The sequence below is a fragment of the Juglans microcarpa x Juglans regia genome, chromosome 4S, assembly GCF_004785595.1.
Source record: "Juglans microcarpa x Juglans regia isolate MS1-56 chromosome 4S, Jm3101_v1.0, whole genome shotgun sequence".
In the NCBI taxonomy this organism is placed as follows: Eukaryota; Viridiplantae; Streptophyta; class Magnoliopsida; order Fagales; family Juglandaceae; genus Juglans; species Juglans microcarpa x Juglans regia.
Genome location: NC_054601.1, coordinates 16,094,336 through 16,166,424, shown reverse-complemented (window position 1 = coordinate 16,166,424; position 72,089 = coordinate 16,094,336). Strand labels below are relative to the sequence as shown.

At 38.5% G+C, this 72,089-nt stretch overlaps 1 protein-coding gene and 1 non-coding gene across 2 annotated transcripts; one reads left to right on the top strand and one right to left on the bottom strand.

Moving 5' to 3' along the window:
• Positions 1-26,404: 26,404 nt before the first annotated feature.
• Positions 26,405-28,677, top strand: LOC121262072. Its single transcript, XM_041164503.1, has 4 exons — positions 26,405-26,482; positions 27,244-27,351; positions 27,508-27,820; positions 28,460-28,677. Exons 1-4 carry the CDS (start codon positions 26,405-26,407, stop codon positions 28,675-28,677), a joined length of 717 nt encoding a protein of 238 aa, XP_041020437.1.
• Positions 28,678-35,465: 6,788 nt separating this feature from the next.
• LOC121263928 lies at positions 35,466-35,573 on the bottom strand. The gene has a single exon (XR_005940409.1). It is a non-coding gene; the product is annotated as a small nucleolar RNA R71 (small nucleolar RNA).
• Positions 35,574-72,089: the final 36,516 nt, after the last annotated feature.

Genomic DNA, 72,089 nt, shown 5'->3' with positions numbered 1-72,089 from the left:
GTTGCTCATGGAACAGGTTACGATTGAAAACGAGGTTGAGAAGGTAAATGAAAATGCAATTTCTGTTACGGAGAATGTAGTGATACTAACTACGGGGGATGAAAAACAATGTGCATCAGGACAAATGGGCTCCCAAAAAGAGTCAGTTTCTGCTGACAGGAGGAACACAGTGAAAATCAGGAGGATGATGCCGAGGTACAGGTGGAAGAATTTGCTGAAAATAGCTTGAGTTTGGAGGATGTTACCTCTGAGCCGGAGTTAGAATTTCAACCTCAAGTATTTCCACAGGACAAAGACTATATGACTGAATCTGAGGCCATCGAAGGTAAAAGAAAATACAAGAAAAAAAGTTTTGTTAAGATGAGAAGTTCCTCTCGGGTTCTTGCTCTAGTTCCTAACCTTTCTCAATGATTGAATCCATTTTTGTATGGAACATTCGGGAAGTTGGGACTTCTAAGGATAGATTAAAAAAGTTGATTGGAAAGTTGAAACCGAAAATAGTTGCCCTTTTGGAGCCTTTTCAAAATCTGGAAGTTGCTAGGAGATTCGCACAATCTTTACATTTTGATAATTTTGTTTCTAATGAGGTTGAGGGGGGGGGTATTTGGATTTTTTGGGATGGCTCTATGTCGAGAAATCTAAATTGCTTGGGAGAACAATATATTTCTCTAAGAGTGGGTGATGGTGTTGAGCAGTTTTTATTAAATGTGATTTATGCTAAGTGTACAAGAGCTGATCGGTGCATCTTGTGGGATGAACTTTGTGCTCAGTTTGTGGGTTTACACCCGTGCATTCATGTTGGGGACTTTAACATAATTCAAAATGATTTAGAGAGACGTGGGGGTAGGCCACGACCACTTGGAGCTATGGAGGATTTTAATAACTAGATCCAACAGGGGGGTTTAATTGAAATGGCTTCAAAGGGAAGTGCCTTCTCTTGGTGTAATGGTCAGCATGGTCTTGCTCGCTCTTGGGCACGACTGGATCGTGTATTGATTGATGTATCTTTCCTTTCGGTTTTTCCTAATGCTATTTGTTCTTATTTCTCAAGATCTACTTCGGAAATTGCTCCTATGTGTATTGAGTTCAGGCAAGATCTTTTCTCCTATGGTCCAGCCAGTTTTCGGTTCCAACAGATGTGGGTGGAACATCATAATTTTTTGGATTGTGTTCAGCAAGCTTGGGCATCTTGATCGGGTGGTTCAGCCATCCAAAATCTGATTATGAAGCTTAAACAAACTAAGGTTGCTTTGCGTGCTTGGAACAAAAGGGTTTTTGGGCATACGGTGCGTCATATTGCTACCCTTGAGGAAAGGGTTGAGGAGCTTGAATTAAAGCTTCAATTAAACTGGGAAGAAGATATTGATCGAGAGCTTTAAGGGGCTATATCGGATTTAGCAATTTGGAGGCGTCGGGAAGAAATTAGATTGGCTCAAATGGCCAAGCAAAAATGGAAAGTGGACGGGGATCGGAATTCCAAATTTTTTCATGCTTGTTTAGCTAATAAAAGGTGAAAGAGGGTTCTTGAGATGCGTTCAAATGAGGTGGTTTATACGTCTCCAGAGTCCATACATCAAGGGGCTATTGATTATTTCTCATCCTTTCTTCAGGGAGTGCTGCCGGTTGAGAATCCAAACTTTGAGGGGCTTATTGATCCGGTTATCTCTGGGGAGGAGAACACCTCTTTGGTTTGCGCGCCTTCCTTGGAAGAGGTATTTGATGCTTTGTCTTCAATTTCAGTTAATAGTGCTCCTGGTCTTAATGGGTTTGGCTCTGATTTTTATAAAAGTTGTTGGGAGGTGGTTAAAAATGATGTGGGGAATGCAGTGTGAGAGTTCTTGCTTCCAGACTCTACCAAAATTTTTCACAGCTTTTTATTTGGTTCTTATTCCAAAGGTGGATGCTCCAACATGTTTTGATAAGTTTCGGCCCATTAGTCTTCGCTCTGTTTTTTATAAACTTTGTTCTAAAATTATTGTGAATCGTTTGACTAGTCTATTGTCGAAATTGGTTTCCTTGGAATAAGGAGCTTTTATCCCAGGTCGAAGTATCTTTGAGAACATTAGTCTTACGCAGGAACTGGTTCCCTCCATCAACAAAAGTAACCACGGCGGTAATATCATGTTGAATGTAGACATGGCAAAAGCATATGATCATGTTGATTGGAACTTCTGGTCATGAAGAGTTTTGGGTTCTCGCCCCAATTTTGTGATCTGATTTTTTTTTGTATTTCTAGCCTTCGGTTATGATGAATGGGACAACAAAAGGCTTTTTCCCAGGAGGCCGTGACCTTCAACAAGGTGATCCTTTATCTCCCTATTTGTTTATTATTCAGCAGGAGATCCTTTCCAGGTTGATCCACCGTAGTGTGGCTGAGAATAGATTTGGGCATTTTCATCAGGCTCGAGGTACGCCTATCATTTCTCATTTAATGTATATTGATGATGTGGTTATTTTTTCTAATGGAAGTCAAAGATCAGTCCGGGTGCTCCAAAGTATCTTAAATCAATATGAAAGATGGCCGGGTCAGGCCATTAATAAACAAAAGTCCACCCTATATTGTTCGAATAAAATCTCCTCTTCTCGAAAGCGTTGTCTTCTTCGTAGTACAGGTTTTGTGGAGGGGCATTTCCCTTTTCGATACCTTGGAGTTCCCATTATTTTGGGACGTCTAAAAATTTTAGACCTTCAATGCATGATGGATAAAGTGAGACAAAAATTAAGTGGTTGGAAAATGCAGCTGCTATCTTCTGGAGGGAAACTGATTTTATTACGTCATGTCATTTCTAGTATGGCCCTTCACCTTTTTGCTGTTTTACAGGTCCCTCAAGCTGTCATTAATAAGATCCATCAGATGATGAGTTCTTTCTTTTGGGGTGAATCAGATGGGAGAAATTAAAAAAAAAAATAAAAATGGGTGGCTTGGAAAAATATTTTTAGTCCTGTGACTAAAGGAGGACTGGGATTGAGGCATTTCATGGACAATCAGACATCTCTGCATATGAGGTTAGCTTGGAATCTTTTACAAGGTAACTCTCTTTGGGCAAATTTTTTTAAGGCTAAATATGTGGGTTCGAAACCTTGGGTTCTTATTGATGTTGATAAATGCTCAAGATTTTGGAGAATGGTTGCTCGTTGTGTTCCTTTTGATTTTGAATAATTCTAAATGGAGAGTTAAAGATGGTGATATTTTTTTCTGGTATGATAAATGGAGGGACAATGGTCCTTTGTGCAATGATAGGCCGATTGTGGGTCACCCTTTGCTCAAAATTAAAGAGTGTCAGTTGTCAGATAGTTGGGATGTGAATCTCCTAGAGAATTTGGTCGGATTAGAGAATGTGGATGATATTGTTGCCTCCATCAGATATTCTAGTTTGGACTCCATTAGAGACAGGTATGTTTTCTACCAAATCTGCTTGGCATTGTATTCGAGTCACAGGATCAAGGTTGGATTGGCATTCTTGGATTTGGCATAAAAATCTTCCTCTGAAAATGTCTATTCATTTCTGGAAGGTTTGGCATAGGGCTTTGAGTGTTGATGACAGATTACGTCATGTTGGTATCCCTATTGTTTTCAAATGTGATTGTTGTATTGCAGGGCATTATGAAGACATTAATCATGTTCTCATTGAGGGAGATTTCCCAAAACATATATGGTCTTTTTTCGGCAACCTTTTTGGACTTCCGGTTGGTAGTAATTGGAAGTTGCAGGTCTCCTCTTGGTTCCGGCATGCTCAAGCAAATTCTCAGGTGGGTATTATTATTGGTTTATTACCTGTCATTATTACTTGGAGACTTTGGCGATGGCGATGTCTAGCTCGAATGGAGGGTAATTTGGAAGCTCAAGATGCGGTCATTAAATCTATTTGTATTTGGATTGGTACTCATTGCCAAGAAGTTGAAAATCCTTATAAGTTATCCCGTTATGATGCCATGATACTTGAGGCTTTACAGATTCAACCGGTTCCGTTAAAGGTAAGGCGATGCAAATTAATCCAGTGGCATAAACTGCCTTCTGGGTGGTTTAAATTGAATACGGATGGTAGTAGTCTTGGGAACCCGGGTGCTAGTGGTATTTAGTGGAGTTATTTGTAATGATCAAGGTCGGCTTATGTAGGCTTTCACCTCTCCTATTGGTCCTGGCACAAATAATAAAGCGGAATTATTAGCACTTCTTACTGGTTTGAGACTTTGCAAATCTCTTCATATCCTAAATGTGATTGTAGAGGTTGACTCCTTGGTGATTATCTCTTGGTGGAATAGGGGGAGGTGTGGGATTTGGTACCTAGAGGATTATTGGGAAGAAATTGTTAGTTTGGCTCAAGTCATTACTTGTCGATTTAAACATGTGTTACGAGAAGGAAATAAGATGGCGGATTGGTTGGCAAAGGAGGGTGTCAATGGCGTCGATTTGACCTATACTAATAATTCTATTTTGCCTCGGGCCCTTAGAGGTTTATTGCGTTTGGACTTGTCTGGTATTTCTTCATTAAGACATCATTGAGTTTTTTGATATTGGTAGTTTTTTGTGGTTCTTTTTATAGGCTTGTTTAGTTGTGCCTTCTTTATAGGCTTTTTTTTGGTTGTTCATTGTTTTATGTTTGTTGGTTGGTTTTGTTCATGATTGTAACCATAGTATTCCTCCGCCATAAATGAGGGCTTATTAATAAACTTGGGACGAGACTGCTATGTGGGTGGCTACCGGCTCTTTCCAAAAAAAAAAATCTTTTTAATTCCTCAAAAACCTAAATTTACGAAATCCCAAGATATTAACACTTCCCAAATTCCAACTAAATCTCTGACTAAAGTATTAAACTCTAACTTATTTAATAAACTAGTACATAATAAAATTACAGCAATATCACTTACTTTTGAAAGAAAACTTTACTTCAAGTAAAATTTCAGTTACCAAAATAATTTATGTAAACATGGAAAACTTAGTATTTACAAATACATATTAAAACTTTAAAACACAAGAATGCAACTTGCAACTCAAAGGTAATAATGTAATTTTATTTATTTAGTAGACAAACTATGCAATAGCTTTTGTAGTACTTATCATTTGAAAACATGATCAAAGGGCATAACGGTAATAACTCAATTGCTATTAGGTTACAGAATTACCCATATAAATATATAACTCTTTAAGTCAACAAACATGAAAAACAAATGAATTGAAGTACAGCGGCATGGACTTACAACTAAAACCGAGATATGCGTGGAGAGGCAAGGCTTGACAGGGTGGGCGAGTGAAGGTGGCTATCTCGACGGCAGTGCACTAAGAGAAAGGTGAGAGACTGGAAAGAGAGTAATCACGGCATGAGGAAGAAGTTAATACCGAGAGAGAGAGAGAGACAGAGGGGTGGCAGTAACTTATAGAGGCGTTAAGGGGAGTCTTTCGACAGCGACACGGAGGAGCAGTGATAGCAGCTGGGCAACATGGGTGGCACTCAGAGGGTAACGGTGGCTGGGAGGGCGTCGGTCTGTGGTATTCCAACAAGGACGGTACTCTGTTTTTGGGAGCTAAAACAGGGGATAAACAGCTAGGTTTTCTTAGAGATGGAGGAGGGGTGGTGGCGTTGGTGGCTTATGCCATGTGAGAGAAATCTCGTCCAGTTGCTCAGAGCTGTTGGACAGAGGGCTATGGTGGTTGGCTTACGGAGGTCATGCTAGCGAAGAAATGATGAACATGCATGAGGTTGGTGATGCTACGGTGCAGAGGATGGCGTTCAGTGCAATTTGTTTTGCTTGGCCTCGGGTGCTAGCTGGTTAACAACATGAAGAAATTGTTTCACTGATAAAATCTAGTGGTGGCAACACTATAGGAAAGAACACCAACGTCTAATGCATACATGTTGTATAAGAAATGTGACAGTTGCCGTAAATGTGAGGGATAGAGATGTGCATGGAGTGGTGAACGTGGACTGCTACAGTTTAAAGGGAAATAATAATAAAAAAAAGCCAAGCGGTTGGAACTTGCTTGTTTCCGAACACGTAGGGACGTGCATGGCAATTAGCATGCACTAAGTATTGTGGTGGCCTCATGATCAAACATAAACCTCTCATCCAACAATATCTTTCAATCATTGAGCCTAAAAAAAAAAATCATGCATAAGCTCAAAAAAAAAAAAAAAAATTTAATAGACTTGGCTGGACCCTGGTATTACAACAACTATCGTGGTAATCCTATGCCAAATGACTACCATCTAGGGCTTCGAAATCATGAGAATTTGTCTTATGGAAATACAAAGAATGTGTTGCAACCTCAACCTCCTCCAGGATTTGATAGTCAACTAAGTGAGAAGAAGATATCACTTGAGGATGCCATGGTTTCCTTTGTTCAGAAGACAAATGCAAGGTTTGAAAAAACTGATTCACAGTTGGACAACATTGAGACTCATTGTAGCAATATGGGAGCCACTATGAAGAATCTTGAAGTGCAAATTGGGCAACTAGCCACGACCATCAATGCCCAACAAAGAGGAATTTTTCCTAGCAATACAGAAGTGAATCCAAAGGAGCAATGCAAGGCCATCACACTTAGGAGTGGAAGAGAAATTGAGAGGTCATCATCAAATGAAACCAATTCCACCCCTACAGCTGCAAAGAATGGCCAAAGCAAGAAAAAAGTAGAAGAAGAGGACGATACACCAAGAGAGACTGACAAGCCTCCAGCAATTTCATTTCCTGACAATCCTCCTATTCTCTCTACTCCACTTCCTTATCCTCAACGTTTTCAAAAACAAAAATTAGATGAGCAATTTTGTAAGTTTTAGGATATTTTTAAGAAAATTCACATAAATATTCCTTTTGCAGATGCCTTGGAACAAATGCCAAACTATGTCAAATTCCTGAAGGAGATCATTTCCAAGAAGAGAAGGTTGGAGGAGTTCGAAACAGTGAAGCTTTCTGAAGAATGCAGTGCTATTCTTCAGAATAAATTACCTCGAAAATTAAAATATCTGGGAGTTTCACTTTGCCATGCACTATTGGGAATTCATTTTTTGATAAAGTTTTATGTGATCTTGGTACTACCATTAATCTTATGCCACTTTCTATTTGCAAGAAATTGAGACTTGAAGAGATGAAACAATCAACCATTTCTTTATAACTAGCAGATCGATCCATCAAGTATCCACATGGAATCATAGCAGACGTATTGGTAAAGGTGGATAAATTTATTTTTCCTGCTAATTTTGTGGTGTTACATATGGAGGAAGACCAAGAAGTCTCACTAATTCTTGGCCGACCATTCTTGGCAACTAGAAGGGCTTTAATTGATGTTCAAAAGAGTGAGTTAACATTGAGAGTAAACAAGGAAGAAGTTATGTTCAACATCTACTGTGATGACCCGAGCTTGCCTAAGCATGGCCTATAGATTTTAGTTGCCATGGTATTTTGGGAGCTCTAGTTATTTTGGAAAGTCTTAGAGTCTTTGATTTTAGCAACTTGAACCTAAGAGGGAGAGTAACCCCAGAATGCCTTGTGAATTTTTGGCCCTATTTAGAAACCTAGGCCCAACGACTTTAGGTCCATGACCCAAACCTTAGTCACTAGTGCCATGTGTTGCACTATGAATCTAAACTTGATAGTGGGATAAGGGGGAGAGGGAAGTGTAGGGAAGCACCAAGAGGTGGTTTGCACGCCTACCCTAGAGAAATTGCCACTTGCCAGCATGCTAGAAATCTTCTAGATGGATTAAGGGACAAAAGGAACCAAAGAAGCCTAGGGAAGTGAAATTGAGCTTTTCTAGAAGATTTACATGGGAAACCAAAGGGAGATATATAGGATTTCGAATTTTAGTAAGACTTTGCCAAGTGTCAAGCCTGCATTAACCTTCTAGAAGATTAGATGAAGAGACTCTTATATCAAAGGACAAATATGCCCTTAGGGTTTCGGATAACACACTCCCAAGCACTTCCACCACACACCACTTGTTCTTAGTAAAGAGTTCCAAAAAGATTTCGCATAGGGAAGACAAATGTGAGATTTTCTAAAAGATTTACAATGGAACACCAAGAGAATTTCGAATTCCTAAGGCACATGCCCACTCAAGGTTAATTTCTGACTTTTTTGTCATTTGTCATTATTCATGCATAAGTAGAGGGAAAGGTTCTAGAAGGGGGTGGAAGAGGCAATGCACGAAAATTACCCTTGTACCCCTAGGATTTTGGCCACCATATTGCCACATGTCATGTTTTGAGTTCTTGAGAAGTATAAGGAAGTGGGAAAGTCACCTAGGGAACATGCATAGGAAGAAGAAGCTTCTTGCTTAGGGAAGAGTAAGGGACATGCATGGGAAAAGGAAGAGACACATAGGAAAAGGAAGAGGCGCATGGGGAAAGGGAAAGAAGCATGGGGAACATGCACCCTCATCCTACATCCCTTTTGCCACTTGGAAAGCATGCACAAGTCTATAAGGTTCAAGCCTAGGGTTAGGATTGATCAAATGTCAGTTTTTCTCTAGAGATTCATTGAATCTGGACCATATGGGTGAGCATATGATATGACCCCACGGGAATAGAATCCTTTGAACCCACAATCAATTTGAAAACTACCCAAGAAAGCCAAATCAAGTCAATGGACGGAAAATCTAGACCCGATGAGAACTCGTTTCAAGAACCTTGATTATATTGAAATCTAGACCCATTGAAGAACCTGTCTCAAGAACCCAAATTACAAAGGAGGAACGCCACAAAGGTTGTGATTTACCTTTGATAAGTTCAAAAGTTCAATTAAGAACAAGAGGAGTAAACCTTAACTCACAATGAATAAATTCATCAAATTTCATAAACTTCTTAAAATGAGGCAACAAAGAGTATTTAAACCAAAACCTAATTAAAACCCTAGCCAAAATAAAGCCCAAACTTCCAAAAATACCCCTGAGTGAATAGTACTGCGGCCACAGTAACTCTCAGCTACAGTACTTTTGAAACCTTAGTGCTATAGTACTTCTTAAAACCCTAGTTCAACAAAATGATAAATTTCCCAACATGCCCTTGAGTAGGCCCCCTTAAGTCCTTCTTGTATTAAACTTAATTATTCTAAACTAATAAAATAAGTCATTTAAATGAATTAAACAAGTTGAAAGCCTTCAAGTGCCCAAAGCCTTTAAGTCATGTTGTTGCCCTCTTCCATAGCATATCAAATGAATCAAAACTTGATCTTCATCCTTCAAGCCCATCTTGAATGTTGGGCTCTTGCTAAACTCATCTCAAGTGGATTACATCAATCCTTGCATTGTCTCCTTGATCTTCTTGGCCCATCTAGAAGTTGCAAAGGATCTTTAAGACTAGGCTCATCTTGGTTCCCATCAGCATACCCATGGAGACTCTTAGGATTTCAAATTTGACAAGATGTCATGCCACATGTCACTCATGCAAAGGATCTTTTGGATTTCCCAAGGAGGGACAAAAGAGGGGTTTTGACACATAGCATTCATGCAAGGATATTCTTAGATTTCCTAGGAAAAGCAAGGGTGAGTGGTATTTCAAATTTGCAAGGAGCCACGCCACTTGGCAAGATTATTCTTTTCAAGAATACTTTTGTGTTTCCTATAGCCTAGCAAAAGGTGCCACTTGTCCCACATGCATCAGAGAAAGTGCCACTTGTCCCACATGCACCAGAGAAGGTGCCACTTGTCCCACACGCACCAGAGAAGGTGCCACTTGTCCCACAAGCATTAGAGAAGATGCCACTTGTCCTTCATGCAATGGGTCATTAGCAACAAATGGGATTTTGTTGGAGAACTATATAAAGGGAGAGAAGCACGCCCAAGGGCTTTTCTCTTTTGCCATTCTCGGATTTCACATGCTCTCATTCTCTCCACACTCTCTTACACGACCACTTACAGATTTCCTCCACTTTCTCACACTGTCCTTCATACCAAATAAGGGAGGCTTGCTTCAAGAGAAGGATTTCAGCGTTTACAAGGAGGAACCATAATAAGAGCTTAGTTTCCTTTTGTCTACACACACATATGGCATATTCAACTCAAGATGAGATTTGAACCTCAATGGAGTTCGAGTATGGTGAAACACACACAACTTCCACACTTGCTCATGGGGTACGAATTAGGGTTTTCTAGAAGTATAGAAAACTAAAAGTTTGAAGGAACATTTCCTCTACATATTCGGCCACACTCATGTATTTTCACACTAATTCAAGATTAGTCAAAGATACAAGGAAGTTGAAGGGTTTCTTGATTCAAAACCCTAGAAGCTGAATGGTTTGGGACTTCTTAAGCCTTAGTGATAACCCTAGAAACCCTCACACACTCAAGAATACGGAGTAGGGTTTTGGAACCCTTATTCTAATGAGTTATATTTTGATTTATAGCTTGCTATTTGTTTCATTTCGTGGATTTTTGTAAGTATACACTCAACTTGCTCTTGGTTAATATTGTAAGTATACAAACATGGTAATGGAAAGATTTACACAATCATATGCAAGTATTAACCAAGAGCAAGTTGAATGGATACTTACAAAAATCCACGAAATAAAACAAATAGCAAGCTGAGTGTTTGATTATGTTAATACGATCTTATATCAATCTATAGAAGGAATCATATGCTTTGAAATTGTGATGAATATGCCATGAAATATTTGTATATGTTTCAGTTTTCACATGTTTAAGAATGATTGAATATGTATCATGATATTTCGGCCATACCATGTCTTGAATGATTCGGATCTTAGTCAAATGTTATGATTTCATGCTTTGTTTTACTAAGCTTTGATTTCCATGTTACATGCTTGAAGATTGGAACATGTTTAGGTGATAAACTTCATGATTTTTACCCCTAAGTGTTTCGGCCTACGCATGTTCCCATGGTTTCATGAATGTGTTTGGAAGTTTATTGTATTTCATGTAATCATGCTATGAATTGAACATGTTATGCTTGGTCATTTCATGCATGGAATTCCATCTGTTACCTTATACATACGTCTTAAGTTCCATGTCTCATGCATTTGGGGAAAATGTTTTCAAAGAAATGTGTTTCTTTTTAAAGAAAATAGTCTAAATGTTTATCACAACCCCAAGTGCTAGGAATGGGGATTGTCCTCGTGGAACTCCTCTATCCACTCTAGAGTGCTTAAGAATGAAGTGGTAAACCCTGGGTTGACGAAGAATAGTCGACGAGCTTTTTAAAGAATGCCGGAGCGAGGAAGCACCTAACGCTAGTGGGTGCATAAGCCATGTAATTCGATGAAGTAAGGTCGAGTTAATATGATTCTCTATTTAACTTGAGTTTTAGGGATGGTGTTCAACAGGGATGGTGGTAGCCTGTGATTATCGCCTATAGATCGTTGATGGTAGGGATGGTGGTAGAGTCCCGCCTATAGACCGTTGATGGTATGGTAACTAGCAGGAACACGTAATGCAAGGAGGGGAGTCATGTTGTGTCCACTCTATGAACAAGAATAAGAGCTCATAAGACTGATCGCTTGATGAAAACCTTGTGATATGATAAGAATCACTCGATGCAAATCTTGTGATATGTTCTGATAATGCAAGTTCTGATTAAGATCAACATGAAAAAGAAAGTCAAGGAAGTTTCTGAAAATGTTAAAGTCTCTGTTATGAGTCTTTTGAAAATGGTCAAGTGCATAAGTCAAGTTCTGGTCAAGTCATATGTCAAGTACATGTTCATGCACGCATTCATAATATACATCTTGTATGCTTGTGTTAACTATTGTATATTTCGTGTTTACTTGCTGAGATCTCTCGAAATGTCATTGTAGTAGTTTCCACTACCATTCTCCCCCCGAAATGGTAGAAGTTGTGACAGGACCAGGACTAGTGAGTCATGATGTTGATCAAGGCTAAGGATATGCTCAACTCGGAGAAAGAACGGATTTAGGCGTGACTTACTTGGAGATAGCTGGGAATAGAAGGATGCTTTAATGATTTCTTTGTTAAGGTCTTTTTAGACAATTCTTGTTATGTTAAAGTGTAAACAAGGAGCCTGATACTCCATTGCTAAGAAGTGTGATTTAAAGCTATGAATCAAGAAGTTGGGATATTAGTTTATTCTAGTACAACTTTTAAATGACTTATTCCGCTGCGATTTATTACATACTGCTAGTATACATAAGTGCATTGCATCTTATCTGTCATATACGAGGGGTATGTAGCCTTGTGTTGCATGTCCCGGCATTTCAGTCACCGTTCAATCCCAAGTAGGGGCTGGGGGCACCGCCACATCTACCAAGCCATGAGATTTCCAAAAGATCCAAGTACTTGCTTTCGGGTATATGTCATTAAGCAGTGTGTAGAAGAAGCCTTTCAAGAAGATGTACTAGCCGACCACCTAGACAGATGTATCACCACTTCATCTCATGCTTATGATTTTAATAATTCTGCTGTTTGTGAATCTGATTTACCAGCTAGGGAAGAATTTCTCCACTATGTATTTGCCTTGGGAGTCTTGCAGCAGGTTACATCACTCAACAATGAAGTGGGGTGATATGAACCCACGGGAATGAAATCCCTTGAACCCAAAATTAATTTGAAAAACTCACCCAAGAAAGCCAAAATCAAGTCAAATGGATGGAGAATCTAGACCCGATGAGAACTCGTTTCAAGAACCTAGATTATATTAAAATCTAGACCCGTTGAAGAACCCATCTCAAGAACCCAGATTGCAAAGGAGGAATGTCACAAATGTTGTGATTTACCTTTGAGAAGTTCAAAAGTTCAATTAGAAACAAGACGAGTAAAACTCAATTCACAATGAATAAATTACAATGAATAAATTCATCAAATTTCATAAAATTTTTTAAAATGAGACTACAAAGAGTATTTAAATCTAAACCTAATAAAAACTCTAGCCAAAATAAAGCCCTTTCTTCCAAAACTACCCTTGGATGAATAGTGCCACAACTACAGTAACTCGCTACAGTACCTCATTAAACCCTAGTTCCCAAAAAATAAATTTCCAAATAAGCCATTGGCTAAAATACAAGGCATTTCCAAAAACTCTAATTCATAATAAATAAGACATGTGAGCCAAGAATCCTCAAGCCTACTTATTCTAAACTGATAAAATAAATCCTTTAAATGATTTTAATAAATTGAAAGTCTTCAATAACAATAGGCCCAAACAATAACCCTAAGTTATGTCTTCCACAAGATGTATCAAGTGGATGATCACTGGATCTCCTTCTCTCAAACCCATTTTGAATATTCGGCTCTTACTAGACTCGTCCCAAGTAGATTGCACCAATCCTTGCATTGCTTCCTTGATCTTCTTAGCTCTTGATCTTGTAATTGGCCTATCTGAAACTTGCAAAGGATCTTTAAGTCTAGGCCCACTTTGGTTCCATCATTCCCCCTCTCCTCAAAAGGATTCGACCTTGAATCTCCATCTGGATCAAAGGAAAAAATGTTAGTAATATTGAAAATAGCAGAAACATGATTCTTACCTGGAAGACCCACTTTATATGCATTTTCTTAATTTTCTCAAGAATTTGAAAAGGTTCATCCAAGTTATTCCTGTCATCAACAAGCAAAAGCATCAAATCTAAAGGAGTAAGTGGATTAAAACCATAAACAATGTCAAACAGAGAATAAGAACTAGTAGTATGTAAGGTTTTATTATATGTACACTCTAATAAGGGCAAATGATACTCCCGCAAACGTCCATATAGCAATTCAATGAATAGTAAATGATACTCCCACAAATGTTCATGAAACACATCTAAAGCTTTCATTACACCAAAATGATCACTCCAGTTATGTATCGCCCCGATCCCGAAGGTCCAGAGAGTTAGCTCTAAATACTTAATATCCACTTCAATAACATAACTATAAAATCCAGAAAACTCCATAAAATGTTAATCCATTTAATCAATCCAAATATCTAAGTTCCATCATAGGGACAATAAAGAAATTCTCAATAACATAAATTAGAAATTCTCCAAAAACTCGAAAATATCTTAACTCATCAAATCAAAATACCCGAAAAATAAATCAGTTTACTAACTATGACTCTCAAATAAACACTTGTACCCTCAGGCACTTATTCCACTAAGATCATCACACCTTGCTAAAACTTCTCCAGCTGAACCATCAAAATTATCTAAAAAAAAATATGGAGATAAGGGGTGAGTTATCAACAACTCAGTAAGCAGAGGACATATACTAGTGTGTAAACATGAGCATTTACAGAGTTCAGAATGCAGAACAAAATATTTTCTTTCGAAATGCAGAATCAGAGTATTTGTTTTCAAAACGCAGCATTAGAACATGTAATCAAAAATATCAGAGCAAAAGTTCAAAAATATTCATAATCAAAATCTCTTCGGCATAGCATAAACTGAAACATCACATCTTATCTTATCATATCAGAGTATTTGTTTAACCCCCGTGGTGGGGTTGTACAAACCCTGGTAGCTAACCGAGCATAAACAGAATGTGAATCTTCCCTTTATTCATTCTCGAAGCTCCGAGTGTGCACATAGGAAATACCACGCAGAAAATCACTTTGTTTCCAAAGTGGGAGCACCAGAAACAGAAAAGTTGGTACCAATCATAATAGAAGCCACAGTTTTACACTCGTGGTATGGTCAGAACGGAACAGAAACAAAAAAAAAATGTTATGCTAGGGGTTTTCATAAAATCACATTAGATCATATCAAAGTACAGAAAATCTTCAAAACATAACAAAATCATATCACAAAACAATAATTTATGCACAAAATTTCATATTTGCTTTCTTTTTCAAAGTTCAGAAACAGAATGTCAAAAATAAGCTCATGTCTACACCATTCATGCCAGAAAAATACTTTATTCTTAAACAGAATCTCATGAATAATGCAGAACAAATAATTGAGGTAGTTCAAATTTCCTTTCATAACAACACATGCATATTTTCTAAAATTGATGGCAGTCCATTTTATTTTTATGCAAAGTCTAGTATAGGAACCCCGCTTACCTGGACTTCTTAGCTTTTTCAAAATTTTCATCAAAAATATCGAACAATAATTAATCGTCACCTATAAAATAATCACGTAATTCTCGTAAACTTCCAATAAGTCACGGTATTTCAATATTTAATCCTAAGCTTCTAAACTAACCTATTTAATTCCTCAAAACCTAAAATTTCATAACCTCAAATTATAAATCATCAATATTGATTTAATAACTTTGACTGAAACATTTAAAAGTCTAACCTATTTATTACTGAAAACCAACTGTAAAGTTTAATACTAGATAATATAATTATCCCAAAATATTTTAAAAATAAACCATAACTATTTTTTTAATAGACTAAATCATATCTAAAGTGTAAAAATAACATTACACCAACATTGTTTACTCTTAAAATAAATCTTTACTTAATAACATGTTAAAATACTTAAGTGATTTTCTGTAATCATAATTAAAATGTTCAAAATAAGATTTCACACCTACTGTAAAAATAATATGCTAAGTACAATTTAATAATCCTATGTATTCTCTGTACAATATCTTATACTTCCCACAAAGACCACGTAAAACAGATTTAATATAAAAAAAATTCCCAACTAAAACCATCCAATAAAAAGGCAATATTGTAATTTTATACCAAAATATTATGCAAAACTTTATTTACGTAGCCTCTATAACACTTAGTATAAGTAAAATGTGCTACGTAGTGCAACCGTTGGTGAGGCAAGGGCGCGAGATACTCACCGAGAAAGGAGGGGTTGCGTGAAGTGAGGAGAAGAAGGTGGTTGTCCTGACGGCACCCACTAAGAGAGAGAGATGAGTGAGAGAGAGAGAACGGTGAGAGAGAGAGAGAGAGACACCAGAGAGATGAAACACGGTGAAAGGGATACAGTGCAAGATAGTCACTGAGGTAGCAAGAGATAGTGACAAGGTGATTGGGGCGGCAGCAGATCACAGAGTCGTTGGGCGTCAACGCCGCTGGACTTCCCTTGCCGTGGCTAGCGGCACCAGAACGGTTGAGTGGTGCTCTGTTTTGATATGCAAAAACAGGGGTGTTTCAGTGATACGTGCGACAGAGCTTCTATGTTGGGAGTGAAGAATTTCTCCACTATGTATTTGCCTTGGGAGTCTTGTAGCAAGTAACATCACTCAACAATGAAGTGGGGTGATATGAACCCGTGCGAATGAAATCCCTTGAACCCACAATCAATTTGAAAACTCACCCAAGAAAGCCAAAATCAAGTCAAATGGATGGAGAATCTAGACCCGATGAGAACTCGTTTCAAGAACCTAGTGATGGAAACCAAGGTGGGCCTAGTCTTAAATATCATTTGCAACTTTCAGATGGGCCAATTACAAGGTCAAGAGTCAAGAAGACCAAGGAGGCAATGCAAAGATTGATGCAATTCACTTGAAACAAGTTTAGCAGGAGTCCAACATTCAAGATGGGCTTAAAGGATGAAGATCAAGTTTTGATTCATTTGATAAGCTATAGAAGAGGGCAACAACATGACTTAAAGGCTTTGGGCAATTGAAGGCTTTCAACTTGTTTGATATTTAAATGACTTATTTTATTAGTTTAGAATAATTAAGTTCATTATGGGAAGAACTTAAGGGGGGTCTATTCAAGGGCATGTTGAAAAATTTATTATTTTGTTGAACTAGGGTTTTAAGAAGTACTGTAGCGAACTAGGGTTTCAAAAGTACTCTAGCGGAGTTACTGTAGCACCATACTGTAGCCATAGCACTATTCACTCAGTGGCATTTTTGGAAGTTGGGGCTTTATTTTGGCTAGGGTTTTAATTAGGTTTTGGTTTAAATACTCTTTGTTGCCTCATTTTAAGAAGTTTATGAAATTTTATGAATTTATTCATTGTGAGTTGAATTTTACTCCTCTTGTTCTTGATTGAACTTTTGAACTTATCAAAGGTAAATCACAACCTTTGTGGCATTCCTCCTTTGCAATCTGGGTTCTTGAGACGGGTTCTTCAACGGGTCTAGATTTTAATCTAATTTAGGTTCTTGAAACGAGTTCTCATCGGATCTAGATTCTCCATCCATCATTGACTTGATTTTGGCTTTCTTAGGGAGCTTTCAAATTGATTGTGGGTTCAAGGGATTTCATTCTCGCGGGTTCATATCATTTAGTATTCAGAGTAAGGTTTCCAATCAGGTCTGATTCTTTCTTTTAATTCTTGTGTCTTTAATTCTGATTCTAGGGCTTCATTGTTCTAGTCTTGCAAAAAAAAAAAAGCAAAAGCAACAAAAGGTAGGCTGCCAAAATTCTTAGGGTTTTGGGTTTTGCTGAAATTTGCATCACCTAGGGTTTCAAAATTCTAGGGTTTCTTGCATCTCCAAGTTTTTCAATAGCTTGGAGTGTCGTTCCATTGATTCTCTTCTATTTCGTTGTCAATTCTTGTGTGCTTGAATTCAATTGCTTGATTTTCACTATTGAGTATTGCTGTTTGTGATTGAATTAGAGCAGAAAGAGGAAAAGAAAAGAAAGCAAAGGAAAGGAAAAGAAAAGAAAAGAAAAGAAAAGAAAGGAAAGGAAAGGAAAATAAAAGGAAAAAAAAATAGAAGAAGAAGAAAAGAAAATGTAACATATTCAAAGGTTGCTATATAGTTACAACAAAGAGAAAGAAAAACATTTGTTGATTGAGTTTTATTATCAAATGGGCTGAATACATCTTTATAGTTGGTATCTTGTTTTATAATTACTCTTTCCCTCGTATAAATTCCTTGAGTCTCATGTCATTTTATTTCTTCCTTATCTCTTGTTTCTTGAATCTATATTACTGGTTAACATAATACAAGGTTGTGTATTGTCTTGATTTAGCTCACCTAGTTCTTAAAGAACTTGAGCGGGAAAACTATTTAGGTAAAATGCAAGAGAGTGTGAGACTATTATCGGGAAAAAACCAATTATGAGTGAAATACGAGTGGAGTGCCATTATTTGAGTGTAAACACGTAAGAGAGTGTGTGAGGTTTTCCACTAACATTCTTTTGTGCAGCACTTCACAATGTCTCACCTGAGTGGCTCTTCACCAAGGGGATGGCAGATAACTCATCCTTTGTGTTGCAATCCTTTGGGAAAGATAGGCGGCGACGTGAGAACAGAGTTGAAAATGTGTATGAGAATGAAGGAGATGGTGAGGATGAGGAGGACTTAGCATCTGAAGTTGGGTCTGGTAGACATGGAAGAGTTAGGCGTGAAAGATGACTTGGGGGGAATCTTAGGGGTCTAGATGGTGTAGACAGAGACCTTGGGAGCATCAAAATGAAAATATCATCTTTCCAAAGTAGAGCTGACCCTGAGGTTTATCTAGAGTGAGAGAAAAAAATAGAGTTGGTGTTTGATTGCCATAATTACTCTGAGGAGAAGAAAGTGAAGTTGGTGGTAATTGAGTTCACTGATTATGCTATTATTTGGTGGGATCAATTAGTGACCAATAGGAGGAGGAATTATGAGAGGCCTGTAGAGACAATATTGAATTTTATTTGTGAGTTGAGTTTACTCCTATTATTCTTGATTGTTGATTGAACTCTTGAACTTATCAAAGGTAAATCACAACCTTTGTAGTGTTCCTCCTTGTAATATGGTTCTTGATAATTGTTCTTCAATGGGTCTAGAATTTAATATAATCTGGGTTCTCGAAACTAGTTCTCATCGGGTCTAGGTTCTCCATCCTTTGACTTGATTTTGGCTTTTTTAGGAGTTTTCAAATTAATTGTGGGTTCAAGAGATTTCATTCCCGCCGGTTCATATCATTTAGTAGAAACTTGGAGAGAGTTGAAAGCTATCATGAGGCGGAGATTTGTACCTAGCCACTACTATAGAGACCTCTACCAAAAACTACAAAATCTTACACAGGGGTCTAGGAGTGTAGAGGATTACCATAAGGAGATGGAGGTGGCTATGATTCGGGCTAATGTAGTGGAGGATCAGGAGGCCACGATGGCTAGATTTTTGAGTGGGTTGAATAGGGAGATAGCCAATGTAGTTGATTTGCAACATTATGTGGAGGTAGAGGACATGGTACACATGGCTATGAAGGTGGAGAGGCAGTTGAAAAAAAAGGGTACATCAAGGTATACATTGGTTTCTAGTAATCCTTGGAGACCAAAGTGGGACAAAAATGATCAAGCTGTAGCAGAGGGGAAGACCGAACCACCTAAGGGAAAAGATGAGGGTGAGGTTGAAACCTCAAGAAAAATAGAGAATGAGTTGAAAAACAATTGTGAGGCCGAGAGTTCAAAAAAAGAGAAGAGTGAAAGAAAAAGAGAGAGTGAAAAGGAAAAAGACAGTGAGAGGAAAGAAGAGAATGAGGCCGAAACATCAAGAGAGAAAGAGTGAAAAAGACAATAGAGAGGTGGCTGAGAGTCAAGAAAAAAGAGTGGAGCCATGAGAGGAAAAAGAAAAAGAGATTGCAGAGAGAAATAGAAAGACAAAAGTGAGTTTTTATGTTAAGACAAGCTTTTATACTAAGGAATTTAGCGATTCTTTGCCTAGTGTTTTTGTTTCTTTGTTGCAGGGATATGAGGTCATGATTCCTAGTGGTGTGTTTAGTGGATTGACACCTATTAGAGAGATAGAGCACTACATTGATTTTGTGCCTGGTGAGACAATTCCTACTCGACCTTTCATTGAAGAACATGAGTCCTTAATGCACTTGAAGAGACAAGGTAAATTGAATAGAGTGCATGCCAAGTGGGTGCAATTTATTGAGACATTTCCTCATGTATTCAAATACGTACAAGGTAAGGAAAATTTTGTGGTTGATGCTTTAGCAAGAAGGTATGTCATTGTCTTCATTTTAGATGCAAAATTGTTGAGAATTGAATATATTATAAGGAATTGCACGCTAATGATGATGACTTTGCTAGTGTGTATAGAACATGTGAGAAAGCAGTAAGTTCTATAAACTAGATTGGTACTTGTTTAGAGAGAATAGATTTTGTATGCCTACTAGTTTTATGCGTAAGTTGCTTGTGTGTTGTAGACATGGTGGTTTGTTGGGTAACCTTGGTGTAAGGAAGACTTTTGTTGTGTTGCATGAACGTTTATGAAAGTATCATTTGCCATTCAATGACGTGTTGCATGAACATTTGTGAAAGTATAATTTGTTATTCATTGTTGTGTTGTATGAAGTTTTTGGGAGTATCATTTGCGATTCATTGAAGTGTTGCATGAACGTTTGTGGAAGTATCGTTTGTCATTGATTAACGTGTTGCATGAACGTTTGTGGGAGTATTGCTTGCCATTCATTGAGTTTGCATATAATTGGAGTGATTATTTTGGTGTAAGGAAAGCTTTATGTGTGTTACATGAACGTTTATGTGAGTATCATTTGCCATACATTGACTTGTTGCATGAACATTTGCGGGAGTATCATTTACGTTTCATTTAGTTTGCATATAATTGGAGTGGTCATTTTGGTGTGAGGAAAGCTTCAGATATGTTTCTTGAACATTTGTGGGAGTATTGTTTGCCATTCATTGAGTTTACATATGATTGGAGAGTTCATGCTACTACTCAATTTTCACTTTTTGAAATTGTTTATAGACTTAATCCATTTACTCCTTTACATTTAACACCTTTACCTGTTGATGACAGGAGTAGCTTGGATGAACTTTTTCAAATTCTTGAATAAATTAATGATAATGCATATCTAATGGATCCTCTAGGTAAGTATCTTGTCTTTACTATTTTCAATGTTACTAACCATTTTCCCTTTGATCCAGGTGGAGATTCGAGGTCGAATCTTTTTGAGAAGAGGGGGGAGTGATGGGAACCATGGTGGGCCTAGTCTTAAAGATCATTTGCAACTTTTAGATGGGCCAATTACAAAGTCAAGAGCCAAGAAGATTAGAGGCAATATAAAGATTGATGCAATTCACTTGAAACAAGTTTAGTAAGAGTCCAACATTCAAGATGGGCTTGAAGAATGAAGATCAAGTTTTGATTCATTTGATATGCTATAGAAGAGGGCAACAACATGACTTACAAGGTTTGGGCACTTGAAGGCTTTCAACTTGTTTGATTCATTTAAATGACTTATTTTATTAGTTTAGAATAATTGAGTTTATTATGGGGAGAACTTAAGGGGGGTCTATTCAAGGGCATGTTGGGAAATTATTATTTTGTTGAATTAGGATTTTAAGAAGTAATGTAGCGAACTAGGGTTTCAAAAGTATTGTAGCGGAGTTACTGTAGTACCATACTATAGCTGCAACACTATTCACTCAGGGGTACTTTTGGAAGTTGGGGCTTTATTTTGGCTAGGGTTTTGATTAGGTTTTGGTTTAAATACTCTTTGTTGCCTCATTTTAAAAAGTTTATGAAATTTGATGAATTTATTCATTGTGAGTTGAGTTTTACTCCTCTTGTTCTTTATTAAAATTTTAAACTTATCAAAGGTAAATCACAACTTTTGTGGCATTCCTCCTTTGCAATCTGGGTTCTTGAGAAGGGTTCTTCAACGGGTCTAGATTTTAATATAATCTAGGTTCTTAAAACGAGTTCTCATCGGGGTCTAGATTTTCCATCCATTGACTTGATTTTGGCTTTCTTGAGGTCTAGACCCACTGAAAAACCCGTCTCAAGAACCCAGATTACAAAGGAGGGACACCACAAAGGTTGTAATTTTCCTTTGATAAGTTCAAAAGTTCAATTAAGAACAAAAGGAGATAAACTCAACTCACAATGAATAAATTCATCAAGTTTCATAAACTTGTTAAAATGAGGTAACAAACAGAATTTAAACCAAAACCTAATTCAAACCCTAGCTAAAATAAAGACCCATCTTCCAAAAATACCCCTAAGTGAATAGTGTCACGACTACAGTACGACGCTACATTAACTCCGCTACAGTACTTTTCAAATCCTAGTTTGCTACAGTACTTCTTAAAACCCTAGTTCAATAAAATAATAAATTTTCCAACATGCCCTTGAATAGACCCCCCCTTAAGTCCACCTCATAATTATACCCAATAATTCTAAACTAATAAAATAAGTCATTTAAATGAATTAAATAAATTGAAACTCTTCAAGAGCCCAAAGCCTTTAAGTCTTGTCGTTGCTCTCTTCCATAGCTTATCAAATGAATCAAAACTAGATCTTCATCCTTCAAGCCCATCTTAAATGTTGGGCTCTTGCTAAACTCATCCCAAGTGGATTGCATCAATCCTTGTATTGCCTCCTTGATATTCTTGACTCTTGATCTTGTAATTGGCTTATTTGGAACTTTCGAAAGATTTTTAAATCTAGGCACACTTTGGTTCCCATCATTCCCCCTCTCCTCAAAAGGATTCGACCTCGAATCTCCACCTGGATCAAAGGGAAAATGGTTAGTAACATTGAAAATAGTAGAAACAGGATACTTACTTGGAAGATCCATTAGATATGCATTTTCATTAATTTGTTCAAGAATTTGGTTTTGTCCATCCGAACGACTCCTGTTGTCAACAGGTAAAGGTGTTAAATCTAAATGAGTAAATGGATTAAGTCTATAAATAATTTCGAAATGTGAAAAATTGAGTAGTAGCATGAACACTCCAATTATATGTAAACTCAATGAATGACAAACAATACTCCAACAAATGTTCATGAAACATATCAAAAATTTTCCTCACACCAAAATGACCACTCAAATTATATGCAAACTTAATGAAAAGCAAATGATACTCCCGCAAATGTTCATGCAACAAGTCAATGTATGGCAAATGATACTCACTCAAACATTCATTAAACACACCTAAAGCTTTCCTTACACCAAAATGACCACTCCAATTATATGCAAACTCAATGAATGGCAAGCAATACTCCCATAAACGTTCATACAACACGTTAATCAATGACAAATGATACTTTCACAAATGTTCATGCAACACGTCAATGAATGACAAATGATACTCCCACAAACGTTTATGCAACACACAATGAATGACAAATAATACTTCCACAAACGTTCATGCAACACGTCATTGAATGGCAAATGATATTTCCACAAACGTTCAAGCAACACAACAAAAGTCTTCCTTACACCTAGATTACCCAACAAACCACCATGTCTATCACACACAAGCAACTTACGCATAAAACTAGTAGGCAAAGTCATCATCATCATTAGCATGCAATTCCTTATCATATTCAAGTCTCAACAATTTTGCATCTGAAATGAAGACAAGGACATACCTTCATGCTAAAGCATCAACCACAAAATTTTCCATGCCTTGTGTGTATTTGAATACATGAGGAAAAGTATCAATACAGTCCTCCCACTTAGCATGCATTCTAGTCAGCAACTTACCTTGTCCCTTCATGTGTGTCAAGGACTCATGTTCTTGAAAGAAAGGTCGGTTAGGAATTGTCACACCTGGCATAAAATCAATGCAGTGCTCTATCTCCCTAAGAGGAGGCAATCCACTAAACACACCGCTAGGAAACACGATCTCATATCCCTACAACAAAGAGACAACAATACTAGGCAAAGATGCAACAAGTTTGTTAGTACTAAGACTCGCCTTAGTATAAAAACTCACTTTTCTCTTTGTTTTTCTCTCACTTTCTTCACTCTCTCTTTTTTTTCCACTCACTTTTTCTGTTTCACTCTCTTTTTTTCTATTATACTCTTTTTCTTCCTCATTTTTTGTACTCTCGACCTCACAATTGTTTTTTAACTCATTCTCTATTTTTCTTGAGGTTGAGACCTCACTGTCATCTTATCTCTCCCTCATTTTTCTCTCTCTCATTTTCGGCCTCACTATTTCTTTTTTTCTCAATTCACATTTACTCTTACTTTTTAGCACAATCTCACTTTCACTCTTGCTTTTTAGCACAATCTCTTTTTCACTTTTTCTTTTTTTGATCACTCTCATTTTCACTTTCTTTTTTGAACAACCTCATTTTTTAGTTTTAATTGATCCCCATGGACTTGTGTTGGAGTTGAAGGAGCATGTTTGATTGTTTTTCCATCCTTTCAAACTGTACATATTCCTTAACCCATCATGGATCACTTTCTTATTATATTGCCATGACTTCCCCAACAAAATATGACCAACATGCATAAACACTATATCACAAAGGACCATATTCTGGTATTTCCCAATTGAAAAAGAAACCAGCACTTGCTTATTGACCCTAACCTCCCCACAATCACTCAACCATTGCAACATGTATGGTCACTGGGTGTTTCAAGGTAGGTAAATTCAATTTCTCAACTAAAGTAGTGCTAGCCAAATTAATACAACTCCTCAAATCAATGATCATACTACATACCTTATTGCTGATGTGGTCTAGTATGAAAAATGTTCTCGCTCTGCTGCTCTATATCATCCATTTTAATTTGTGTATTTAGTGTACGCCTAGTAACCAGAGAATCACCATACTCTTCTTTCTCATACCCATTTTCAACACTAGACTCACTTCGCCTCCTATCTCTCCTGCCCTGTAGATTTTTAATTATCGCGTCTTGATTATCTATCATATCCCTCACTTCACCCAACACCAAGTTCAACCGCTCAAACCGTTGTTGCATGGTTTGCAATACAAAGGATGAGTTATCTGCCATCCCCTTAGTGAAGAGTCACTCCGATGAGACATCGTAACGTGCTGCACAAAAAGAATGTTAGTGGAAAACCTCAGAGACTCCCTTACGTGTTTACACTTGAATAATGACACTCCACTCGTGCTTCACTCTTAATTGGCTTTTTCCTGATAATAGTTCACATTCTCTTGCATTTTACCTCAATAGTTTTTCCGCTCAAGTTCTTTAAGAACTAGCTCAACTAATACAACCTTGTATTATTCCAACTAATAATATAGATCCAAAAAACAAGAAATAAGGAAGGAATAAAATGACACGAGACTCAAGGAATTTATACGAGGGAAAGAGTAATTATAAAACAAGATACCAACTAGAAATATATACTCAGCCCCTTTGATGATAAAGCTCAATCAACAAATGTTTTTCTTTCTTCTTCTTCCTCTCCTTCTTCTTCTTCTTCTTTTTCTTTTTTTTCAAATTTTCTTTTCTTTTCTTTTCCTTTCTTTTCTTTTCTTTTGTTTTCCTTTCCTTTCCTTTCTTTTCTTTTCTTTTTCTTTTTCTTCTCTAATTCAATCACAAACAGCAATACTCAATTATGAAAATCAAACAATTGAATTCAAGTACACAAGAATTGACAACGAAATAGAAAAGAATCAATGGAACGACACTCCAAGTAATTGACAAACTTAGAGATGCATTAAACCCTAGAATTTTGAAACCCTAGGTGATGCAAATTTCAGCCAAACCTAAAACCCGAAGAATTTCGACAGCCTACATTTTGTTTCTACAATTTTTTTTTTTTTTTTTTGTTTTTTGGCAACCCTAGAACAATGTAGCCCTAGAATTAAATTTAAGGATGCAAGAAATTAAAAGATAGAATCAAACCTGATTAAAAACCTGGCTCTGATACCAAATGATATGAACACGTAAGAAATAGAATCCATTGAACCCACAATCAATTTGAAAACTCCCCAAGAAAGCCAAAATCAAGTCAATGGATGGAAAATCTAGACCTGATGAGAACTCGTTTAAAGAACCTAGATTATATTAAAATCAAGACCCGTTGAAGAACCCGTCTCAAGAACCCAGATTACAAAGGACGAACGCCACAAAGGTTATGATTTACCTTTGATAAGTTCAAAAGTTCAATTAAGAACAAGAGGAGATAAACTCAACTCACAATGAATAAATTCATCAAATTTCATAAATTTCTTCAAATGAGGCAACAAAGAGTATTTAAACCAAAACCTAATTAAAACCCTAGCCAAAATAAAGCCCCATCTTCCAAAAATACCCTTGAGTGAATAGTGTCGTGGCTACAATACGGTACTACAGTAACTCAGCTACAGTACTTTTCAAACCCTAGTTCGCTATAGTACTTCTTAAAACCCTTGTTCAACAAAATAATAAATTTTCCAACATGCCCTTGAATAGACCCCCCTTAAGTCATTCTCATAATTAAACCCAATAATTCTAAACTAATAAACGAAGTCATATAAATGAATTAAACTAGTTGAAATCCTTCAAGAGCCCAAAGCCTTTAAGTCTTGTCATTGCCTTCTTCCATAGCTTATCAAATGAATCAAAACTGGATCTTCATCCTTCAAGCCCATCTTGAATGTTGGGCTCTTGCTAAACTCATCCCAAGTGGATTGCATCAATCCTTACAATGCCTCCTTGATATTCTTGGCTCTTGACCTTGTAATTGGCTTATCTGGAACTTCCAAAAGATTTTTAAGTCTGGGCCCACTTTGGTTCCCATCAGAAAAGCTGCTACGTGTGTTAAGGGAGCATAGAACAACCTTGGGATGGACTATTTCTGATATAAAAGCTATAAGTCCTTCCATTTGTTTGCACAAGATTTTAATAGAGGAACTTTACAAACCTTCAAACGAGCAGCAAAGAAGATTAAATCCAGCAATGAAGGAAGTAGTGAGAGTTGAAATTTTGAAGCTCGTCAATGTTGGAATTATTTATGCTATTTCAGACAGCTCATGGGTAAGTCCAGTGCAGGTTATACCAAAATAGGGTGGAATGACGGTGGTGAAAAATGACAACAATGAGTTTATTCCTACAAGAACAGTCACAGGTTGGTGTGTATGTATGGATTACCACAAGTTGAACAAAGCAACAAGGAAGGATCATTTTCCACTTCTTTTCATTGATCAAATGTTGAATCGATTGGCTGGGTATTCTTACTATTGCTTCTTAGATGGTTATTCGGGGTATAACCAGATTGCCCTAGCCCTCGAAGATCAGGAGAAAACTACGTTCACATGCGCCCCTATGGAACATTTGCTTTTAGGAGGGTGCCCTTCGGATTGTGCAATGCCCCAACGACATTTCAACGTTGCATGATGACTATCTTTTCTGATATGGTGGAAGATATAATGAAAATTTTCATGGACGACTTTTTAGTTTTTGGTACATCTTTTGATCATTGTTTGTATAATTTAGCTCTTGTTTTGCAGAGATGTGAAGATAAAATCTAGTCCTAAACTGGGAGAAGTCATTTCATGGTTCAAGAAAGGATTGTGCTTGGCCATATAGTGTCATCTAAAGGAATTGAGGTTGATCGAGCTAAAATTGCAACCATAGAAAAACTACCACCTCCTAAGAATGTGAAGGGAATCAAAAGCTTTTTGTGACATGCGAGATTTTATAGAAGATTTATAAAGAAATTTTCTAAACTTTCTAAACCTCTATGAAATCTTTTTGAAAAAGATTCTACATTTTACTTTGATGATATTTGTTTGCAGGCCTTTAATGCAATTGAGAAATTGGTTTTAGCACCAGTTATGATTGTACCCGATTGGAGTCAACCTTTTGAAGTCATGTGTCATGCATGTGACTTTGAAATTGGAGCAGTATTAGGACAAAGGCGAGACAAACTATTCAGGGCCATCTATTATCCAAGCGGAACATTGAATGAAGCTCAATTAAATTATATAACAACTGAGAAGGAGATGCTTGCTGTGGTGTTTGCTTGTGACAAATTTTGATCTTACCTCATTGGTACAAAGGTGATAGTGTTCATTGATCATGCAACACTTCATTATTTGTTTGGTAAGAAGGATGCTGACCGTACGCTGATTCGTTGGATCCTACTTCTTCAAAAGTTTGATTTGGAGGTTCAAGATAAGAAAGGAAGTAAAAATTCAGTTGCTGATCACTTCTCTCGGTTGGAGCAAGAGGAAGTAAGACTAGATTCAGTGATCCAAGAAGCATTCCCTGATGAACAGTTGTTTGCATGTGAGATCAAGCTTCCTTGGTATGCTGATATTGTAAACTACCTAGCTTGTAAAGTATTGCCACCAGATCTTACTTATCACCAACGTAAGAAGTTTCTGCATGTTGTGAAATATTATCTTTGGGATGAGCCTTTGTTGTTCAAAAGATGCCCTAATCAAATCATCTGAAGATGTGTGCCAGAAGAAGAGATGCAAGCCATTCTCCATCATTGCCATTCCTCATCATATGGAGGACACTTTGGAGCAAGAAGAACAACAGCTAAGGTACTTCAAAGTGGTTTCTTTTTGGCCTTCTATTTTTCGTGATAGTTATACTTTGGTGAAAACTTGTGACAAGTGCCAACGTATGGGAAATATTTCAAGGCGTCAAGAGCTACTATTAAAAAATATCTTAGAGGTTGAGTTATTTGATGTTTAGGGAATTGATTTTAGGAAAATACTACTTTTACCGCTAGTTTCTTCCGCTGTGAGTTTTTTATTTATTTTTTATTATTAGTTTTTACTTAATGATTAAGTAAGTATTTTTTAATAATATTATAATTTTTTTTAGTTTTTAAAATATATTTAAATGTGTTAAAAAATACATATAAAAAAATAGAAAAAAAAACTCATCCTAAAACAACTAACGGGAGCCCAGCGTGAGCTCCCAGCAGTGGGAGTAGCACCACTCTTGATTTTATGGGTTCTTTTTCTCCTTCTTTTGGCTTTGTTTATATCTTGTTAGCAGTTGATTATGTGCTAAAATGGGTGGAAGCAATTGCTGCAACAACAAACAATGTAAAGGTAGTGCTCAAATTTCTACATAAGAATATATTCACAAGATTTGGCACTCCTCGAGCTATTATTAGTGACGAAGGGACCCACTTTTGCAACAAGTTGTTTGACAACCTTCTTTCTAAGTATGGTGTGAAGCACAAGATAGCACTTGCGTACCATCCTTAAACTAATGGCCAAGCTGAAATTTCAAATCGAGAAATCAAGAACATCCTTGAGAAGACAGTCAACACCAATAGAAAGGATTGGGCAAAGAAACTTGATGATACTTTGTGGGCATATCATACAGCTTTTAAAACACCTATCGAGATGTCTCCTTACCAACTAGTGTTTGGAAAAACGTGTCATCTCCTTGTTGAGCTGGAGCATAAAGCTTATTGGGCTATAAAAAAGTTTAATTTTGATTTGAAGGCAGTAGGAAAAAAGCGACTTCTTAAATTGAATGAATTGGATGAATTCTGAAACGATGCTTATTAAAATGCAAAGATCTACAAAGAATGGATGAAGAAGTGGCATGACAAACAGATTCTTAGGCTTGCATTTGCTCTAGGACAACAGGTTTTACTCTTCAATTCACAACTCAAACTCTTCCGGGCAAGTTGAAATCAAGATGGACAGGTCCTTATACAATAGACAAAGTTTCCTCTTTTGGAGCAATAGACTTGAAGGATAAGACAAGGAATATATTCAAAGTTAATGGTCGGAGATTGAAGCACTATTATGGAGAACATGTGGAGAGGAATTGTGCATTTATTCCTCTTGGAGATCCTAATTGATGAAGATTGAAAAGTCTGGTTGTAGACTTTAAACAAGCGCTTATGGGAGGCAGCCCATAGAACTTTCTTTTATCCTTTTATTTTTATAATTTTTATCTATTTTTTTTTTATAATTTTGATTTTGATGCACGTTTATTTAGCATGAATAAAGAGCTGAAAATTATAAACTACGACTGATTCACCATGAAACTAGGAAAATTCCTTTCATTTCTTTAATCTTTCTCACTTTTGAATTACAATGAGAACATTGTTTTATTTAAGTTTGGGGGTGTAAACCCCTATAGTCGTTTGGTATTCTTGTTTGCTATTTATTTTATTTTACTTGTGATTTTATAAGTCTTGAGTTGTTGGATTCTCTTACCAAGCATGTATTTGAGTATCATTGAATTCTCTATGACTCTGAAATTTGTGATTGAGGATGGGATTGTGAAAAATTTTCAAAAATTTCTTTTATGTCGGTCTGAGTTTTGTGGGTACTTTGATTTAAATCTTTGTCCATGAACATAATTGAGCACATAGTCATTTTTTTTCAATTCCATTTTGCTTATGAAGAGAATAAGTTGAAGTAACTGCGTTAGGGAAGTTCAATCCGTTGATGGATCCTTGAGGGGAAATCCTAGTTGATACCAAATATTAGAGAAATGATCTAGGCATTTTTTTGTCATAACCAAAAAAAAAAAGCTTTCCCAGCCGTCCTGATTATGATGCCATCATTGTATGGTGTATTCCCACAGTCAACCCCCTTGAACCTTATTTTTACATAAGTATTTATTTGTTCTTTTAACTACATAAACCATTCCCGTTCTAAGCCTGAAAAATCATGATTTATCGTTTACAGTTTGAGAAAATACGTTGGTGGAAATCTACATTTAAAGAGAAAGATAGTTCGAAGGAAATTATGCTCTATACAATCCAAGTGTGTGAAAAAAAAAACAAAAAAGCAAAAAAAAGTGAATGAAAAAAAAAGGGTTGAAGTGGTTGAAGACGCTGCAAGAATTAAGGTGGTTGAACGAAAAAGGTGGGTGGCTGAAAAAAATAAAAAAAGTATTTTTGCTAGGTTTCAGAGGTGATTTATCCATCATGGCAGAAAAAAATATAGAGAAAACTCAATAAGTGGAGTGCAAATCACTTTAGATTTTGTTAAAGGTGTATTGGGTATTGCTTCATTGATTACAGCAGCAATAATATCACAAGTATGAGCATATAGTCGAGGAAGAGTTACGGCTTGAATACTCTTCTGATTCCAGTTGTTCTACTTTTATCTGAGTTTGTAGGTTGTTTGGAGCTAAATTGACTATATCACACACAGTCAAGGTCTTAGCTTTAGGTTGAAGTAAATGCTTAACTCTTGCTTGACAAATTGCTAAATTTTTTATTGATTTTCCATATCCATTTCTTTCTTAACTCTTGCTTGACAAATTGGTAAATTTTTTATTGATTTTCCTGTATCCTTGATATTAAAAGAGTAAGATACTAGTGATAAAATCTAAATACAGATCATGGCTTGGTGATTGATGCAATTTTTTTATGGGGTCTAGTTGATATTGTCTATATTGTTTATTTTCTTTTCTTTTTGTTTGAGGACAAACAAAGTTGTAAGTTTGAGGGTGTTTGATGACTTGCATAATTTGGTATATTTTATCACTTCTTAGCTTTAAACTTTAGTCTAATTTTATTTATTTTTGTTGATTTTAGGCTTCATTGTCATCATTTAAATTTATTTGAGATTTGAAGAAAATGAAGATCCAAATTTTTCAAGTCTATATCGTCTAGGAACTCTCTCATTTAAGTGAAGATGTTATTTGAATATAGGAACTGTTGAATAAAAGAGAAAAATGCATGCAATACGGGCACTTATTTTGATTTTGAATGAAGACCAATGATGTGGCTTGTGTGGGATTTTTGGGCTCTTGAACGGATATACACTGAAGTGGTTTGACTTGGCTTTAGACGTTGGAATGAAATACGGGCCAATTGGTGTTGAACGGAATGGATGCGGCTGAAGGAATCAACATGCCACACGTACGATACGGGCCTTCGGCATTTGCATGCGGGATGCAAGGAGAGAGCTGGACTTGTGGACAAACAGCTAGCAAACTTCATATTTTGCACGCACGGATGAAAAGGGGCAACACGTCAACAAAACGACTCGCACAGGTGGGTTTAAAGTTTGAATTCTCGTTTCTGAAAAAGAAGCGAGGACGAAATAGAGAAAAAAAAATAAAGGAAAGAAACAGAGCGGAGGAAAGAAAAAGAAAAAAGATGAAACAAAGAGTTTTTTTGGGCTTTCAGCACATTTGGATGCAAGCGGGATTTGGACGAAAAGGGATGTTTTTGCTTTTTGGTTTGAAGACGTTGCGACTAACAGATTGGGACGACAAGAGTATTTTTCAGTGTTAACTATGCTTGCTTTTTTATGCTAATTTGAAGTAATTCTCTTCTATGTTTGTCTGATTAATTTGGAGCTTATTGCTTCTAATTGATTGGCCATTAATTAGATGATTTTGATATTGTGATTTGCTATCGAAAGATGGAATTATAAGATAGATCTTGGATATTTCTGCATAGGTAAATATAGAGATCAAAAGACTTGTATGAACCTATGTAGTAATATAATCATTAGTCTTATTGCTTTCTTGCATTATTAATTTGCATACTCTTGTGTAAAATGATGAGCAAGAATAATTTCCAATTGACTATCAAAAGAGGCTTTTGGATGAATTGGAGATTTGCTAACAAATAGAGAGAATTAAATTCAATTAGTTAGATGAGTAAAGCATAGTGAGGGATAAGGTGAAATCGATTTCCTATAAGTTTTCTGTCACTAACAACTTCCAAAACGACTACGTATTAGACTACCCTCAACTAACAAAATTGTCATCTCTTCCATCACCTTCCACCACACAGCTATTCCACTCCTGCTCCTCTTCAGCCCATGACACACCCTCCCCTCCAAAGCACCTTGCCCACAAGGTGAGGAAACCTCTCTCGTAATTGCCAATAAGATTCCCAAGTAGCATCTTCCACTCTAACTCCTTGTCATTGCACCAAAACCTCTACCACAACTCTATTATGAACTGGAGGTAATGTAGAGAGAGGTAAAATGTGATGTCCCACTTTTTGTTTTAAATAAAAAACATTAAATACATGGTGGATTAAAGTATGCTGAGGAAGATCAAGTCTGTAGGTAACTTGCCCAATTTTGTGTGTAATCTGAAATGGCCCAAAAACTCTTGGTGAAAGCTTAAGATTACGTCTAGCTATTAAAGAATGTTGTATGTAAGGCTAAAGCCTTAATTATACCCAATCACCTACTGCAAACTCCCTCTCAATCCTACCTTTATCAAACAGAAGCTTCATTCTCTCTTGAGCAGCTACCAAGTTCTGTTTAAGAATACTCAAGAATGTGATCCTTGATAAGAAGTAATAGAACTTACTTGTTTCAATCTGGTAAGAGCCTCCATTGGATCATCATAGGCAGATGATCCAAATCTAATTTGACACAGCTTGAGTGAACTCTTCCCAACAATGAAAAGACCTAGCCTCACTTGCATCTTGAAACCATATGAGAGCTTCCTAATCCATATGAAATGACACCCAAATGATTCTTTGTCCAGGTGGTACTTTATGATAAAGAAAATATTGGTTAGCTCTATAAATCCAAGCTGAAGGATTCTTACCCACAAATCTTGGAAAATCCAACTTTATGCCTTCAGCGAACCCTCTGTCACTTGCTTCGCGATAGTTTACTTCACCAACCCCTTCAAAAGTTTGAGGTTCTTGAAAGTTCCTTGATGTCTGACTATTCCCTTCTAAACTATTGCAAGTAACTTAGAAAACCTCTTATCTTGATTCTCCATGTCCACTCGGGCTTCTTCTTACTGTTGAACTAACACTGCAATGGCATCTTCAATTTGCTTCTATTGCCTATCATATTGCTGTCGAAGATGATTAACTGAATCCACAAGTGACACTGACAATGGTACATTGACAATCTAATACCAATTGTTAAAGACCCAACCACTGATCCAAAAGTCCTAAAACTGTTGCATACTAATTTGGTTAAACATTTAACCCTCAGAATCATAACATTCTACCACACTTACAAATCTGAGGTCCACGTCGGCCCCCTCTATCGACACTGACCCGGTGGTTGCCCTTTCCCTTTTGGCAACTCCACTCATCTATCAGTATTCAATTACTCAACACTATGCCTATATGATAAGTGTACAAAAGTGCACTCTAAAGACCCTATTATTGAACTAAAATACTAAAATGTGAATAGAAATCATAGGAATTAATGTGTATTCTTGAATTGAGTTTCTATTTAGTTTGGGATACTCCTGAGCAGATTTTTATATTTAATTTCAGACTATAAAAGAGCAAGTCAAAATCCAATCAAATTCAAAGGACTTTCAAGTGGGATTTGAGAGTAATTCGGATCAAGAGAAAAAGTTAGTTCGAAATTCACTAGAAGATAGCTTGTACATACTTTAGCATTTTGATCATAACTTTCTGCTCAAATATCGGATTGATGCGATTTTGTATGCGTTGGAAAGCTATCTTAAAGGGATACAAAGTTGTATATAATAAGGATTTCTAAATTCAAACTCCTGAAGCACGTACTTAGCTGCCAAGATGAGTTCTAAAATTTAGGCATTTTGTATGCGGGAATATGAAAACATTAGGATTTTTTTTCTTACCCTATATAAGCATTTCATTAGCACGAAATTGAGAGTTCATAAAGGGAGACGAAATTAATTTCCATGGCCGCCATTTGCTTTATTTTTCTCTTGATATTTTTGTTGTCAATTATATTTATGGGTAACTAAATTATCAAGTTGGGTTAGGGATGAACATGCACATTTGATGGTATTTTTAATTTATTTTTGATTTAAGTATTTGATTTTCAATTACTAAAACTCTTTTTTTTTTTATCATTCTCAATTCATTGTTGATGTTTTCTTCTCCGAATAATCATAGAATTTATTTTGTTTATGGATTCAACCATGCTTTTTCTTTTGAATGGATTAGCGCTTTGATTATGTTTGGATCAATTATTTATCTATATTGAATTAATTCTTTGTTACAATATCGCTTCCTGAGTATATTGTCGTCGTTGGATTTTCTCAATAGTGATAATAATTTATGTCTTTTAAAAGTGGTGAATGATTTTTCAAAGGGTTACATTTGGTTTAATCTTGGTTTATAAATCTATACATTCCGATTGGAAATTTTGGGAATTAAGTTCCCAATTGAGTTATTCAATGAATTAAGAATAATTAAAATGCAAAATTTGTGCAAGGGATTCCCGACACTCTACTGTTTGTCAAATTTGAGTACTTTTTCTATTAGTCACTTTGCTTCATTTAATTTGAATTGAAAATTAATCTTTGTCCTCCATTAATCATTTAATATTTTTCTTTAATTTCTTTGTTCCTTCTACTATTCTTTTAATTTGTCTCGCTCTAAAATCGACACTCCAAAGCTATGCTACAACTATTGCATAATTCTTTGGGCGTAATTAAATTTTGGCGCCATTGCTGGGGGGACGGTAGAAGATTGGCTAGATAGTTTTTCGTTTCAGCAGTTTGTAAAGACGGTAACTTCGTTCTTTCTTTTAGCTTGCTGCATTTTTTTTTCTTCTTTCTTTTTATAGTATTTTTATTCTTTTAGTATTTTGTTACCTTGCATGCACAGATATAGAGACACCTTGGGTAGATTTGCTTGTAGGCATGTGATAGAGTCAGAATCAAACTTTTTAAATAATTTATTTGACAATTCATCTAGTCTCGAAGAAATGAGTGAATATTAAGACCAACCAATTAAAACTCTTCATGATTACCTTCACCCTGCACGCACAGTCACACCATCATGCATCATGTTTTCAGTTAATACTTGCCAATTGGATTTTAAAACAGGGATGATACAGTTACTCCCTATTTTTCATGGCTTGGAAAATGAAAATCAATATGTGCACACTAGCAAGTTTGAAGAAGTAGTTGCAACTTTTCATAGTCAAAATGCAACTGATGATGTTGTGAGACTTAAGTTCTTTCATTTCTCTTTGAATAATAGAGCTATGAGTTGGCTATACTCGCTGAGACCACGATCTATTGGGTCATGGAGTGAGATGACTCAGGTCTTCTTTAATAAATATTTTTCTCTGCATAAGACCAATGCTTTAAAAAGGCAAATCTCTACCCTTGCACAAAAGGACAGTGAGACTTTGTATCAGTCTTGGGAGAGATTTAAGGAGTTGTTGAGTATGTGTCCTCACCGTGGGTATGAGAATTGGCGCTGTAACGCCCGTCCTTCTGGTGGGTCTTTTTATTAAAATATTTTGAGAAAGGACGGCGGGAATTACCGTCCGATTTAAAACTTTTTGCTTCTTCTCAGAGTGCAAGACCCTACGTTTATAAAGTAAAATTTACTTTTACAATAAAAGAGGTTTACAGCGGAAAACATCAATTTTAATAATAAAATGCCTCTCTTACATTTGAACCTCGTGCCTAGACTTCCGTGCTCTTCCCCATGGGTCGTGTCTGTCCCGACGCGTACTTCATTTCCTTCCCTGTGGGGGGGAGGGACATGCATAAAAACTAAAATGAGTCAAAGACTCGTAAGCATTACTTCATGTAGTTAAAATATAATAACGTAGGTTTTCATTCATGCATTCATCATTCGTACATACTATACTTACATACATGCGTGCATACGTGCGTTCATTTGAAAACGTCACTGGACGGGATTTTCCTTTCTTTCGTAAAACGTTTCACCCGTCAGTGCCTTCATTTCTGTAAGAGTGCAGTGCCTTCATTTCTTAAAGTGCATTCGTGCATGCATACATATATACATACATACATTCTTTCTTTTCACTTTCATAGGCCGGTACACACTGTTATGCCCCGTGTGTTAAGGTTAGCGGCCCTTTGACCTGGATTCCGCCCGTGGCCACAGGTTAAGAATCCCTTTTCATAGGGGGCAGCACTGGGTGCACTACCAGTACTACTTACCCGACATTGCAATCTGCCCATTCATTGGTACCCTTCATTCATTCATGTAGCCGTTACGTATCTTCATACATTTCATTCTTTCATTCATTCATGCCAGCTCTGAATAGCTGGAGCTTTCATTCAGTTCTTTCTTTCATTTAACATGAGAAAACATTTCTTTTCGTGAGAAAACATCATTTCGTGAGCGTGGGCTCGAACGTCCACGAGCATCACCACACGGTGTACACAAAAGTGTCAGTTCGCATCGTCCATAAAACATAAAGCACGAGCTCAAACTTCGCCTTTCACGGCATCCACAAGCATCACCTTGAACGTCAGCCTTCGCGGCGTCCACGAGCATCACCGCGCGGCGCTCGCCACAGCGTCGGTCCGTGGGATCCACGAAGGCGTCGGCTCAAGCTCGTCTTTCGTGCATTTACATTAATTCGTTTTCTTTGAAAATACATACAATAGATACATCTTATAGTCATCCATTCGCATGCGTACAATTAATAACTTTGGGTGCGTAAAAAGGGGCTTTCATGGAGGGGCTGTACGTACATATACGTTTGAAAGCATAACATCTTCTTTCGTAAGCATTTTCTTAAAGATAAAAGCTTTTCCTTTTCGTTTCGTAATTTCTAGAAAACTCCAGAACGGCATGAACGTAATACTTACCTGGACTCCATGCTACTTTCATACTATGCAGTCCATTCACGCGCGTGTCAGCGGGCAACCTACATGCATACATCACCTTAACGTCATTCTCTATCTAATGCATAAGCAACTGAACTAGAAATAGAACTACACTATACTTGAAACACTCTCCTTCTATCCCGTGCACTCACGTGCCCTTTATTATGTTAAAACCTTCGAGGACCACTTACGGTCACCACATCTTCCAACTCAGGTCTTGCCTCGAGTGCTCATTCACTAAAGTGAATCCATGATTCACTTTAGGATTAAGACACTAAGACATCTGTCTCATTCTTCTCATTAACCACGTTCTGACGCATGACTCAGACCAACTAAGTCACGCATCCCTTCCTTAGACAGTGCACTCGTCACTATCTTCATGCATCTTAGCCCATACTAATCCTCATTCCCATCCATACAAGACACACGACTCTAAGCCAACTCTGAGGCTTAAGCACTGTGTAACTGTGCTCAGGACATATTACTCATTACATATGGTAAATTCGTCTGGTACACGTGTCTCCCAGACTATACATGTACCTTACCCCTTTATCACCTAAGATCAATATATAACATGTCGATCACCTGCTTGTAGGGATGAGGGCCATATTTTGATACCAACATTCTCTTAACTCGGCCAGCACGACTCTTCATGCTAGTCGTCCCTTCGACAGTTCATCCCAACACTTAGTGCGACAAGGCTCCATTCACAACTACGCTTTGTGTCACGTCACCTGACATCCTCTTACGTCACTTCTACGACAACTTCTTACTCATCACGAGTACGGTTCCTCACATACTCCCATAATATCGTGACATCTCGTCACATTCCCGTTACGCCATTTCCACACTAACTCTTCACCCATCATAAGCACGACTATCGTAACCACGTCACTTTGTGACGTTGCCCAATCATGCTTCCGCTGTGCACTCTTACAATTATTCTGCTACTACACCCATACTTCCGGCTGTAAGTCAATTACAGTAACACTTGTCACCTCTGACTACAGGCTACGCCATAACTACTTCGGGACATTGTTCCACAATTCCCGACACCATTCATCACATTCTACGCCCATCAACTGCACAACCATCCTTATCTCTACATGTCACACGGAGTATCGCTGCCTCGTGGAGTACACTCCACGTATACTCCCTTTCCACATGCTACAACCTATCATCAATATGGCATACCGGCCATACGATGCATCACTCTACCATAAAGAGTACACTCCGCATGTACTCCCTTTCCACATGCCACATCACCATTATGGCATACTTGCCATATGGTGCATCTCTCCACCACATAGAGCACACTTCACGTGAATTCCATTTACACTCATTACGCCACATTGCCATGATGGCCTACCCACCATATGGTGCGTCACTTCACCACATGGAGTACAACTCCCTTCACACATTATGCCACATCACCATTATGGCATACTCGCCATATGATACATCACTCCACCACATAGAGTACACTCCACATGTACTCTCTTCACACACGTTACGCTACATCACCACTACGGCATACCCGCCGTATAGTGCGTCACTCCATTACATGGAGTACACTCCACGTGTACTCATCCCATTCCACAATACGCCAGGAAGGTATATTTTACATATACTCTCCTTATCTCACACTACACCACACACAGAGTACACTCAGCGTGTACTATTCCCACTCCACATACGCCAGGAGATTATATTCTACATATATTCTCCTTATCACACACTACGCCATACAGAGTACACTTTATGTGTATTCCATACACATTACGCCACATCACCCTTACAGCATACCCGCCGTATGGTGCGTCACTCCACCACATGGAGTACACTCCACGTATACTCCATTCACACTCGTTACGCCACATCACCACTATGGCATATCCGCCATATGGTGCATCACTCTACCACTTGGAGTACACTCCACGTGTACTCCATTCACATACATTATGCCACGTCACCATTATGGCATATCCGCCATACAATACATCGCTCCATCCTCCCATTACACATATCACGCCATACTGAGTACACTTTACGTGTACTCCATACACGTTACGCCACATCACCATTACAGCATACCCGCCGTATGGTGCCTCACTCCACCATATGGAGTATATTTTACATGTACTCCCTTCATACACATGCTACATCACACAGAGTACACTCAGCGTGTACTCTGTCCGTTCCACACAACGCCACGCCATCCATACAGCACATGCCCCACAACTACACTGCACAGCACAACCATGCCATCATTACAGCAGAAACTCCACAATCATACATCACCGCACACTTCACAACACAGAATGCCCAACACTTCATATACACGGCACATCACATCACCACAATACACAGATATGCCCAACACTTCACAGCGCACTACACAACGCATCTCAATACAACCCAGTCATTCCCCTAATACTAACAGCACAGTCCACAACCTAATCAACTAATCAATATCTATCATAATTGAAAGGGATAGAGAGTTATACTATCGACGGGATGACCCGTGGTTGCCCATTGATCGTCACAGCCAATGACGTCGGAGAAATCGTACGTGGCGGCTAACACACGTACTGGAACTGTTTGGGCGTTTGGATAGCTAAGTGTGGTCTTGGAAGGGCTCGTGATGGTGGTGAGGGGCATAACATGGCAGCTCTAGCCGTGTACAATGGCGGTCAGTTACTCACAGTGACTGTCCATCACGTGCAGTGATTATCCACCACATAAAGTGGTGGTTTGGACCTAGGGCTTGGCTAAGAAAGGTGCCGTGGATCTCGTGGTGGCGTCGAGGTGGCGCCACAGTGGCCTACTGTGGCAGATCTGGCCGCACGATGGAGGAAAGGCCATGGGAGAGTGAGAGAGAGTGTGCGCACATGGGTGACAGATCGGGGCCGTGGAAGGTTGGGTTGGCTTCGTGGTGGCCTGAGGAGACCAGAGAGGGTGGTTACCCATCGTGGGTGGCGGTGCACGGCGGTGGAGGACGTGCAACCCGTGCGTTAAAGAGAGAGGGAGGCCGTGCGATGGAGGAGGGCTACCGGCCTCGGGTCACATGGAGGAGGAAGGGGAAGGGGAAGGGGAGGAGAGGTCCATGGTGGTGCCTGGTGGTCGTGGGTGCCACGCACGGCGACGCACAATGAGGAAATGGGTTAGAGACCCATTTCGGGTTCTTGCCGTGGAAGGAGAGGGATGGCTGCGCAACAGGGGCTGGCTTCGGTGGAGGATGATGGCCTGCAGGAGGAGAAGCTGTTGTGGGAATGGTGGCGCCATTGGGCGGCGCATGGTGGCGCTACGTGCATCAAGCCCATTCAGGCTTTGCACTTCTAGCGGAGAGGAGGAGAGAGCGTGAGAGGGAGAGGTTACTACGGGGAGGCTCGCCGGAGGAAGGGGGAGCTAGTGGTGCCGGCGGTGAGGGTTGCCGACGCACGGCGGCGCCGGGCTGAGGAAAAAGTGAGGGAAAGAGAGAGGGGGGTCTGGGTTTATAATCCAGTCCCTTCGTCTTGGGGTCCTCAAAACGATCTAACGTTGAGATATTAAAATACTGATTTGAAAATCCGTAAACATTAACTTAATTAAAAGCACTTAGAGGAATCAAGGTAAATATTATTTTAAACTAACTTTAGTTTATAAAATAATATTTCTTCATCATTAATAAAATGATGAAGTCTTATTTAATATCTTTAAGAGAATAAAATCATTAAATTAATTAAAGCTTTCAACATAATTTAAATCCCATAATATTTTAAATAACTGGAATTATTTTAATATTAAATATTAAAATGATCTCAGACAATTATAATATTTTGGAGCTCTTCAAAATATTATAATTGTCTCTTTTAAAAACAAGTTTAACTCAACGATACTGTAAATACCTCATATAAATATTTTCAGTACATTTAAAACACTGGGCGTACTTTAGAAGTCACCTAATATCTCGAGAGGCACTTCGTCATGGTTCGGCACACATGACGATGCTCGCAGTTGCCAGAAAGAATGGTAGACTATTGCATAATTCCGTCATCGAAATTTGCTTACGTCAGAAAGGAGGAGCCTTACGTAAGAAAGAGAGAAGCTTACGTAAGAAGAAAGGAGCGGGGGTTACGGGCACTTAGTGAGCTATTATTATGAGGGACTTACACCTAGAGAGCGTCAATTTGTGGAGATGATGTGTAATGGTAATTTCTTACAGAAAGATCCGAATGAGACCATAGAATACCTCAATGAGCTTGCTGAAAAAGCTCACACTTGGACCGGATCTAGTGCTACTGAGAGCACAAATAGGTCACGACCTGCAGGAAACTCAAATGGTGGTGGAATTTACCATCTCAAAGAAGATAGCCTAAAGGCTAAGGTTGAGATGCTCACTAGGGAGCTAGATGTGTTAAAGACTAAGGATTTAAAGCGAACACATATGGCTAATCATGCAGAGTCTTTTGGATCCTGTTTTGTGTGTGGCGGGGTAGATCACCATGCCCAAGAGTGTCCCACATTTGCTGAGATGAGATGAATGTATGAAGAACAATGTAATGCATTAGGTATGTACAATAAGCATTTTACACCTTTCTCTGATACCTATAATCTGTGGTGGTGCAATCACCCCAATTTTAGCTGTATGTCTAAAAACCAGCAACTTGGACAACCCCCTAGATCATATCTTGCACCATATCATGCACCTTCATCTTCTAGGAGTTCTTTAGAAGACACTTTGCATGCTTGTTTTGAGGTAGAGAGTAAAACTAATCAAAAGTTTGAATCTTTGATTATGCTGGTTATTGAAGAAAATAAAGAGATAAAAAGCCATGTATCCAAGTTGATGAGCTCTTTAAGTCTGAATGAGCATGACAAGTTCCCTTCTCAAACTCAATCCACACCCCAAGGTCAACATATGTCTCAAGGAAATTTGAAGGAGGTCAATGCCATTGTGACACTAAGTGGTAAGTCCTTACACATCACATCTCGATAACTAATAAGCCAGAGGATGCTGAAGAGGAACAAAGCAATGATAGTGCTGAGTTGCCCAAGGAAGTTGAGGTAATCAAGAGCCCAGTTAAGGTACCATTTCCTCAGCTTTAAAATCTGGTATGCGAACTTTGGATTCTAGCAATGAAATCTTGGAGAACTTCAAGCAGGTAAAGATCATTCTTTCTCTTTTGCATGTTATTAAACAAATTTCTACTTATATAAAAGTTCTCAAAGATTTGTGTACAATTAAGAGGAAGGACCATGTTAAGAAGACAACAATCCTAACAGAGCAAGTTAGTGCTCTAATTGAGCAACGAATTAGTCCTAAGCACAAGGATCCTGGTTGTCCAACCATTGCATGTAATATTGGGAATCATGAGTTTGGGCAAGCATTGCTAGATTTAGGAGCTAGTGTAAATTTGATGCCTTATTTCATTTATTTGCAGCTTGTTTTGGGTGAAATTAAGCGTACTTCTATTGTACTTCAATTTACTGGCCATTCAGTTAAGAACCGAAGAGGGATAGTTGAGGATGTTTTTATCCAAATTGACAAGTTTTACTACCCTGTTGATTTTTTAGTTTTGGATACTCAGTCGGTTATTGACTCTTACTCTAAGATTCCTCTCATATTAGGTAGACATTTCCTTGCTACGGCTAATGCACTTATAAACTGCAGAAATGGGCTGATGAAACTATCTTTTCAAAACATGATCATGGAGGCTAACATATTCCACATCAGTAATAAGCCCAGGGAGGATGATGAGTGCCACCAAACGTACATGATTGGCATACTCATATACAAGGGAGTTCACACAACTCATGATTTTGATTTCCTGGAATATTTTCTTGTTAATTCTGAGTTTGACACTATGAATGATTTATCTGATGTTGTTGATGTTTGTGCGATTTTTTATGAACCTTAGGATTATGGCCCACATATTTGGCAACCAAAATTTGAGCTATTTAAGAAATGTGAAAGCAGATTCCTTCAAGCATGGATAGTCCCAAATTGGAATTGAAGCCACTGCCCTTATGTCCTAAGCATGCATTTCTCGGCCGATGTGACATTTTTCCTGTTAGTTTTTCTTCGAAATTGAATGCTGATAAGCGTAAGAAATTTCAATTGACCAAGTTGAAGGAATTGAGAAATAATGCTTATGAGAAACTCTAAAATCTATAAGGCTAAAACGAAAGTGTTTAACGATAAAAATATTTTGAGAAAAACGTTTAAGCCTACTGATCGAGTGTTCTTATATGATTCTAGACTCCATAAGCACCCAGGAAAACTTCGGTCTAGGTGGACTGGCCCTTTTATATTGAAGATCCTAAGGATGATCAGATCTTTAAAGTAAATGGTCAACCTTGACCACACCATGCAGGTATGTTTTTCTTTATTTTTTTTGTTTGTTTTGTTTTATTTTTGTTTTGTTTTATTTTCGTTCTTTTCCTTTTTGTTTGCTGCTGTGACGTCCCTAATCCTCGCTTGGGATGGAATGGAGATTTAGAACGTCGGGACATGCAACACTAGGTTACATACCCCCGTTCATGATAGTTAATATGCCAGAATAAGTAAATCATCCCAACTTCATTAGATAATCATCATGTTTGAAATACTAAAGTAGCATAGACTTATATACAAAGTCATATCATTCTCTTAATGCAATCTAAAGTATAAAGGACTTGGGCTATGAATATCAAAATTAAGTCCAGCTACTCACAGTGCATAAAGTCTAATCCTTATAAAGTCTAATCCTTGAGTAATCAAGTTCATGCAACTCTTAATCAAAGCTAAAAAATCCTTAATCACCAATATGCTTAAAACCGATTCATGCTTGATGATCAAAACAAGATAGATTTAGAATCTCTAATGGCATGCTTCTAATAACAAATTTAACCTTCCATAATCATGTTAGGATAATGATAGATCATATCAAATCATGCTTAGGACATGCCACTGCTAAATTTCCAATTAAAAACATTCAATCATTCAAACCTTCCTTTAATTGACCCGGTTTTGCTTAAGCATCATAACCTTCTCAAAACTCAACCAAATTTCGTACCAACACTTGGAAACAAAGCTTGACATGCTAGCTAAGATAAAAAGGAAGAAAACTTACAAATTTTGTGGCCTTCCAAGCACTCTAGACTGCCTTACACAAGAACACTCAAGAACTCACTAGATTTGCACTCTTTTGATCTCTAAGAGGGAAAATGCTCTCAAGGCTCAAGATGATGGTTGGAGCTGTGGTGTGGGTGAAATGAGAAGAGGAGGGAAGTATTTATAGGTGGCCAAGAGGTGAGGGATGTTGGCTTGGGTGCTTGGTGATTGGGTGAAGTGGGAGGTGCTCAAATCTGGAAAATTTCCAGATTTGCTTGCATGAGCTTAAGTCACTTTACAGAATGAAATAGTGCCCTAAACCACCATCATTTCCTCTCCAAAGTGCAAGGGTCTTGTAGATGACTCCAGGCCGTGGGGCATCATTTGGATGTTAGAAGACCCCTCAAACTACCCTTGAAAACAGGTGGATGAAGGTGGTTTTGTGGTCGCAAAAAATCTGTTTGGTTTTGGATCTTTTTGGGCAGAAAAATGAGTCAAAATCCTACATGATGGTCATGGGACTTCTTGGTGATTGGATGGAGAAGGAGGTGGAGTAGGGTGGTGGTGCAAACCATGGTAGGAGGCTGGTTCAAATTCAATCCAAATGGTTCCTTCACAAACTAGACCAAGGTGCACCCAATTTGGTTCTTTGAGTTGGTTGATGCAACCAATTTTGTCCAAGGCTCAAAATGAGTTTGGAAGGGTCTCATAAGGTTTTTAAGGACCATATTACCCTTGAGGATAAACCACAAAAATGTTGGGCCCAAGGGCAAAACAATCCAACCATTACAAAGGGCAATGCACAAAACCGATTGAAGAATGGTTTGGGCTTGTTTTATCATTTTTCTTAATGACATGTGGAATGGTTTAGCTAGGATATTATCATGGTCTAATCATGTTTTAAGGGAGTATTAATTAATAAAATTTGAACTAAAAAGTTTAAGAAGAGATTAAGCATAATTAAGATTCAAAGCATAGCTTAAAGCGCACTAACCTCAAGTACGATGGTTAATGGCCTTAGCCAATTTTAAAAACTTAATTTGGCTACTTTGAGTGTGATTTGGGCTTAAGGAAAGCAATGATATGGCATATTGGGCCTTTGGTCTTTGAATGGTAAAATGAGTCCAAACATGGCTTTGGGTCATATGAGCTTAAAAAGGGCCATGGGTCCAATCTACACCAAAAGCGTTATGCCTTCCTATACTTGGGCCAAGACTAGCATTGATTTTTTAAGGGTTTGGTTCAAGATTTTCTTGGACTAGGCCCATAATTGCACTTGGGTCCTAAAAAGCCTCACCAAAATTACTAATCAGATTGCCTCTCTAATCCTTAGCTCATTAACACTAAGTACCAACATTAATGATAATCCCACTATCAACCTTAATGAAAGTGATTAACCCAAAAATGAAAGCCTAATCTAGAGTACTTAAGGGTTAATCAAGAGTTAATTAAGAGGGGTGTTACATCCTCCCCCCCCCCCCCTTAAATCAAGATTTTGTCCTCGAAATCGGGGTCAAATAAAACATGCAATGGGTAAGGGTTTGAGTGTTGACTCACCAATCGCACTATAGCTCGGGGCTCGATGGGGATCTCCCATTGCTATCCTCGGACACCTCGTCCTGGGTGTGGTAGTAGTATTCATCCTCCTTTGAATCATAAAAGGCGTTAACCCTCTCTTGGTGTTGTCTCCACTGCCTAAACTCCTCGTCCTGAAGCCAGGGGTCTCCCTCCTCTCGAAAGCGAGTGCGACTTGGAGAAGAGTCAGATATATCTAATGTGTCAAGGGGATAGGGTCAGGAATGAGTGACTCCTACTCGTACTATCGCTACTCTGCTGCCCTACTTGACTCTGGCTGGTCTAAACCTATTGAGAGAGCCAATCTCATACGTCGTCTGAGCCATCTAGCCCTAGTCTCTCCCATCCAACAAATGGGTCATAAGGCTAACGCTCCTCGTGTAGCCGTGCTCTCCTCAGATGGATGCATCCTCTCCTATCATATTCGAGGATATGAGTCCTGTGATACTCTAACCTCTCCTATTGAGCCCAGAATGTGTCAGCCATGCGGTCTAAGCATCTTTGTCTTTGCTCCGCTCTTAGCCTCCGAAGTCGGCTGCAAGTCATGTACATCTGACAGGTGGTCCTGTCGTCATCGGCCAAGTCCAAAATGAAAATGGCATGAAAGAATGTGGATCATATAGGTGAAATGCCAGAGGATGCCATGCATGAATGCAAATGCCATGATGGGATGCTAAACAAGTCACATGCCAAACAAATAAGGGTATTTGCTTCTCATGTCAGCTTCTTTTTCCCATGTGGCCTCTTCAACATCATGATTTTGCCACAAAACCTTAACCTAAGGGGATTTTACGATTTCTTAGTTCCTTATCCTTCCAATCAATGATATGAATTGGAACTTCCTCATAGGTTAGGTTGGGCTGAAGTGAAATATCCCTCGTATCAACAACAGTTGGAATTTGCTTTTCAAAACTCTTCTTGAGAGAAGATACATGGAAAACATTATGGATTCCTTACAATTCAGTGGAAAGATCCAACCTGTAAACGACTGCTCCTACTTTCTCCAGAATCTCATATGGTCCCACGTATCTTGGACTTAACTTCCCTTTCTTTCCAAACTGAAAGACTCCTTTCATGGGCGATACTTTAAGATAGACCCAATCACCAACCTCAAACTCGAGGGTCCTTCTTCGACCATCAGCATAGCTCTTTTGCCTATCCTGGGTAGCCTTCATCTTTTCGCTTATTTGGCAGATCTGATCCTTCATCTCTTGAAGAGTCTCCGTACCATAGATCATTCCTTCTAGTATAAGAGAGATCTACACTTCCTTCCAAATAAAGATTCGTAGGATGCCATTTGGATGGTGGCTTGGAAGCCGTTATTGTAGGCAAACTCTGTTAATGGCAAGAGCTTCTCCCATTCATCCTTCTCTTGCAAAACACAAGCTCTTTGTGCCTAGAGCGTCTTGAAGGCTTTACCAAAAATGAGAAGTGAAACATGTATCCCTATCAGATACAATCGTCCTTGGGATTCCATGTAATCGCACTATTTCAGCACAAACAGCCTAGTCAACTTCTCCATGGGGTCGGTTTTCTTAACTGCCAAAAAGTGGGCACTTTTCATCAAACGATCGACCACGACCCAAATAGAGTTGTTTCCCTTTGAGCTCCTTGGTAATCCAATTACAAAATCCATGGATATGTCCTCCCATTTCCATTCTGGGATTGGAAGTGGTTGTAAATCTATAGCGGGCCTCTGATGCTCTGCCTTGACCGTACTACAAATCGAGCATCTAGTAACATAATCCGCTACGTCCCTTTTTAATCCTTTGCACCAAAAGTGTTGCTTCAAATCTTGATACATTTTGGTGTTCCCTGGGTGGGCTATGTATGGAGTCTGATGTGCTTCCCTTAGTATCTTATCCTTGATTTCTTGATCAGCTGGGATAACTTTCCGGTCTTTATAGTATAGCAACCCATCATGTTTTAGGGTGAAACTTTTGGGTCCTTCCTTTTTCTCTATCTTCCATCGAATTTCTACCCATTTGGGATCCTCCTTCTGACTCTTCTTCACTTCTTCCCATTCCGTTGGTACAATTTCTTGTATTGCGGTTAGGGATACTTCGGCAGGAGGATCCTTGATCAACAACCTTCTCATACTATGCTGAAGGGACTCTACTTCCGAGGCAAGACCTGTGGAATTATCCCTTCGCGTCTTTTGACTTAGCTCATCCGCCACTATATTAGCCTTGCCAGGGTGATACTTAATCTCACACTGGTAGTTGCTAAGAGTTTCTAACCACCTTCTCTACCTCATATTCAAATTTTGTTGACTAAACAAGTATTTGAGGCTCTGGTGATTGGTGTAGATTTCACACTTTGCTCCATATAAATAATGCCTCCATATCTTTAAGGTGAAAACTACGGCGACTAACTCCAAGTCATGGGTGGGGTAGTTCTGCTCATGGTTCTTCAGTTGTCGTGAAGCATAGGCGACAACTCGTTCCTCTTGCATAAGCACACACACAACCAAGTCCTGATTTGGATACATCACTAAATACTACATAGGGTTTATGAGGTTCAGGTAGGGCTAGTACCGGTGCAGTTGTGAGCCTTTCCTTGTGTTCCACGAAACTCTGCTCACACTTCTTTGTCTAGACATACCTACTAGCATTCTTCTTAGTTAGGGGGAGTGAGGGGTCCTGACAACTTAGAGAATCCCTCAACGAATCACCGATAGTAACTAGCTAATCCAAGAAAACTATGAATTTCGTGCACATTCGTCAGTTGCTTCAAGCTTACTACAACTTCAATTTTGCTGGGATCATTGATACTCCTTGACTTGAAATCACATGCCTTAAAAATTTTACCTCCTTAAGCCAAAACTCGCACTTACTGAATTTGGCATACAAATGGTTTTCCTCCAGCTTTTCCAATGCAAAACAGAGATGCTGCTTGTGATCTTCTTTGCTTCTCGAATAAATCAATATATCATCGATGAATACAGCAACAAAGCTATCCAGATAGGGTCTGAATACTCTGTTCATCATATCCATGAAGGCGGCCGGGGCATTGGTTTGACCAAAGGACATTACTAAGAATTCGTAATGTCCGTATCTGGTTTGAAACGCCGTCTTAGGGATATCCTTCTCCCTAATCTTGAGCTGATGATAACCAGACCTTAAGTATATCTTAGAGAACGCCGATGCTCCTTGCAATTGATCTTGTAGGTCATTGATACGTGGTAACGGGTACTTGTTCTTCACTGTTACTTTGTTCAATTCCCTATAGTCAATGCACATCCTCAACGATCCATCCTTCTTCTTAACAAATAGAACTGGCACTCCCCAAAGTGATGAACTAGGTCGAATGAAGCCCTTCTCTAGTAGCTCTTCTATTTGCTCTTTTAGCTCCTTCAGTTCTAGAGGGGCTATAAAGTAGGGGGTTTTATGGACTGGGGTCGCTATGGATTCTAGTTCTATGGTGAACTCGATTTCTCTATTGAGGGTAGTCTGGGTAGATCGTCAGTGAAAACCTCAGGGTGTTCCTCAACTATCGTATTTCCTTATCATCACTATAACTCTCCGTTATGAGGGCTAAGTAGGTTTCGGCATCATTAGCGATGCACTTCCTTGCTTGCAAAGCTGAAATTAGAGAGGGGGTAGCTTTCACCATCCCTCCTGTATGACGAATATGTCTACCCTTAGGCGAATCGAAGATTATCTCCTTATTTCTACAATCTATCCTAGCGTAATGTTTGGACAGCTAGTCCATCCCTTGTACAACGTCAAATCCTAGTTGATTGAATACGATCAATGTAACAGCTCACTAGAAATTCATTGGTGGAATTTCTATTGACTTTAGGAATCTCGTGAAAATCCCATAAGTTTTTACAAATCGACCAATCGTGCAGGTTTTAGTCTGTCAACATAGTTAGTGTTATCACTCACTATGATGCTAGAAAAATGAGTTTAATTATTTGAGGTAGTTATAAGTGTCAGAATATGTTTTGGTCCACGCCATTAGACTCAGGTGATTATTTAGGATTTTATGGTTCAATAACCCATTTTCATAATTTCGGCCGAAATGGCTATTCAAAATTGTGAAATTACTTTTAGGGGAACTTCGGGGTAGAATTTCGGTAAATGATTTTTACTATATGTTAATATGAATATTTAGGATTTTTCAATACTAAGTTTATTATGCATTTCTTCGGAGTGAATAGTAAACTCGATAAGCTCACTCAGTGCAGTGTTTTCAAAATCACAGTGTAGAATGTCCAAATTAGGTTAGAGAAGTTTTATTTCGACACTTGGCAAGATCTTAGCTACACATAGTGAATAGTATTTGACACTTGGCACCATGAGGAACCATTAGATAGATTTGTGAAGGAAGTCAAGGTGTGAGATCATGCCACCTAAGCAAAACTTTATTTCATCTGATCAACCAAATTATGCCAGACCAAAGAGGGTTTCAACCCTAGCAAAATCCTAAATGGTTAGAATCCAATTGAAACCCCAAAAGCTTGATTGAAATCAAAACCCTAAATGGTTTCCCCAAACCCAAAAATTGGTCTCCAAACCCTTTTTAATCCGATTTCTAGCATTGTGTTTAATCACTTGATTAAATCACTTCCACATGCTATTAGTTAATCAAATCATTGTTATAACATCATTATCCAACCTTTTAAACCTTGGAAATTTGATTGGGCCAAAAAATTTGGTTTTGGGCTTGATAGCATCTCAAACCCTAACCAAATCACCTTTAAAACCCAATTTGAAGCCCACTTGGTTGGAGCCCACCAAGGCCCATGAATTTGGCCACCTTGGCAAAGCTTCTTGAAGAAGTTTCCTCCCCCACATGGTAGACGATCCACTGCCATTGGCTGCAACCCATTAGTGCCTTGTTGTGAAGAGAAGCCCACTCCATCAACCTCCATCTCCCACGGCTGCTGCAGGCAGTCCTTTGCCCTCATTACTCTCTACTTTATGTCACATAGCCAACTCCAATCAAGGGTCTCTCAATCCCATAACTTCTCCCTCTAGGAGTCTAAAGTCGTGCAAGACACCCTTCTCTTAATTTTATCACTTCTTTCTCTCGTTCTTAGAGAGAAACCCAAAAGAGCTCTCTCAGGCAGATTTCTGGGTCTTTTACGTGGCTATTTATAACCCTTTGTGTGTATTTTCTCACGATTACTCCTTCATAAAAGTTGTTATATTTGAGCCTAGTTTCCGTAGATATCTTATTTTTCTCATTTCATACTCATTTGGTTGGCCAAAAGTATTTTTAACCATGGAAATGTCATTCTGGGCGTGAAACTGGAGAGTATGATATGTTTTGGAATTTTTGACCAAGCTACTGGAATATCTTGGTCTGGAACTTTTATGCAGTATTTTTAGCATGTGTTTATGAATGGTCATTGAGATTTTGTTGCATGGATAAAGCTGTTGATGATAGATTTCCTTAGATTTAGAAACTTGCAAACAGGAAGTGGAAAAACAGCTTTTGTTTTGTGAAAGTTGGAATATTTCGAGGTCTGATCTTACTCCAAAAGCTTTGATATTTTCATATGATGCTCCTAAGCCTCTTATATACATGTTAGGATGTTATTTTGAAGATAGTTAGTATTAGTTTTAAAGATATGATTTTTCTATGCAAGAGGATTTCGGTTAGGCCTAAGATTTGATGTTTTTGGGTTAGATCCATGTTTTATTGAGTTTTAGCCATATGATTTTAATTTTGATGGTTGGATCTTATTTAGGACACATTTTTAAACCATGAGATGTTTTATTTTGAAGATCACATGTGGTTAAGCCATGGATCAAGAGATTGATCAAAGTTAGTGGAGAGGAAAGTTTCTGTTTTGGACTAAGTTTAAAACCAAAAAAATTAAGTGTTGTTTTGTGATTTTTGGTGGCTTTTGTTTGATGATTTAAAGCATGGTTGATCTTAGGATGATGTTATGAATGTGTTAGAAGTAAGATTTGTTTTTTGGAATTCTTGGAGATGTTTTTATTAAGGCCAAAACTTGCGATTTAAGGGTTTACTTTTTGTTAAAAAGTTTGGATCTTTTTACACTTAGGATAGGAAGATCTTTGTTACAAAATTTTGGTTTAATCATGGGTTTTGAAGATGGATGAAATCGCAACCAAAATTAGGAGAAATGGCCTATGAATGTTTCGATCATTGTGAGTTTTCCATAGTTGTGAATGGTTTTAAATTTTTCTGAGTTGATATTTGAGTCTAGGATAAAATTTACATGAAAATTTTGGTAATTTTTGGAGTTAGGATGTGAAATATTTAAGTTAGGGGTAAAATGGTCATTTTTTCACATGTAGAGGATAAAATGATAATTTTACTCTAAGTTGTCTCTTTTCACATTTCTAAATTGTTAGTAATTAAAGTTCTAACTTTTAGAATACCCTCTTACAGTTTCTCGTGTTTCACACTTTAATCTCGTAGAACGCAACGATCGAGGTAAGTTAGCTCTTAATTTACTATCAGCTTACTATGTATGTGTGATGAGTAAGGGAACTACAATTTATGTTCGTATGTTGTTATATATGTCATGTCATCACATGTTTATCTATTACACGAATTATTCTGTCACGAAAATCTTATATGTTATATAATATATTCTGTCACATGTTATTATCTGTTGCAAGTATGTCACATTACTTATGCCATTTGTTACATGTATATCATGTCATGTAATATTGACTATCACATGTTATGCCATGTTACGAAATATTGAGTGTTACATGTTATGCCATGTCACGAAATATTGTCTGTTACATGTATGCGATGTTATCAAATCTTGTCTTTTACATTTATGTCATGTCTATCATCTTACGTTCAAGTCACGTTAAGCTACATCAGGACTTTTGTCGTTTATATCACGTTCATGTCACGTCACATTACAAAATGTCATGTATGCCAGTTAAGTTCTTCATGTCAATCGCGACCCTAAGCGCTAGGATGGGGTAATATCCCAGTGGAACTCCTTCGTTCACGCTAGAGTATCTAAATAGGTGTGAAATTTTCTGGGTTGACGAAGTATAGTCAACAGGTTGCGAATAGGGCCAAACTAGCTGGTCACCGTAGTGTGCCAGACACTAACGCTGATGGAGCCACACATTATGTTACGTGTGTCCACAACAAGTGTGGCACAAACAATTCATGGGGCCACAACAACTGTGGAGTATGTGTTAACGCACTTACAGCTGGTATAGACACCTGTGTTGTGATGCGGTAATCGGTAGGGACACACGGCTCAAGGAGACCCGTGTAGCACCCGTATGGTCATTTTTATTAATTAAGTCTATTGAATAAGATTCCACGTTCATGTATTTCACATTCAAGTCAAGTTTCACGTTATGCTATGTTCAAGTTTACGCTCATGTCAAGTTTCAAGTTCATGTTTATGTCATGTTATGTTCATGTTCATGTTATGTTCAAGTTCACGTCCATGTTATGTCATGTTCATGTTCACATTATGTTTCAAGTTCAAGTTCACATTTATGTAATGTTGTGCTCAAGTTCATGTTATGTTCAAGTTCATGTTTAAATTATGTATGCTCACGTTCATGCTATGTTTCAGGTCCATGTTATATTTCAAGTTCACGTTCATGCTATGTTGCTAGTCCATGTTATGTTTTAAGTTCACATACATGCCATGTCACGTCAAGCTAAGTTTCAGTTTCAGTTCAAGTTATGTCATTTATGCCATGCTATATGTCAAGTTATGTTATGCTTACTTATGACTTTGATTATGCATTCATGCTTTTACTGCCATGCATGCATCATTAACCTGTGTGGAAGTTAATAGGTGAGATTTGTAATCAAATCTCACTGTGGTAGTCCCAACTACCATTCCCCCCGAATGGTAGGAGTTGTGTCAGGATCGGAGTAGGGAGCAAGCATTGGCAATCTGAAGGAGGTTGACTAGACATCGTAGACGCAACACGGAGCTTGCAGCCTCCATAGTTAGGTCTTTCGATCGTATGCTAGCATCGTTAGTCGAGTTACTCAATGAAGTAGCCCAATAGTGTATTTTGGCAATGTAATTCTGGAGCCAGGTCTCCGTTGTTTTGAGATTACAGTCTTTTGAGACCCGTGCTATAATCGTGGATGTTTTAAGTATGCATGATTTATGTTTTAACTACTAAATTTGGTGCATAGTATTGTTCAAAAGAAAAAAATTATCCGCTGCGAATATTACATAATACTAGATGTATGTTAGGAATATTGCATCTTATATGTCACGAACTGGGGCAGGTAACCTTGTGTTGCATGTCCCGACGCTTCGGATGTCCGTCCGATCCCAAGTGGAATCTAGGGGTGTCACAAGGTGGTATCAAAGCAATATGTCTCTAGGTTTAAATCCACATGTCCTTAGGAAATGCACCAAATATTAGGCTTAAAATTTTAGTCTTCACTAGGCTTGAATTTTTAAAATATGAGAGATAGTAGGTGGTTGTAATACGTGTACTCATGTGTTTCTGGAAGTGACACATAACTCACAGTAGGATACCTCGAACCCTGGGGGAGCCACAAATCAGGAGAATCAGAATCCTTAGATGGATGGAGGAATAGCTGAAGCTGTACGTCTGCTGGCTGCATGCTTAGACAACAACAATAGCAGCAAGCGCACGTACCCAGACATGAAGTTAGGGGTTGTACGTATGAGAAGTTCTTGATCCACCGCTAACTGAATTTTTCTGGTAATGACGGGCCACTAAGAGCCAAGAAATGGATTATGGATCTAGAAAGGGCCTACGAGATCTACGGATGTACTAAGGACCAAAGGCTCTATATGTTGGATACCTATTCCATGGAGAAGCTGGAATATGGTGGGATACGCGAAGGTAGCTTCTAGTCAAGGAACTAGAAAGTTTGGCTACATTGTCATGGGAGAAATTTAAGGAAGAGTTCGACAACAGATTCTTCCCAGATTCTGTCAAACAGCTGAAGGCGCACGAGTTTGAGACATTAACTCAAGGTAGTTTGACTGTAGAACAGTATGCAGCTAAGTTTATGGCTTTAGGAAGGTGATGGCAACCAAAGTGGGCCTACACTTAAAGATCCTTTGCAAGTTCCAGATAAGCCAATTTCAAGATCAAGAGCTAAGAAAATCAAGAAAGCAATGCAAGGATTCGTGCAATCCACTTGGGACGAGTCTAGCAACAGCCGAATATTCAATATGGGATTGAGAGAAGGAGATCCAGTGATCATGCACGTGATACAAGCTATGGAATAGTGCAACATAAATTAGGGCCTATTATTATGATTATGTGATTGAAGGCCATGGACTTGTTAATTTCATTAAAGGGGCTTATTTTATTAGTTATAGGAATTAGTCTAAAATCATTGGGTTTGAGGATGCTTGGCCCACATATGTCTTATTTCTTATGAACTAGAGTTTTTTGGGAAGGCCTTGTATTTTGGCCAATGGCTTATTTGGAAAGTTATTATTTTATTGAACTAGGGTTAGGGTTTTACTGTAGTGAGTACTATAGCCGCATTACTGTAGCCGTGGCACTGTTAATCCAGGGGCATTTTTGGAAGATGGGGATTTATTTTGGCTGGGGTTTGCTAGGTTTTGCTTTAAATACTCTTTGTTGCCTCATGTTAAGAAGTTTATGAAATTTAATGAATTTATTCATTGTGAGTTGAGTTTTACTCCTCTTGTTCTTAATTGAACTTTTGAACTTATCAAAGGTAAATCACAACCTTTGTGGCGTTCCTCCTTTGTAATCTTGGTTCTTGTGACAGGTTTTTCAACGGGTCTAGATTTTAATATAATCTAGGTTATTGAAACGAGTTCTCGGGTCTAGATATTCTATCTCATTGACTTGATTTTGGCTTTTTTGGGGAGTTTTCAAATTGACTGTGGGTTCAAAGGATTCCATTCCCGCGGGTTCATATCATTTGGTATTCAGAGAAAGGTTTCCAATTAGGTCTGATTCTATCTTTTAATTTCTTGCATCCTTAAATTTAATTCTAGGGCTACATTGTTATAGAGTTGCCAAAAAAAAAAAAAATTGCAGAAACAAAAATTAGGCTGCCAAAATTCTTAGGTTTTTCTAGTTTGGCTGAAATTTGCATCTCCTAGGGTATCAAAATTCTAGTGTTTCTTACATCTCTAAGGTTGTCCATTGCTTCACTTCAAGTGTCGTTCCGTTGATTCTCTTCTATTTCATTGTCAATTCTTATGTGCTTGAATTCAATTGCTTCATTTTCACAATTGAGTGTTGCTATTTGTGATTGAATTAGATAAAAGAAATGAAATGAAAAGAAATGAAAAGAAAAGAAAGGGAAAGAAAATTCGAAAAAAAAAAAAGAAGAAGAAGAAAAGAAAAGGTAGCATATTCAAAGGTTGCTACATTGTTACAACAAAAGAAAGAAAAATATTTGTTGATTGAGTTTTATCATCAAATGGGCTGAATACATCTTTGTAGTTGGTATCTTATTTTATAATCACTCTTTCCCTCATATAAATTCCTTTGAGTCAGGTGTCATTTTGTTCCTAACGTGTTTCTTGGATCTATATTATTGGTTGGAATAATACAAGGTTGTGTTGTCTTGATTTAGTTCAACTAGTTCTTAAAGAACTTGAGCGGGAAAACTATTGAGTTAAAAGATAAGAGAGTGTGAGACTATTATCAAGAAAAAGCCAATCAAGAGTGAAATACGAGTGGAGTGCCATTATTTGAGTGTAAACACGTAAGAGAGTGTGTGAGGTTTTCCACTAACATTTTTTTGTGTAACACTTAACAATGTCTCACCGGAGTGGCTATTCACCAAAGGGGATGGTAGATAACTCATTCTTTGTGTTGCAATTCTTGCAACAATAGTTTGAGCAGTTGAACTTGGTATTGGGTGAAGTGAGAGATATGATAGATCTTCAAGAAGTGGTAATTAGAAATCTACATGGCAGGAGAGATGGGAGGAGTGAGCTTTGTATTGAACATAAGTGTAAGAATGAAGAGTATGATGAGTCTCTTGTTGCTAGGCGTGCACTCAGTACACAAATTAAGATGGATGATACAGAGCAGCAGAGTGAGAACATTTTTCATAGTAGATGCCACATCAACAATAAGGTATATAGTATGATTATTGATTTGAGGAGTTGTATTAATTTGGATAGCATTACTTTAGTTGAGAAATTGAATTTACCTACCTTGAAACACCCTAGACCATACATGTTGTAGTGGTTGAGTGATTATGGAGAGGTTAGGGTCAATAAGGAAGTGCTAGTTTCTTTTTCAATTGGGAAATAGCAGGATATGGCCCTTTGTGATATAGTGCCTATGCATGCTGGTCATATTTTATTGGGGAAGCCATGGCAGTATGATAGGAAGGTGATCCATGATGGGTTAAGGAACATGTATAGTTTTTAAAATGATGGAAAAACAATCAAACTTACTCATTTAACTCCAACACAAGTCCATGGAGACCAATTGAAACTGAAAAGTGAGGTTGCTCAAAAAAGAAAGAGTGAAAATGAGAGTGATCAAAAAAGAAAAAGTGAAAAGGAGATTGAGCTAGATGCAAGAGTGAAAGTGAGATTGAGCTAAAAGGCAAGAGTGAACCTGAGATTGAGAAAAAAGGAAATAGTGGGGTTGAAAAGGAGAGAGAGAAAAATGAGAGAAGAAAGATGAGGATGAGGCTGAGATCTCAAGGAAAAGAAAGAATGAGTTGAAAAATAATTGTGAGGTTGAGAGTTCAAAAAAAGATGAAGAAAAAGAGAGTGACAGAAAAAAAGAGAGTGAAAATAAAAAAGAGAGTGAAAGGAAAAAAGAGAGCGAAAAAGAAAAAGAGAGTTTAAAGAAAGGAAAGAGTGAAGAAAGTGAGAGAAAAATAAAGAGAAAAGTGAGTTTTTATGTTAAGGTGATTCCTAATACTAACGAACTTAACGTATCTGTGCCTAGCATTATTGTCTCTTTGTTGCAAGGATATGAGGTCGTGTTTCCTAGGGGTGTGTTTAATGGATTGCCACCTATTAGGGAGATAGAGCACTACATTGATTTTGTGCCTTGTGCGACAATTCCAACCTGACCTTTCTTTGATGAACATGAGTCCTTGAAGTACTTGAAGGGACAAGGTAAGTTGAATAGAAAACATGCCAAGTGGGAGGAATTCATTGATACTTTTCCTCCTATATTCAAATACACACAAGGTATGTAAAATTTTATAGTTGATGCTTTAGCAAGAAGGTATGTCCTTGTCTTCATTTTAGATGCAAAATTGTTGAGACTTGAATATGATAAGGAAGTGCATGCTAATGTTAATGAATTTGCTAGTGTGTATGGAACATGTGAGAAAGCATCTTTTGGTAAGTTCCATAAACTAGATTGGTACTTTTTTAGAAAGAATAGATTTTGTATGCCTACTTGTTTTATACAAAAGTTGCTTGTGTGTGATGGACATGGTGGTTTGTTGGGTGACCTTGGTGTAAGGAAGACTTTTGTTGTATTGCATGAACGTTTGTGGGAATATCATTTGCCATTCGATGATGTGTTGCATGAACGTTTCTAGAAGTATCATTTATCATTTATTGATGTGTTGCATGAACGTTTGTGGGAGTATCATTTGCCATTCATTGACTTGTTGCGTGAACGTTTGTGGAAGTATCATTTGTCATTGATTAACGTGTTGCATGAACGTTTGTGGGAGTATTACTTGCCATTCATTAAGTTTGCATATAACTGGAGTGATCATTTTGGGGTAACGAAAGCTTTAGGTGTGTTTCACGTACATTTGTGGAAGTATCATTTTCCATTCATTGAACAGTTACATGGATGTTTGCGGGAGTATCATTTTCCTTTATTAGAGTGTGCATATAATAAAATCTTGCATACTACTATTTCTTATTCTCTGTTTGACATTGTTTATGGTTTTAACCCACTTACTCTTTTAGATTTGAAGGTTTTGCGTGTTGATGACAGGAATAGCTTGAATGAACCTTTTCAAATACTAGACAAAATTAAAGAAAATGCATATAAAGTGGATCTTCCAGGTAAGTATCATGTTTCTACTATTTCCAATGTTACTAACATTTTTCCCTTTGATTCAGGTGGAGATTCGAGGTCGAATCCTTTTGAGGAGAGGGGGAATGATGGGAACCAAAGTGGGCCTACACTTAAAGATCCTTTGCAAGTTCTAGATAAGCCAATTTCAAGATCAAGAGCTAAGAAAATCAGGGAAGCAATGCAAGGATTGGTGCAATCCACTTGGGACGAGTCTAGCAAGAGCCGAATATTCAATATGGGCTTGAGAGAAAGAGGTCCAGTGATCATGCACGTGATACAAGCTATGGAACAGTGCAACATAAATTAGGGCCTATTATTATGATTATGTGATTGAAGGCCATGGACTTGTTTATTTCATTAAAGGGGCTTATTTTATTAGTTATAGGAATTAGTCTAAAATAATTGGGTTTGAGGATGCTTGGCTCACATATGTCTTATTTCTTATGAACTATGGTTTTTTGGGAAGGCCTTGTATTTAGGCCAAGGGCTTATTTGAAAAGTTATTATTTTATTGAACTAGGGTTAGGGTTTTACTGTAGTAAGTACTGCAGCCGCATTACTGTAGCCGTGGCACTATTCATCTAGGGGCATTTTTGGAAGATGGGAATTTATTTTGGCTAGGGTTTGCTAGGTTTTGCTTTAAATACTCTTTGTTGCCTCATGTTAAGAAGTTTATGAAATTTGATGAATTTATTCATTGTGAGTTGAGTTTTACTTCTCTTGTTCTTAATTGAACTTTTGAACTTATCAAAGGTAAATCACAACCTTTGTGGCATTCCTCCTTGTAATCTAGGTTCTTGAGACAGGTTTTTCAGCGGATCTAGATTTTAATATAATCTAGGTTCTTGAAACGAGTTCTCATCGGGTCTAGATTTTTCATCCATTGACTTGATTTTGGTTTTCTTGGGGAGTTTTCATATCGATTGTGGGTTCAAGGGATATCATTCCCGCAGGTTTGTATCAGAAGGTTTGCACCACACTTGATTTCTACTCAAAGGATGCAGGTGCAGAAGTTTCAAGCAGGATTTCAGCCATGGATCCGTAGCCAAGTAGCTTGCCTAAGAACAAAGAATTACCAAGAGTTGGTAAACGTGGCCTCGATAACAGAGGCTGAGCAGAGAGATCTGGTGATCCAAATCAATATTGGATGAAAAAGAACTTCATTGTACGCTATTGAAGAAAGTTCGGAAAGGAAGAAGATGTTTACTGGATCAGATAAAGGAAACTGCATTGAGACTGGGAGCTCAATCCCGATCACATTTCCACCATGTGGAGAGTGCGGTAAACACGATGGAGAGAAGTGCAGAATCGTGTTGAGAACTTGTTTCAGGTGTGGCCAACTGAGTCATATGATCAAAGACTGCCCCCAGTGTTGCTTTGAGGAATGAAAGAAAGAGGGCTTCTCTCAATAGCGGCTACAAACCAAAGCCGATGCAGCACATGCCCATGAGAGTGTATGTTGTCACTCAGGGAGATGTAGATGCTGACGCCCCAGGAGCTGAAGAAGCTGGCACCGTCACTGGTGTTTTTCTAAGACCTAGGTATTGTTAAGCTTATGTAAGGTTGATTTGATTTCAATTGATTGTATTGTGGCATTATTGCTCTTTTGGAGAATGTCAAGTCATTGAAGTTTGTAACTTGTACGCTATTCATTCAAGTGAGTCCCTGTTTTTTTTTTTGAGATTATGGTATTACACGAGAGTTTAGTTCGGAAGCCGAATTTATTACCTAGGTGGTAAGAGTAACAATTCTCATTAAGAGTATTATTGTTCATATCAATGTAGATATGGAATACCCTTTAGCAGTTGGTGGAAGGATATTGAAGGTTGATAAATTAGTATTCTGCATATTTGGAGTTGTTTTATTTTTGAGGATTCAAACGAATTTGTGTTCGGAAGAGTAAAGTGTTTGGGAGAGGCTTTGGCTGTAGTAGGATTCGCTTATGATGGCAGTTTTATTCAGCTGCCATTAAGTGTGCTTGGAAAAGCATTGTGTTTGTGGAAAACGTAGATCACCATTATATTGGAGACTTTTACAGGGTAGTAAATCTTGGTCTTAAGGATTTACGTGAGTAGTAGGAACAGATTCTTTTTATTAGAGTAAGGATAAGAGGCAGCTTATGATAAATAGAAGAGCTATACCAATCATAAGAGAGAAAGTCTTGAGTTGAGGTTAATAGCCAATCGTATATCATGGTACCACCAAGGAGGAGAAACGATTCGTTGTGATTATGAAGGAGTAAGCTAGTCCTAGGCAGATATAATTCCTTGAGGAAATAGAGAAAGTGAATTCAGTTGTGTATGGATTAAATTCTTCCAAATTGAACTGCGTGGATACTTGAAGTTTTAGATTTAGAGAATATGCTGGTATGACTTGACCTACTCTGTGGAATGATTTCAGTACAAATTGATATGATTTGAGAGAGAGAGAGTTAAGAATGGTATGTATATATATATATATACACGCTGTGGATAATTCTTTTAATAGTAAGGAGAAGAGTGATTTCACTTAAGCAAGGATTCAGTATCCTAGAAAGTCAGCCTAGAAGTCATTAAGTTTAGGCAATAACCTTTGGGAGTGTTATACCCTTATGTAATAGTGGTGGTTATTTTGTGTAACCATGTGATGGTTAAAGGTAAGAATAGTGTTGACTACGAGTGGAAGGCGTTACCTCAAGAAGAACGTTACCTGCCCTATTAGCGTGATGAGGCATCCGGTGATGGATAGTAGGTTGGTAAGCAATTTCTTCTTTTGAACGTGTCTTATGTTTGTAATTGCATCAATTTCAAGGACAAAATCACTTTTTTAGGAGGAGAGGATGTAACATCCCACTAGAAATTCACTGGTGGAATTTCTATTGAATTTAGGAACCTCACGAAAACTCCATAAGTCTTTCCAAATCGACTAATCGCGCAGGTTTTAGTCTGTCAACATAGTCAGTGTTATCACTTACTATGATGCTAGAATTATGAGTTTAATTATTTGAGGTAGTTAGAAGTGTCAGAATGTGTTTTGGTCTACGCCATTAGACTCAGGTGATTATTTAGGATTTTATGGCGCAATAACACATTTTCATAATTTCAGACGAAATAGCTGTTTGAAATTGTGAAATTATTTTTAGGGGCACTTCAAGGTTGAATTTCGGTAAACGATTTTCACTACAGGTTAATATGAACATTTAGGATTTTTCAGTACTAAGTTAATTATGCATTTCTTTGGAGTGAATAGTAACTTCGATAAGCGCATCCAGTGCAGTGTTTTCAAAATCACAGTATGGAATGTCCAATTTAGGTTAGAGAAGTTTTATTTTGACAATTGGCAAGATCCTAGCCACACATAGTGAATAGTATTAGATACTTGGCACCATGAGGAACCATTAGATAGATTTGTGAAGGAAGTCAAGGTGTGAGATCATGCCACCTATGTAAAACTTTGTTTCATCTGATCAACCAAATTGTGCCAGACCAAAGAGGGTTTCAATCCTAACAAAACCCTAAATGGTTCGAATCCAATTGAAACCCCAAAAGCTTGATTGAAACCAAAACCCTAAACTGTTTCCCCAAACCCTAAAATTGGCCTCCAAAAACCTTTTTAATCCGATTTCTAGCATTGTGTTTAATCACTTGATTAAATCATTTCCACATGCTATTAATTATTCAAATCCCTGTTTTGACATCAGTATCCAACATTTTAAACCTTGAAAATTTGATTGGGCCAAAAAAATTGGTTTTGGGCTTGATAGCATCTCAAACCCTAACCAAACCACCTTTAAACCCCAATTTGAAGCCCACTTGGTTGGGGCCCACCAAGGCCCACGAATTTGGCCACCTTGGCAAAGTTTCTTGAAGAAGTTTCCTCCCCCACATGGCAGACCATCCACTGCCATTGGCTGCAACCCATTAGTGCCTTGAAGTGAAGAGAAGTCCACTCCATCAACCTCCACTTCTCACAGCTACTGCAGGCAGTCCTTTGCCCTCATTACTCTCCACTTTATGTCACATGGACAACTCCAATCAAGGGTCTTTCAAGCCATAACTTCCCGTCTAGGAGTCTAAAGTTGTGCAAGACAAACTTCTCTCCATTTTATCACTTCTTCCCCCCCGTTCTTAGAGAGAAACCCAAAAGAGCTCTCTCGGGCAGATTTATGGGTCTTTTTTCGTGGCTATTTTCGACCCTTTGCAAGTATTTTCTTACGATTACTCCTTCATAAAAGTTGTTCATCTTTGAGTCTAGTTTCCACAAATATCTTATTTTTCTCATTCCATGCTAATTGGTTAGCAAAAAGTATTTTTAACCATGGAAATGTCATTCTGAGTGTGAAACTGGAGAGTATGATATGTTTTGGAATTTTTGACCAAGCTACTGGACATATCTTGTAACCCCGCTCCTTTCTTCTTACGTAAGCTTATCTCTTTCTTACATAAGGCTCATTCTTTCTGACGTAAGCAAATTCTGATGACCGAATTATGCAACAGTTTGCCATTCTTTCTGGCGACTGCGAGCATCGTCATGTGTGCCGAACCATGACGACGTGACTTTGGAGATATTAGGTGACTTCTAAGGTACGCCCAATGTTTTAAATGTACTGGAAATATTTATATGATGTATTTCCAGTATCGTTAAGTTAAACTTGTTTTTAAATGAGACAATTATAATATTTTCAAGAGCTCCAAAATATTATAATTGTCGGAGATCATTTTAATATTAATTATTAAAATGATTCCCGTTATTTAAAATATTATGGGATTTAAATTACGTTGAAAGCTTTAATTAAATTAAATGGTTCATCCTTTTAAATATATTAAATAAGACTTCATCATTTTATTAATGATGAAGAAATATTATTTTATAAACTAAAGTTAGTTTAAAATAATATTTACCTTAATTACTCTGAGTGCTTTTAATTAAGTTAAAGTTTACGCATTTTCAAATTAGTATTTTAATATCTCAACGTTAGATCGTTTTGAGTACCCCAAGATGAAAGGACTGGGTTAAATACCCAGACCCTCTCTCTTTCCCCTCACTTTTCCCCAACCCTCTCTCTCTCTGCCCTCTCCTCTTCGGCGTACGCAGCACGCTGCTTCTCCACGCCGAATTGCTCCATGCCTTAGCCCGGTGTCGCCGTGTGCCGCCAGCTCTGACCGCCGGCACTGTCGCACTCCTCTCGCTTCGGTGAGCCTCCCCGTAGCAACCTCTCCCTCTCACGCTCTCTCTTCCTCTATGCTGGAAGCATAAAGCCCGAATAGTCTTGCTGTCCTTAGCGCCGCCGTGCACCGTCCTCCGGCGCCACCCCTGCCGTCAACGGCCTCCCCTCTCACCGGTGAACCCCTCCCATGGAACCCAAGCCTCGGGAAGTCTCCCTTTCCCCTCCGTCGCACGCACGCATGAAACCCATTTATGGGTTTCGCACAGCTTCAAGCTACCGACACCGCTAGCGCCGCCGTGCGCAACTCCCACGGCCACCAGGCACCACCATGGACCTCTCCTCCCCTTCCCCTTCCTCCTCCACGTGAACCATGGCTAGTAGCTTCTCTCTCACCCACGGCCTCCCTCTCCCTCACATGCACTGGTTGCACGCCGTGCACGGCCACCCATGGTGAGTAACCACCGTCATTAGCTTCCTCAGGCCACCACCAAGCCAACCCAACCTCCCACGGCCCCGATCTGTCACTTATGCACTCACACTCTCTCTCACTCTCCCAAGGCCTCTCACCCACTGTGAGCCACCGTGGCGCCACCTCGACGCCACCAAGAGATCCACCGCACCTCCCTTAGCCGAGCCCTAGGTTCAAACCACCACTTTATGTGGTGGGTAATCACTGCGCGTGACTGACTGCCACTGTACACGGCTAGAGCCGCCATGTTATGCCCCTCACCACCATCACAGGGCCTTCACGAGCCCTTCAAAGACCACACTTAGCTATCCAAATGCCCAAACAGTCAACGTACGTGGGTTAGTCGCCACGTACGACCTCTCCAACGTCATCGGCTGTGACAATCAGCGAGTAAAGCATGGGTTATCCTGTCGATGGTATAACTCTCTATCCCTCGTTAATTATGTTAGATATTGATTAGTTGATTAGGTTTTGGACTGTGCTGTTAGTATTAGGGGAATGACTGGGTTGTATTGAGATGTGCTATGTAGTGCATTGTGAAGTGTTGGGCATATCTGTGTAGTGTGGTGATGTGATGTACCGTATATGTGAAGAGTTGGGCATATCTGTGTAGTGTGGTGATGTGATGTGCCGTGTATGTGAAGTGTTGCGCACATCTGTGTAGTGTGGTGAGGTGATGTGTCGTGTATGTAAAGTGTTCGGTGTATGTGTGAAGTGTTGTGGACTGTGCTGTGCAATGTAGTTGTGGAGTTGTCTCGTAATGATGGCGTGGTTGTGCTGTGCAGTGTAGTTGTGGGGCATGTGCTGTATGGATGTCGTGGCATGTGGAGTGGGAACAGTACACGCCAAGTGTACTTTGCGTGTGGCGTAGTGTGGGATAAGGAGAGTATATGTAGAATATACTCTCCTGGCATATGTGGAGTGGGAATAGTACACGCTGAGTGTACTCTGTGTGTGGTGTAGTGTGAGATAAGGAGAGTATATGTAAAATATACCCTCCTGGCGTATTGTGGATTGGGAAGAGTACATGTAAAGTGTACTCTGTATGGCGTGGTGTGTGAATGGAGTACACTATGTGTGGCTAAGATCTTGTCAAGTGTCCAAATAAAAATTCTCTAACCTAATTTAAACATTCTACACTATGATTTTAAAAACACTGCATTGGGTGCGCTTATCTAGATTACTATTCACTTCAAAAAAATATATAGTAAATTTAGTACTAAAAAATCCTAAATATTCATATTAACCTATAGTGAAAATCGTTTACCGAAATTCAACCCCAAAGTACCCTTAAAAATAATTTCACAATTTCGAACAGTCGTTTCGTCCGAAATTATGAAAATGGGTTATTACGTGATAAAATCCTAAATAATCTAGTTAGTCTAATGGTGTAGACCATAACGCATTCTGATACTTCTAACTATCTCAAATAATTAAATTCATATATCATCACAGTGAGTGGTAACACTGACTATGTTGACAGACTAAAACCTGCACGATTGGTCGATTCGTAAAAACTTATGGGGTTTTCACGAGGTTCCCAAAGTCAATAGAAATTCTACCAGTGAATTTCTAGTGGGCTGTTACACTTTTCATAAAATGTTTCTCCCGTCAATGCCTTAATTTCTTAAAAAATGCGATGCATTCATAAATTTATACATTCTTCCTTATCACTTTCATTGGCCGGTACACACTGTTACACCCCGTGTGTTGGGGTTAGCGGTCTTCCTTTAGACCTGGACTCCACCCATGGCCACGGGTTGGGAAACCCTTTTCAGTCAGGAGGCAGGCACTCGGTGCACTACCAGTACTACTTACTCGGCATTGCAATCTGCCAATTCCTTTGGTACCATTTTCATTCATTCATATGGCCGTTACGTATTTTCAAATATTAAACGTTCATTTCATTCATTCCAATCCTTTCTTTTCAGTTCATTCATGGAAAAACATCATTTAAAAGCATGGGTTTAAACATCATCTTTTTCATGGCATCCATAAAGCATCAGTTCATAAGGACATTTTAAAACAATATACTTTCTTCGCGTCGTTTAAAACATCAATTAAAGCATCAAGCATAAGCCTCAACATTTCTTTTCGCGGGAAATACATACAATAGATACTACGTATAGTCATCCATTCACATGCGTACAATTATTACTTTGGGTGCATAAAAAGGGACTGCCAAGAAGGGTCGTACATACGTATATCTTTGAACACTTATACTTAGCACGTTTTCCTAAAACATTTTTAGTGTCGTTTTGTAAGGCATCGTAAGGAAAAAACATTTCATTTTCATTTCGTATCGTTTTGGAAAACTCTAGAACAATATGAACATAATACTTACCTGGACTCCATGCTACTTTAATATCATGTAGTCCATTCATGTGCGTGTCAGATGGCAACCTACATGCATACACATAACCTTAATGTCATTTTTTATCTAGTGCATAAGCAACTAAACTAGAAATAGAGCTTCACTTCACTTGAAACACTCTCCTTCTATCTCGTGCTCTGACATGCCCTTTAATCGATGGTCACTTCCTCTTCCAAACTCAAGGTCTTCTCTCGAGTGCTCATCCACTAAAGTGAACCCATGATTCACCTCAGGATTAAGACACTAAGGCCTTCATCTTACTCCTCCTATTGACCACATTCCGACACATGATTCCAACTGACGGAGTCACACATCCCAATCCTAGACAATACAACCGTCCCTACCTCCATGCACTTTAGCTCACACTAAATCCTCATTCCCATCCATACACACCACACGGCTCTAAGCTCACTCTGAGGCTTAAGCACTGTGCAACCATGCTTAAGATAGATTACCCATTACATATAGTGAATCCGTCCAGCACATGTGTCTCACCAGATTATATATGTACCTTACCCTTTTATCACCTAAGACCAACATATAACACATTTATCACATGCTCATAGGGACAAGCGCCGTACTCCGATACCAACCTTCTCTTAACCCGGCTAGCATGACTCTTCATGCTACCCGTCCCTTTTGACATTTCATCCTAACACGTAACATGACAAGACTCTGTTCACAACTACGCCTTACGTCATGCCATATAGCTCGAGACTACTCCCAATCTACTCTTTCACCTTTTCACATCATCTGACATCCTGCTACGTCATTTCTACACTAACTCCTAACTCATCGTGAATACGGTCCCTCACGTACTCCTGACACATCGTGACATCTCACCACATTCCTGCTACTCCATTCTTACACTAACTCCTCACCCCTCACAAGCACGACTTTTGGCTTAACCATGTCACTTCGTGACATTCCTCCATCATGCTTCCGTTATGCACTCTTACACTTGTTCTGTCACTTCGCACTTACTTCGAGCCAAAAGTCAAATACGGTGACACTCGTCACCTCAGACTATAGGCCACGTCTTAACTACCTCGGGACAATATTCCACAGTTCCCAACACTACTCATCACGCTCTATGCCCATCAACTACACAACCATCCTTATCTCTGCAACACGCCACACGATGTATCGCTGCACCTCATAGAGTACACTCCACTTCTACTCCCTTTACACACCCAACGACACATCACTCCACCACATGGAGTACACTCCACGTGTACTCCCTTCACACATGCTATGCCACATAGAGTACATCCACGTGTACTCTTCCCAATCCACACAACGCCACATCACTATTACAGCGCATACTTCACAACCACACCTCACAGCATACTACACAGCACACTTCCCAACTACGCCCAACACTCACATACACAGCACATCACATCACATCACCACTCTACACAGCGAACTCCACAATACTAACAACACAGCCCACAACCTAATCAACCAGCTAACATAAATAACGAGCGATGGAGGGTTATACCATTGTCAAGGTTGACCCGTGCGTTGATCGGTAACAATCACGGTAGACGATGTTGGAATGGTTGTATGTGGTGGCTAAACTGCATACGGTGGCTATCCACCTTACAAGGTGGTTGTCTACCACGTAGGGTAGCGGTTTGGGCTTAGCGCTAGGCTAGGGGAGCTCAAGGGTGATATAAACCCCCGGGATTGGAATCCTTTGAACCCACAATCAATTTGAAAACTCCCCAAGAAAGCCAAAATCAAGTCAATGGATGGAGAATCTAGACCCAATGAAAACTTGTTTCAAGAACCTATATTATATTAAAATCTAGACCCGTTGAAGAACCCGTCTCAAGAACCCAGATTACAAAGGAGGAATGCCACAAAGGCTGTGATTTACCTTTGATAAGTTCAAAAGTTCAATTAAGAATAAGAGGAGTAAAACTCAACTTACAATGAATAAATTCATCAAATTTCATAAACTTCTTAAAATGAGGCAACAAAGAGTATATAAAGCAAAACCTAATCAAACCCTAGCCAAAATAAATCTCCATCTTCCAAAAATGCTCCTGGATGAACAGTGTCGCAGCTACAGTACTCGCTACAGTAAAACCCTAACCCTAGTTCAATAAAATAATAACTTTCCAAATAAGCCCTCGGCCAAAATACAAGGCCTTCCCAAAAAACTCTAGTTCATAGGAAATAAGACATATGTGGGCCAAGTATCCTCAAATCCAATTATTCTAGACTAATTCCTATAACTAATAAAATAAGCCCCTTTAATGAAATAAACAAGTCCATGGCTTTCAATCACATAATGGTAAAAATAGACCCTAATTTATGTTGCATTGTTCCATAGCTTGTATCACGTGCATGATCACTAGATCTCCTTCTCTCAAGCCCATATTGAATATTCGGCTCTTGCTAGACTCGTCCCAAGTGGATTGCATCAATCATTGCATTGCTTCTTTGATCTTCTTAGTTCTTGATCTTGAAATTGGTTTATCTGGAACTTGCAAACAATCTTTAACTCTAAGCCCACTTTGGTTCCCATCAAAGGGTGGCTGAGCGACGTCTCATTGATATGAACTCGCGGGAATGGAATCCCTTGAACCCACAATCAATTTGAAAACTCATCAAAGAAAGCCAAAATCAAGTCAATGGATGGAGAATCTAGACCCGATGAGAACTCGTTTCAAGAACCTAGATTATATTAAAATCTAGATCCGTTGAAGAACCCGTCTCAAGAACCCAGATTACAAGGAGGAACGCCATAAAGGTTGTGATTTACCTTTAATAAGTTCAAAAGTTCAATCAAGAACAAGAGGAGATAAACTCAACTCACAATGAATAAATTCATCAAATTTCATAAACTAATTAAAATGAGGCTACAAAGAGTATTTAAAGCAAAACCTAATCAAACCCTTGCTAAAATAAATCTCCATCTTCCAAAAATGCCCCTGAGTGAATAGTGCGCAGCTACAGTACCGCGACTATAGTAACTCGCTACAGTACCTCTTTAAACCCTAGTTCCTAGAAGGTAACTTTCCAAATAAGCCCTTGGCCAAAATACAAGGCCTTCCTAGAAACCCTAGTTCATAAGAAATAAGACATATGTGGGCCAAGCATCCTCAAATCCAATTATTCTAGACTAATTTCTATAACTAATAAAATAAGTCTCTTTAATAAAATAAACAAGTCCAAGGCCTTCAATCACATAACCATAATAATAGTCCGTAATTTATGTTGCACTCTTCCATAGCTTGTATCACGTGGATAATCTCTGGATCTCCTTCTTTCAAGTCCATCTTAAATATTTGGCTCTTACTAGACTCGTCCTAAGTGGATTGCACCAATCCTTGCATTGCTTCATTGATCTTTTTATCTCTTGATCTTGCAATTAGGCTATCTAGAACATGCAAAGGATCTTTAAGTCTAGGCCCACTATGGTTCCCATCACTCATGGTGGCTGGGGTGGCGGAGCATGGAGGAGCCATGGGTTTTTAGGGGGAATATGTGGGTCTCAAAGCATGGAAATGGAGGGGGAGCTCGACTGGTTGTTGGCTGGCCATTGAGGGCTTGAGAGGGGAACGGTGGTGCTGTGGTGGAGAGGTGGAGGTGGCACGTGTGTTTTGTGGGGAGCTAGGTGGCTCAGCTGGACAAGGGGTGGCTAGAACCGGTGGCCAGAGGAGGCTTTGGTGGTGGTGCGGTGGCTAGGAGGCGGCAGAAGGTGATGGAAAGGAGAGAAACCCGTGTGTTTTGTGCATGGCCTAGGGAGGAGCTACAGTGGCTGGGTCAAGGGGAGGAGGAAGGGGGTGGTCAAGGGAGACCCATGGTGGTGCTCGGTGGCCTAGGTGACCGTGTACGGTGGCGCTAGGAGCTGCTCACTGTGAAGCCGTGCTTGAGGGGTTGCGAGCGTGTGTGGGAGAGAGTGGCTGCTAGGTGGAGGCTGGGTTCGGTGGCGGGAGCTCGCCGGCCTAAGAGGATGCCGATGGTGGTGGCAGTGAGGCTTGGCGGGGCCGGGCTAGGCTGAGGGAGAATCAGGTGAGAGGGAGGCGTATGCGTGAAAGAGAAGGAGGAGAGAGAGAGAGAGAGAGAGAGAGGGAAGGGAAAAGTGAGGGAGAACGAGAGGGGAGCTTGGGTATTTAATCCAGACCCTTCATCTTGGGATCCTCAAAAAGATCTAACAGTGGGCTTTAAATATTGATTTGGAAATGCATAAACATTAACTTAACTAAAAGCATTGAGAGGAATTAAAGTAGAATACTATTTAAACTAAACTTTAGTTTATAAAATAATATTCATTCATCATTAATCAAATGATGAAGTCTTATTTAATATCTTTAAGAAAATAAAACCATTTAATTAATTAGAGTTTTCAACATAGTTTAAATCTCATAATATTTTAAATAGCTGAAATTATTTTAATAAATGATATTAAAATGATTTCCTACAATTATAATATTTTTGGAACTCTTCAAAAATATTATAATTGTTTTATTTAAAATCAAACTTGGTTCAATAACACTAGAAATACCCCATATAAGTATTTCCAGTGCATTTAAAACATTGGGCATACTTTAGAAATCACATAATATTTTTAGAAACACGCCATCAAGGTTTGACATGCATAACGAGGCTCGCAGTCGCTAGAGAGAAGGGGCAGAATGTTACATAATTTTCGTCCTTGGAATATGCTTACGTCAGAAAGGAACGAGGTGTTACATACCATGACCTTGGTGAAGTTGTGTTGGCCTTCGGGATCGGTGTAATGATTAATAGGAACAGTCCGGGGCATTCATATTTCATAGTCAGAAGTGAAATTCTTGGATTTATGAAAGATGAACAGCTGCGAAAGCATTTGCCAAGGATGTTTTCATTAATCAAGAATGAAAGTTGGGGGCTAGAAGACGATCAGTTACCATAGGAAGCCCACGAGCAAAGAACTCCGATCTCATAACTTTGCCACTTTACCCTCAATTTGTTTTCTACTAAGGAAAGGCAGAGTGGTAAAAATAAGAGATGATCCGATTAGCCCCTGGTTGGGGCATACATACCCTAAGGTCATCTTAGTACCAGACGAAGCCCGCGAGCAAAAAACTGCAACCTCATAACTTTGTTACTTTAGCCTCAATTGGTTTTTTACTATATAGGGGCAAAGTGGTAAAAATAAGAAGTGCTCTAATTGGTCCCTGGCTGGGGCATACATACCCAAAGGTCATGGTAGTACACTAAGAAGCCCGCGAGAAAAAAACTTCAACCTCATAACTTTGCCATTTTGACCTCAATTGGTTTTCTATTAAGCAGGGGCAAAGTAGTAAAAATAAGAGGTACACCGATACGCCCAGGGTTGGGGCATGCATACCACAAGGTCATGGTAATACCATAGGAAGGATGCGAGCAAAAACCTCCAACCTCATAACTTTGCCACTTTGTCCTCAATTGGTTTTCACTACGCGAGGGCAAAGTGGTAAAAATAAGAGGTGCTCTGATTCGTCGAAGCTTGGGGCATACA

Bases quoted from the DNA above. Each gene is read 5' to 3' on its own strand.
- LOC121262072 (XM_041164503.1), top strand. From the start codon at position 26,405: ATGAAGGAAGTAGTGAGAGTTGAAATTTTGAAGCTCGTCAATGTTGGA. The intron at 26,483-27,243 runs GTAAGTCCAGTG...ATTTGTTTGCAG, and splicing joins CTATTTCAGACAGCTCATGG to GCCTTTAATGCAATTGAGAA. The intron at 27,352-27,507 runs GTATTAGGACAA...ATTGGTACAAAG, and splicing joins GTGACTTTGAAATTGGAGCA to GTGATAGTGTTCATTGATCA.